A 72,089-nucleotide genomic window follows, 5' to 3' on the forward strand; every position below is an offset into this window, starting at 1 on the left:
TTGCGACGGATTGCTAAAAACGCAAGCGTGAAAGTAGCCTTAGAAACATCTGCCTTTTTTATTATATATCTATGGATATATCTATCTGTAGATATATTTATAGATATATATATCTATAGATACATAGATGTATCTATCCATATATCTGGCTGCTTTCACACATCAGGTTTTTGCTGTCAGGCAGAATCTGGCGACTTTTTAAAAAAACTGATCTGTTTTTTTTCGCCGGATCCGTTTTTTTCTCATAGAGTTGTATTAGCGTCGGATTGCGCCTGATGGCCACACGTTTCATCCGTTTTTTGCCAGATCTGTCAAAAAAGCTGTTTCTGCCGGACGGAAAACACATACAGAGGAACGGTTTTTCTGTCCCGTGAAAAAGCGCACAGCGATGGATCCGGCGAAAAACATATGAAACTGAGATGGGAAATGATGAATCCGGCCTCTGAATCTGTTTTTTCATGCATGTTTCAATTTAAATCATGCACATTTTCCATTTATTTATTCATTTATTTCCAAAAATTGCATCAAAACCGCGCAAAAACCGCACCAAAAACTGCATCAAAACTGCACCAAAACTGCATCACAAACGCATCAAAACGGCACCAAATACTGCATCAATACCTGCATAAAAAACTTGTGCAGTTTTAATGCAGTTTTGGTGCGGTTTAAATAAATAAAACGGAAAATGTGCATGATTTGAATGGAAACATGCATGAAAAAATGGATTCAGAGGCTGGATTCATCATTTAACATCTCAGTTTCATACGTTTTTCGCCGGATCCATCGCTGTGCGTTTTTTCACTGGACAGAAAAACCGTTCCTCTGTATGTGTTTTGCGTCCGGCGGAAACAGCTTTTTTGACAGATCCGGCAAAAAACGGATGAAACTTGTGGCCATCAGGCTCAATCCGGCGCTAATACAACTCTATGAGAAAAAAAACGGATCAGGCAGAAATAATCGGATCCGTTTTTTTTCAAAACTCACCGGATTGTGCCTGATGGCAAAAACCTGATGTGTGAAAGCAGCCAAATATATGGATAGAAACATCTATGTATCTATAGATATATCTATCTATAAATATATCTACAGATAGATATATCCATAGATATATAATAAAAGAAGGCAGATGTTTCTAAGGCTACTTTCACGCTTGCGTTTTTAGCAATCCGTCGCAATCCATCCTTTTGAGAAAAAAACGGATCCTGCAAATGTGCTCGCAGGATACATTTTTTACCCATAGACTTGTATTAGCGACGGATCGCGATGGATGGCCACACATCGCGTACGTCGTGCAATGGATCCGTCGTGTTTTGGGAGGACCTTTGGCACGAAAAAACGTTCAGGTGAACGTTTTTTTGGCCATCGCGTCCGTCATTTTCTACCGCGCATGTTCGGCTGAAACTCCGCCCCCTCCTCCCCGGACTTCAGAATGGGCAGCGGATGCATTGAAAAACTGCATCCGCTGCCCACGTCGTGCACACATTTCACAACGTGCGTCGGTACAGCAGCCCGACGCATAACGACGGACCCGTACCGACGCAAGCGTGAAAGAGGCCTTAATGAGCGTTTAATTGAAAAAAATGAAAAAAAAAACGGCGTGGGCTCCTGCGCAGTTTTCTGCACCAGAGAGGGAAATCCGACGGCTGGGGGATAATATTTGTAGCCTGGTAAGGGGGTAATACCCATGGCCCCTCCCAGGCTATGAATATCAGCCTGCAGCTGTATGCATAGCCTTTACAGGCTATTAAAATATGGGGACCCCCAAAAAATAACATGGGGTCCCCTATATTTTATACCCAGAGAGGCTATGCAGACAGCTGCGGGCTGATATTCATAGTCTAGAGAGGGGCCATGGATATTGGCCCCCACCCGGCTACAAATACCAGTCGGCAGCCACCCCAGAAATGGCGCATCTGTAAGATGCGCCAATTCCGGCACTTAGCCCCTCCCTTCCCTCTCCTGTGTAGCAGTGGGATATGGGGTAATAAGTAGTGTTGAGCGATACCTTCCGATATTCAAAAGTATCGGTATCGGATTGGATTGGCCGATATCCAAAAAATATCGGATATCGCCGATACCGATACCGGATACCAATACAAGTCAATGGCGCACAAATATTGGAAGGTATCCTGGACGGTTACCAGGGTCTGAAGGAGAGGAAACTCTCCTTCAGGCCCTGGGATCCATATTCATGTAAAAAATAAAGAATAAAAATAAAAAATATGGATATACTCACCCTCGGACGGGACCTGGCTGTCACCGCTGCAAGCGTCTGCCTCCGTTCCTAAGAATGCAGAGTGAAGGACCGACCTTCGATGATGTCGCGGCTTGTGATTGGTCGCATGACCGCTCATGTGACCGCTCACGTGACCAATCAAGCCGCGACGTCATCGCAGGTCCTACACTCACTGCATTCTTAGGAACGGAGGCTGACGGTTACACCGCTAAGGTCCAGGGTCCACCGGAGGGGTGAGTATATCCATATTTTTTATATTTATTCTTTATTTTTTACATGAATATGGATCCCAGGGCCTGAAGGAGACTTTCCTCTCCTCCAGACCCTGGGAACCACACACTGGGAACTTCCGATTCCGATTTCCGATATCACAAAAATATCGGAACTCGGTTTCAGAATTCCGATACAGCGAATATCGGCCGATACCCAATATTTGCAGTATCGGAATGCTCAACACTAGTAATAAGGGGTTAATGTCACCTTGCTATTGTAAGGTGACATTAAGCCGGGTTAATAATGAAGAGGCATCAATAAGACGCCTATCCATTATTAATCCTAGTGTAGTGAAAGAGTAAAAAAAAAATAAAGACACAGCCAGAAAAAAGTATTTTAATATTCTTCATTTAACCATACTTACCATACTTCAGCGCCTGCAAAAAACGTAAAATATTAAACCGCATACTACCTGTACGCCATAGTCCAATTAATAACGAGTAGGGTTGAGCGAAACGAGTCGGCCATTTTCAGAAGTCGCCGACTTTTGGCAAAGTCGGGTTTCATGAAACCCGACCCGAGCCCTGTGTGGGGTCGGCCATGAGGTCGGCGATCTTCTGAATCTGGTATCGGAATTCCGATACCGAGTTCCGATATGTTTGCGATATCGGGAATCGGTATCGGAATCCACATTTAAGTGTAAAATAAAGAATTAAAATTAAAAAATATTGATATACTCACCTCTCCGGAGGCCCCTGGACATCGCCGCTGGTAACCGGCAGCCTTCTTTGCTTAAAATGAGCGCGTTCAGGGCCTTCCATGACGTCACGGCTTCTGATTGGTCGCGGCTGCCCATGTGATCGCCACGCGACCAATCACAAGCCGTGACGTAATTCTCAGGTCCTAAATTCCTAATTCTAGGAATTTAGGACCTGAGAATTACGTCACGGCTTGTGATTGGTCGCGTGGCGGTCACATGGGCAGCCGCGACCAATCAGAAGCCGTGACGTCATGGAAGGCCCTGAACGCGCTCATTTTAAGCAAAGAAGGCTGCCTGTTACCAGCGGTAAGGTCCAGGCTGCGTCGGAGAGGTGAGTATATCAATATTTTTTATTTTAATTCTTTATTTTACACATTAATATGGATCCCAGGGCCTGAAGGAGAGTTTCCTCTCCTTCAGACCCTGGGAACCATAGTATCCCATTACACTGCATTGGGTTTCGGGTTTCGGCCGACCCCGACCCCGACTTTTTTATAGGATCGGCCGATTTCACTCGACCCGACTTTTGAGAAAGTCCGGTTTCGTGAAACCCGACCCGATCCTATAAAAATAAAAGTCGCTCAAACCTAATAACGAGTGTCCCACGACGATCTCCCCTATAGGACAGTGACATCGGGTGATGTCACTGCTCTATATAACCTTCAGTGACACACTGACAGGAGACAATGGCTCCTGTAGTGCATCACTGAGAGGTTACTATAGTTCAGAGTCTCACTTTATGGCATTTGCTGCATGGGAAATTTCTCATGCAGCAATGCCAAAAGTGATACTAGGGACTATTTTTTTACAGCAGCGGAGGAATACAGTGCAGAAGGATACCTTCCTCCCATCATTGTATTCCTGGAGCCCCTAGAGAGCAGTCGCATCAGCTGATGCTGCCGTTCTCCACGGGAGATCGTCGTGGGACACTCCTGGATTTCTGCAGATCAGGGATTATATTGTTTGTTTGTTATTTTCATATTTTTTACAGATGACACTGACTTCGGGGAACAAAGTGACAAGTGATGGTGAGTATGTAATCTATGTTATATGTACTGTATGTCTATATTTATTTATTGTATGTAATGTATGAATGTATTGTATGTAGTATGTATGTATGTAACATGTTGTATGTATGTAGTATGTATGTAGTATGTTGTTTGTATGTAGTATGTATGTAGTATGTATGTTGTATGTATGTATGCAGTATGTATGTAGTATGTATGTATGTAGTACTGTATGTATGTATGTAGTATGTATGTAGTATGTATGTGGTATGTTGTATGTATGTAGTATGTATGTAGTATGTATGTATGTAGTACAGTATGTATGTAGTATGTATGTATGTATGTACTGTAGTATGCATGTAGTATGTATGTTGTATGTATGTAGTATGTATGTATGTATGTATGTTGTATGTATGTATGTAGTATGTATGTTGTATGTATGTAGTATGTATGTATGTATGTAGTATGTATGTAGTATGTATGTATGTAGTTTGTATGTAGTATGTATGTAGTATGTAGCATGTATGTATGTAGTATGTATGTTGTATGTATGTAGTATGTATGTTTGTGGGTTTTTTTTTACATTCAACACATTAGCCGGATGATGGGACTACTACTGTCCCATCGTTGACTAAAGCGTCAATCAATGTCATTGTAGCAGGCATAGTTCCATGGGACTTGTAGTCCCATCGGACGATGCCTGGACACCCACACACAACCCCTGAGAGGCCCACACAGACCCCCAGCAGCCCGCACAGACCCCCGGCAGCCCACACAGACCCCGGGCAGGCCCACACAGACCCCCGGCAGCCAACACAGACCCCCGGCAGGCCCGTACAGACCCCCGGCAGGCCTGCACAGACCCCCGGCAGGCCTGCACAGACCCCCCATGGTCATGCACAGATCCCGCCCGCACGCAGATGCGCAGTCTCAGCCCACGCACCACCCACAAACCATTATAGTGCATCATTGCACTATGGAACTTCCAATTCCAGTATTCGATATTGTAAAAGTATCGGAACTCAGTATCGGAACTCCGATACAGCGATTATCGGCCGATACCCAATATTTGCAGTATCGGAATGCTCAACACTACTCACCACCTCTCGTGGCAGCCTGTTTCACTTATTGATTACCCTTACTGTCAAAAAGTTTTTTCTAATATCTAATCTGTGTCTCGTCCCATTCAGTTTCATCCTATTGCTTCTAGTTTTTCCTTGTGCAAAAGAGAATAAAGATGATCCTTCACAATGTGACATCCCTTGAGATATTTGTAGACAGCTATTAAGTCTCCTCTCAGTCTTCTTTTTTGCAAGCTAAACATTCCCAAATCCTGTAAACTTTCCTCACAGGACATGGTTTGCAGACCTGTCACCATTCTGGTCGCTCTTCTCTGAACTTGCTTCAGTTTGTTGATGTTTTTTTTAAATGTGATGCCCAAAACTGGACACAGTATTCCAGATGAGGTCTGACCAAAGAGGAGTAGAATCCTTAAGGTCCATTCACATATCAAAAGGAGGACATAGTATGTATATATGTGTGTATGTAGTATGTATGTAGCTTGTATGTATGTAGTATGTATGTAGTATGTATGTAGTATGCATGTAGTATGCATGTAGTACAGTTATATGAAAAAGTTTGGGCACCCCTATTAATCTTAAGCTTAATGTTTTATAATTTTTTTTTTTTTTGCAACAGCTATTTCAGTTTCATATATCTAATAACTGTTGGACACAGTAATGTTTCTGCCTTAAAATGAGGTTTATTGTACTAACAGAAAATGTGCAATCTGCATTCAAACAAAATTTGACAGGTGCATAAGTATGGGCACCCTTATCATTTTCTTGTTTTAAATACTCCTACCTACTTTTTACTGACTTACTAAAGTACTTTTTTGGTTTTGTAACCTCATTGAGCTTTGAACTTCATAGCCAGGTGTATGCAATCATGAAAAAAGCTACTTAAAGTGGCCACTTGCAAGTTGTTCTCCTGTTTGAATCTCCTCTGAAGAGTGGCATCATGGGCTCCTCAAAACAACTGCCAAATGATCTGAAAACAAAGTTTATTCAACATAGTTGTTCAAGGGAAGGATAAATAAAGCTGTATCAGAGATTTAACCTGTCAATTTCCACTGTGAGGAACATAGTAAGGAAATGGAAGAACACAGGTACAGTTCTTGTTAAGGCCAGAAGTGGCAGGCCAAGAAAAACATCAGAACGGCAGAGAAGAAGAATGGTGAGATCAGTCAAGGACAATCCTCAGACCACCTCCAGAGAGCTGCAGCGTCAACTTGCTGCAGATGGTGTCACTGTGAATCGGTCAACTATACAACGCACTTTGCACAAGGAGAAGCTGTATGAGAGAGTGATGCGAAAGAAGCCGTTTCTGCAAGCATGCCACAAACAGAGTCAGCTGAGGTATGCAAAAGCACATTTGGAGAAGCCAATTTCGTTTTGGAAGAAGGTCCTGTGGACTGATGAAACCAAGATTGAGTTGTTTGGTCATACAAAAAGGCATTATGCATGGCGGCGAAAAAACACAGCATTCCAAGAAAAACACTTGCTACCCACAGTAAAATTTGGTGGAGGTTCCATCATGCTTTGGGGCTGTGTGGCCAATGCCGGCACCAGGAATCTTGTTAAAGTTGAGGGATGCATGGATTCCTCTCAGTATCAGCAGATTCTTGACAATAATGTTCATGAATCAGTGACAAAGTTGAAGTTACGCAGGGGATGGATCTTTCAGCAAGACAATGATCCAAAACACCGCTCCAAATCTACTCAGGCTTTCATGTAGAGGAACAATTACACTGTTCTGGAATGGCCATCCCAGTCCCCAGGCCTGAATATCATTGAACATCTGTGGGATCATTTGAAGAGGGCTGTCCATGCTCGGCGACCATCAAACTTAACTGAACTGGAATTGTTTTGTAAAGAGGAATGGTCAAAAATACCTTCATCCAGGATCCAGGAACTCATTAAAAGCTACAGGAAGCGACTAGAGGCTGTTTTTTTTTTTGCAAAAGGAGGATCTACTAAATATTAATGTCACTTTTCTGGTGAGGTGCCCATACTTATGCACCTGTCAAATTTTGTTTGAATGCAGATTGCACATTTTCTGTTAGCACAATAAACCTAATTTCAAGGCAGAAACATTGCTGTGTCCAACAGTTATTAGATATATGAACCTGAAATAGCTGTTGCAAAAATTTTTTTTTTATAAAACATTAAGCTTAAGATTAATAGGGGTGCTCAAACTTTTTCATATAACTTTATGTATGTTGTATGTATGTATGTAGTATGTATGTAGTATGTAGTATGTATGTATGTAGTATGTATGTACTATGTATGTAGTATGTATGTTGTATGTATGTAGTATGTAGTATGTATGTAGTTTGTATGTATGTAGCTTGTATGTAGTATGTATGTAGTATGTATCATGTATGTATGTATGTAGTTTGTATGTAGTATGTATGTTGTAAGTATGTAGTATGTAGTATGTATGTTTGTGTTTTTTTTACATTCAACACATTAGCCGGATGATGGGACTACTACTGTCCCATCATTGGCTAAAGCGTCAATCAATGTCATTGTAGTAAGCATAGCCCGATGGGACCATTCTGGTCGCTCTTCACTGAACTTGCTTCAGGTTATTGATGCTTTTTTTAAATGTGATGCCCAAAACTGGACACAGTATTCCAGATGAGGTCTGGCCAAAGAAGAGTAGAATCCTTAAGGTCCATTCACATGCACTAAGTATATCAAAAGGAGGACACAGAAGAAAATGACCATAAAATTACAAAATTTTATTAGAACATTCAAAAAATAATAATAGTACATACAGTAATAAATGTGAAAAAGTGGGGAAAGACTATGCAGAAAATGCCAACCACTGCATAGGCAATACAAGAAGTTTTTGCTGTCAAAAGCTGAACAATAAATAGTAGATTCCTATAGTAGGTGTAAATCATGCGTCAAATATTTTACACTGTAGATGAAATACAATTAGCAGAGCTCAAAAAAGGAGCTTCTCACTGCATGATTAGTTTAAAAAAGTGACAAGAAATATAAATACAAGTATAAATAACAAAGTAGTAATGCACGCATGTAATTTTAGATGCTCACCAAAAAATGCATGTGTCCTTGAAAAAAGGTAATGTATTAATACCCATAAAAAGTGAAAAAATATAAGTTAAAAGGCTTTTGGGTTAATAAACAAGGATGAGGGAAAGTGACCATATATGTTGAATAGCATAGAACCCTGTGGTTCAAATTAATGGATAATACCCTGGGTATTTGACAGCCTATATATGGGATGATGCACGTATGAAAGTTGTTCAGGACAGCATTAAGAGGAAAGCATACTATGTTATTACCTGCGGGCGGTGGCGGTAACCGGACGCGTGTTTCGCGCGTAGCTTCATCTGCAGGGAAGTGTGTTGACACATGCACTAAGTAGTTGCAGCAGACAATCTGCAGCTAATTTATAGCAGAAAATTCCACACTAAAATTAACATCTAGTTATGCGGGTTTGATGCGACAACCTTGTCCTCTGGCTGTGATTGACAATGGCTGGATACCTGCAAATCATGGATGGTGGACAAGGTTACCACTCTGCTTATGAACATGGCAGACCACTGTATCTTAACCCCTTTCTGACATTAGACGTACTATCCCGTCGAGGTGGGGTGGGCCCGTATGACCACCGACGGGATAGTACGTCATATGCGATCGGCCGCGCTCATGGGGGAGCGCGGCCGATCGCGGCCGGGTGTCAGCTGACTATCGCAGCTGACATCCGGCACTATGTGCCAGGAGCGGTCACAGACCGCCCCCGGCACAATAACCCCGACACATTGCGATCAAACATGATCGCAGTGTTCCGGCGGTATAGGGTAGCATAGCGCAGGGAGAGGGCTCCCTGCGGGCTTCCCTGAGACCCCCGGAGCAACGCAATGTGATCTTGTTGCTCCGAGGGTCTCTAACCTCCTCCTCGCTGCAGCAGGCCCAGATCCAAAATGGCCGCTGCATCTGGGTCCTGCAGGGAGGTGGCTTCACAGCGCCTGCTCAGAGCAGGCGCCGGGAAGCCTGGAGCTGTGCACGTCAGATCGCTGATCTGACAAAGTGCACAGCAAAGTGTCAGATCAGCGATATTACACTATAACATGATGCCCCCTGGGGCAATGTTATAGTGTAAAAAAAAATATTCAGATGTGTAAAAAAAAAAAAAAAAAAAACCTAAATAAAGAAATATATATATATATATATATATATATATATATATATATATATATATATATATATATATATATATATATATATGTATTGTTCCCATAAATACATTTCTTTATCTAAATAAAAAAAAAACAATAAAAGTAAACATATTTAGTATCGCTGCGTCCGTAACGACCCGACCTATAAAACTGTCCCGCTAGTTAACCCCTTCAGTGAACACCGTAAAAAAAAAAAAAAAAACGGGGCAAAAAACAACGCTTTATTATCATACCGCCAAACAAAAAGTGGAAAAACACGCAATCAAAAATACGGATATAAATAACCATGGTACCACTGAAAACGCAATCTTTTCCCACAAAAAAAGAGCTGCCACAGAGCGTCATCAAAGAAAAAATTAAAAAGTTATAGTCCTCAGAATAAAGCGATGCAAAAATAATAATTTTCTATATAAAATAGTTTTTATCGTATAAAAGCGCCAAAACATAAAAATATAAATGAGGTATCGCTTTAATCGTACTAAACCGAAGAATAAAACTGCTTCATCAATTTTACGAAATGCGGAATGGTATAAATGCCCCCCCCAAAAAATAAATTCTTGAAAAGCTGGTATTTGGTCATTCTGCCTCACAAAAATTGGAATAAAAAGCGATAAAAAAAGTCACATGCACAATCGTGGTACCAATAAAAACGTCAACTCGTCCCGCAAAAAACAAGATCTCACCTGACTCTGTGGACCAAAGTATGGAAAAATTATAGCTCTCAACATGTGGAGACGCAAAAACTATTTTTTGCAATAAAAAGCGTCTTTTAGTGTGTGACAGCTGCCAATCATAAAAATCCACTAAAAAACCTGCTATAAATGTAAATCAAACCCCCCTTAGTGTGTGACAGCTGCCAATCATAAAAATCCGCTAAAAAACCTGTTATAAATGTAAATCAAACCCCCCTTCATCAACCCCTTAGTTAGGGAAAAATAATAAATTTTTTAAAAATGTATATATTTCCATTTTCCCATTAGGGTTAGTGTTAGGGATAGGGTTAGAGTTAGGGCTAGGGTTAGGGTTGGGGCTAGGGTTGGGGCTAGGGTTAGTGTTGGGGCTAGGGTTAGGGTTGGGGCTAGGGTTAGGATTAGGGTTGGGGCTAAGGTTAGGGCTAGGGTTAGGGCTAGGGTTAGGGCTACAGTTAGGGTTGGGGCTAAAGTTAGGGTTTGGATTACATTTACGGTTGGGATTAGGGTTACGGGTGTGTCAGGGTTAGGGGTGTGGTTAGGGTTATGGTTGGGATTAGTGTCAGGGGTGTGTTGGATTTACGGGTGTGGTTAGGGTTGGGATTAGGGTTAGGGGTGTGGTTAGGGTTAGGGGTGTGGTTGGGATTAGGGTTAGGGGCATGTTCGGGTTAGGGGTGTGGTTAGGGTTATGGGTAGAGTTGGGATTAGGGTTAGGGGTGTGTTTGGGTTAGGGTTTCATTGGGGGTTTCCACTGTTTAGGCACATCAAGCGCTCTCCAAACGCGACATAGCGTCTGATCTCAATTCCAGCCATTTCTGCGTTGAAAAAGAAAAAACAGTGCTCCTTTCCTTACGAGCTCTCCCGTGTGCCCAACAAGGGGTTTACCCCATCATATGGGGTATCTGTGAACTCTAGACAAATTGGACAAAAACTTTTGGGGTCCAATTTCTCTTGTTTCCCTTGGGAAAATAAAAATTGGGGGGCTAAAAAACCCTTTTTGTGGTAAAAAAAATGATTTTTATTTTCACGGCTCTGGGTTATAAACTGTAGTGAAACACCTGGGGATTAAAAGTTCTCACAACACATCTAGATAAGTTCCTTGGGGGGTCTAGTTTCCAAAATGGTGTCACTTGTGGGGGGTTTCAATGTTTAGGCACATCAAGGGCTCTCTAAACGCGACATGGTGTCCCATCTCAATTCCAGTCATTTTTGCATTGAAAAGTGAAATGGCACTCCTTCCCTTCCAAGCTCTGCCATGCGCCCAAACAGTAGTTTACCCCCACATATCAGGTATCAGCGTACTCAAGACAAATTGCACAACAACTTTTGGGGTCCAATTTCTTCTGTTACCCTTGGAAAAATAAAAAATTGGGGGTAAAAATATTTTTTTGTGAAAAAATATGATTTTTAATTTTTACGGCTCTAAATTATAAACTTCTGTGAAGCACTTGGTGGGTCAAAGTGCTTGCCACACATCTAGATAAGTTCCTTAGGGGATCTACTTTCCAAAATGGTGTCACTTGTGGGGGGTTCAATGTTTAGGCACATCAGAGGCTCTCCAAACGCAACATGGCGTCCCATCTCAATTTCAGTCAATTTTGTATTGAAAAGTCAAATGGCGCTCCATCCCTTCCGAGCTCTCCCATGCGCCCAAACAGTGGTTTACCCCCACATATGGGGTATCAGCATACTCAGGACAAATTGTACAACATCTTTTGGGGTCCATTTTCTCCTGTTACCCTTGGTAGAATAAAACAAATTGGAGCTGAAATACATTTTTTGTGAAAAAAAGTTAAATGGTCATTTTTTTAAAACATTCCAAACATTACTGTGAAACACCTGAAGGGTTAATAAACTTCTTGAATATGGTTTTGAGCACCTTAAGGGGTGCAGTTTTTAGAATTTTGTCACACTTGATTATTTTCTATCATATAGATCCCTTAAAATTACTTCAAATGCGATGTGGTCCCTAAAAAAAAGATGGTGTTCTAAAAACGAGAAATTGCTGGTCAAATTTTAACCCTTATAACTCTCTAACAAAAAAAATTGGCTCCAAAATTGTGCTGATGTAAAGTAGACATGTGGGAAATGTTACTTATTAAGTATTTTGTGTGACATATCTCTGTGAAGTTGAAAATTGCAAAATTTTCAAAATTTTTGCCAAATTTCCATTTTTTTCACAAATAAACGCAGGTACAATATGTCACAAGAAAACATTGTTAGAATCATCACGATTCGTTGAAGTGTTCCAGAGTTATAACCTCATAAAGTGACAGTGGTCAGAATTGTAAAAATTGGCCCGGTCATTAATGTGCAAACCACCCATGGGGGTAAGGGGTTAACGCCATCACCATCGAGAATAAGTACCCCCTACCCCTGATATCTGAGCTCTTCGATATGCTTCGGGGAGCAAGGGTATTTACTAAACTAGATTTGTGGGGTGCTTACAACCTGATTCGCATCCGTGAGGGGGACGAATGGAAGACGACTTTTAACACCAGGGATGGGCACTATGAATACCTGGTGATGCCCTTCAGGCTCTGCAATGCCCCAGCCATTTTCCAAGATTTTGTGAATGATATCTTTCGGGATATGCTCTCCACCCCGATTGTAGTCTATCTGGATGATATTCTTATCTACTCTCCAGATATAGACTCCCACCGGAGAGATGTTTGCAAAGTCTTCGACCTCCTACAGGCAAACTCCCGCTATGCCAAGTTGGAGAAGTGTGTTTGAGCAGGAGTCTTTGCCTGTCCTCGGCTATATTATCTCTGCCCAAGGATTGGCTATGGATCCTGCTAAGCTACAGGCTGTGATGGACTGGCAGGAACCACATTCTCTCAAAGCGGTGCAGCGCTTTATGGGGTTCATCAACTATTATCGCCAGTTCATTCACCACTTCTCAACTTTGGTAGCTACTCTGGTTGCCCTTACCAAGAAGGGAGCTAATCCCAAATTGTGGTCAGAGGAGGTCTCCAAGGCCTTCCTCTCTATCAAGTCACACTTTGCTGGTGCTCCCATTTTACATCGCCCCGATGTTGATAAACCATTTATCATGGAGGTGGATTCCTCTTCCGTCGGTGCTGGAGCAGTCCTCTTCCAGAAGGATGTTCAAGGTTGGAAGCATCCTTTCTTCTTCAAGACCTTCACACCGGCAGAGAGGAATTATTCCATCGGGGATAGGGAGTTGCTAGCCATGAAGTTGGCCCTTTCAGAGTGGAGACACCTCCTGGAGGGGGCTCGCTTTCCCTTCCAAGTTTTCACCGACCACAAAAATTTGGTGTATTTGCAAACCGCCCAGCGGCTAAACTCTCGCCAGGCCAGAGGGTCCCTGTTATTCTCCCGGTTCCACTTTACCCTCCATTTTCTCTCCAAGGTGAAGAACACTCGTGTCGACGCTCTCTCCCGCTCCTTAGTGTCATCAGAGGAGAAGGAGGAGCCTCGGCTTATTGTCCCTTCAGAGAGCCTGAAAACTGTGGCTCTGTTTTGGCTAGAGTCTGTGCCCCAGGCAAGACTTTTGTTCCATCTAATTTGCGACTGGAGGTTCTCTCCTGGGCTCACTCATCCAGGGTGGGTGGACATTTTGGGACCAAGAGGACATCTGAGCTTCTGGCGAGGACGCACCTGTGGCTGCATATGGCCCGTGACATCGGGGACTATATTCGAGCGTGTGTCTCCTGCGCCAAGAATCGGTCTCCTTGGCAATGGCCTGCTGTTCTACCTTACCCCCTGCCAGTGGCAGCCAGGCCCTGGGAGATGGCTGGGAAGGACTTCGTGGTGAGCTTACCCAAGTCTTGTAGCTGCACCGTTATCAGTGTAGTCATCAACTATTTTTCTAAAATGATGCACTTGGTGCCGCTTCCACAGTTACCTTCTGCACGGGCCTTGGCGTCGTTGTTCATTAAACATGTTTTCTGTCTACATGGCATGCCTGGCAAAATTGTTAGTGACCTGGGTCCCCAGTTTGCGTCTCAGTTCTGGAGAGAGATCTGACGTTTACTCAGCATTGAGCTGAATCTCTCTTCTGCGTACCATCCCGAGATGAATAGATTGGTCGAGAGGGCCACCCAGACTCTGGTGACATAACTGCAACATTTTGTCTCTGCCAGGCAGGATGACTGGGCATCTTTGCTATCATGAGCAGAATTTGCTTTGGACAATGCCGTAGCTGACTCCACCAGGCTGACCCCATTCCTCCTTAAGTACAGCCAGCATCTGCGTGTCCCTGTGCCCATGCCCATGTCATCCACCAATTCTAGGGTGGCAGATTGGGCGGTGGAGGCACGTGACATTTGGGACTGCAAACAGGATGCCATCTGGGCCTCCAAGGAGAGAATAAGGGTTTTTTGCCTATGCACACGGCACCCCGCTCCGACCTTTGCTCCTGGCGACTTAGTGTGGCTCTCTGCCTTGTAACATCAGGCTATGAGTTGAGTCCACTAAGTTTGCACCTTGCTACATAGCCCCTTTCATGGTTCTGGAACAGGTTAACCCTCTGGTCTACCATTTGGCTCTTCCTCCATTCCTGGGTATCACCGACACTTTTCATGTATCCCTCTTAAAGCCCGTCTATAAGTCCCGGTTTTCCGTGTCATCTGCCAGGACATCAGGTTCGTTTACGGACGAGTACGGGGTGAACTCTATCTTGGAGTGCAAGGTGGTACATGGCAAAAAATACTATCTGGTGGACTGGAAGGGTCCCGGCCCAGAGGACAGAACCTGGGAACCTGTGGAGCACATTCGGGCTCCGCTGCTCATTGCAGCCTTTGAACTTAGTAAGGCCCAAGGAGGAGGGGGCCCTAGGAGGGGGGGGGCAATGTTAGGTGTCGAGTTCCTGCCGCTGCACAGGGGAAATCTCGAACCATGTCCTCTGCGGTCTGCCATTCTACTCCACCCGCAGTGGAGCCAGCTTAGCGGAGACGTCGGTCCCAGCGTCTGGCTCAAGCTGATACTATGCGCTTGGTTACTGCTGCCTTTCCAGGTCTTGCCTTTGTCGCCAGCACTGATCAGCAGCAAGCAGGCATTTCAGGGACCAGTCCTGCTTTTCCCATACTGAGCATGCCCACGGGTCGACTTCCCATTGGAGGTCGGGGGTCACATGCTCAGATCCTGTTGTGACTCCTATTGGACCATCAGGAAAGTCCTGGAGCGCTACTACTATAAAAGGTTCACATGGCTGCTCAGCCATGCGCTAGTATAAACTTACAAACGTGTGTGTGTGGATGTATGCCTGTCGATGGATGAAAGCTCCGAATCATTCCCAACCCTAGAGTTGTTGACTGCTCGCGAATGGTGGAAGCTACCTAGCGCCTGACAGTGCTTTCCCGCACATCTAGTACACGATACTGCGTCTGTTAGTAGTGACCGCAAGTGCGGCGCCATGCACAATCATTGCGCTTTCCTAGCCCTAGTTAGGGTGGTTAGTGGCGTCCGCCAGAGTGGGGCTGTACCCACTCTGTGCGGTAATCTTTAATCTGTCCTGACTACCAGTCAAAGTAGAGTAGGAACTTCCGCTTGATCTCAGCATCTGACTCAGGGCTTCCTCAGGTGCGTGCTCAAAAGCCACTGAGCGTCAGAGTGAGATCAATCACCAGCATAGTGGGGGTGAGTTTCAGGGATCCCACTGGCGTCCATCTGCTGCACCCTGTGACTGCTAACAGGGCACATCATTCCCTTTGTTTCCCAGCAACTTTGTATAGCAACATAGTTCGCATCAGATCATACCGGCTGACAGAACCCATGTCTATTCTGTTGTAGTACCGCAATTTAGTGCCACCATTACCTACCAGCAGGTTCCATCTCTGCACGGTGGACCCTGGGCTGCGAACGCACCTTATTACTATCTTTATATTTATTCGGTGCATGCCGCCAGCCCTAACAGTCTCTGTTACCTTCTTGTCACAGACATCGGCATATCACCAGTAAGAGGGTGGCAAACACGGCAAGCTTGACGAGGGTCACTGGAGGTCGAGCAGGAAGTATAGGGACAGGGCACCTCTTATGGCAGGACTGTCCCCAACAAAGAACCCAGATTTCCATTCTAAAATGGGTTTGTGGATGTGAAGCCAAGGCAGGCTCAGCAAGAGAGAATGTGACAGGTTGGGATGTTCATAAAACGCAATCTTCTCAGAATGCAGAATTGACACGTGAAGTTACATCTACGCTATAAAATGAAAAATTCCTCCATTTTTTAGATTAGGGGATTTTTTTTAGTAAGAGGTAAATTGCAAAGTTGTTTGTTTTGAACTATTTTAACAATTTCAACACTTTAAGACACAGTGTACTGCAACATGTACAGACAAGGGCAACATCTATTTATTAATTAAAAAGCTCCCCAGTAGTGTTGAGTGATACCGTCCGATACTTGAAAGTATCGGTATCGGAAAGTATCGGCCGATACCGGCAAAGTATCGGATCCAATCCGATACCGATACCCGATACCAATACAAGTCAATGGGACTCAAGTATCGGACGGTATTCCTGATGGTTCCCAGGGTCTGAAGGAGAGGAAACTCTCCTTCAGGCCCTGGGATCCATATAAATGTGTAAAAGAAAGAATTAAAATAAAAAATATCGCTATACTCACCCTCCGACGCAGCCTGGACCTCAGCGAGGGAACCGGCAGCGTTGTTTGTTTAAAATTCACGCTTTTACTTGGTTACGTGAAGTCCCGGCTTGTGATTGGTCAGGGCGGCCATGTTGCCGGGACGCGGACCAATCACAGCAAGCCGTGACGAAATTACGTCACGGCTTGCTGTGATTGGTCCGCGTCCCGGCAACATGGCCGCCATTAACCAATCACAAGCCGTGACGTCACGGGAGGCTGGACACGCGCGCTTTTTAAAATGGGCGCGTGTCCAGCCTCCCGTGACGTCCCGGCTTGTGATTGGTTGCGCCGCGGTCAACCAATCACAAGCCGGGAGGCTGGACACGCGCGCATTTTAAAATTTTAAAATGGGCGCGTGTCCAGCCTCCCGGCTTGTGATTGGTTGATCGCGGCGCAACCAATCACAAGCCGGGACGTCACGGGAGGCTGGACACGCGCCCATTTTAAAATGCGCGCGTGTCCAGCCTCCCGTGACGTCACGGCTTGTGATTGGTTGCGTCTCCCATGTGACTGCGACGCAACCAATCACAAAGCCGGGACGTAATTTTAAAATCCTTAAGGACCTGAAATTACGTCACGGCTTGCTGTGATTGGTTGCGTCTCCCATGTGACTGCGACGCAACCAATCACAACGCCGGAACGTAATTTTAAAATCCTGAAGGACCTGAAATTACGTCACGGCTTGCTGTGATTGGTTGCGTCCCGGTCACATGGGCGGCACGCAACCAATCACAAGCCGGGACTCACGTAAAGGAAAGAAAAGCGCGAATTTTAAACAAAGAACGCTGCCGCTTCCCTCGGTAAGGTGCAGGCTGCGTCGGAGAGGTGAGTATAGCAATATTTTTTATTTTAATTCTCTCTTTTACACATTTTTACATTAATGTTGTTTCGATACCGATACCCGATATCACAAAAATATCGGATCTCGGTATCGGAATTCCGATACAGCAAGTATCGGCCGATACCCGATACTTGCAGTATCGGAATGCTCAACACTACTCCCCAGCTTATTATTAAACAGAAGCATAGGCAAAACTATGAACAATGGTCAGGTAATATTGCTGAAAAGTGGGCCCTTTGAATCAATGTCACTATTGGGCCCTTTTCACCCCAGTACAACACTGTGTAAATGTACTGTATGTATATGTGATAGAAATATATATATATATATATATATATATATATATATATATATATATATATCATATACTGTAGATCTCACTTACATGTATACTCCTTTAAATCATATATACTTACATAAAGACAAATATATATATCTATATACTCAGCTAGTTTATAATCAATTGCTCAACTTAACCACATGAACTAGGCCAGATGGTTCTTGGTACTTTCCAGTATATTTCAAACACCTAAAAACAGGAACTTAGGCCAGATGTCCTGAAGTAATGTCTAGAATATCGCTAAGTCTTGCTGAAATAGCAGGATAAGGGTGACAGCTACGTCCAAGAGTGCTAAATCAGCTTGTTGCCAGGTAGACCTCAGTCAGAACATGCCATGTACTCAGTTAAATACATTATGTATTCAGTCAGCCAATGAAATAATAGCTAGACAATATGGTAATTAATTAACCACCCCTAACAACCCCTAACCACTCCTTTTTATATGCAATTATAAAACTATGTATGTACAATAAAGTATCAGTATTGATGGAATGCTTTTCTGTCACAATGGTGTACAGTCCATTCTTGATGAGCGCTCAAAATACTCAGTCTTATTGGGAACGGCCTCAGCACACACAAGCATAAATTTATCCAAACCAAATTTCCATGACAAATGGCGCCTACCGCGAGGCGTGGACGAAACACACGGGACCCTGCTGACCGGAGAGACAGAGGTATTGGCGACGGCCTTGGTTCATGGGATGGAGACTGCGCAGCTCCATAAGTAAGGTAAGAAAATGTTATCATCTTACCTGAAAGTCCCCTGTGCCCAGTCTGGGTCTATACCTCTTGTCGGTCAGGTATGGTCACCACCGCATTCCCAGGTAGTGTAAAAAGTCCAAGCCCGTATCCAAACCCTGGGATATAAGTCAAGGTGTCTGCTGTGTGTCGTGTATGTGTTCCATGTTTGTGTGAGATCTGGGAGAAAAGCAGGAATGGTGATTGTTTTGCTTGTGGTTGCTGGGTAATAGACCGCAGGAGGTCAAATCGCTCGATAAGTTATTGCAGGTTTCCCGTGCATAGGAGGGACAGGTAGTCTTGGGGCAGGTAGTCCCATGTTCCAGGCTCGGGTAGTGATAACTTAGAGGGCTACTGCAGATTCCCGTAGTGCCGGCGATCCAGTCAGGACGACCGGACCGGGGTGGTAGATTTCCTGCTTGTTGTGTTTCTCACTCAGGTGGCCCGAGCACAGGTGTGCCCAGTGTGATTGGCAGTAGTCTGCTCCCAGCGCAGCCTGCACGTGTCACAGAATAATAAAAGGGCATCTCCCGGATGTCTATCTGTTTCTATTTGAGTCATGTATCGCTGCTTTAAGTGCATACAATTGTAAAAGAAAGTTTTTTTTTTTTTTTCTCTTTTCTGAACTTCCCCTTTTCCACTCTGCTAGCAGAGATATATCCATTGTAAATCACACTGTCACATCTGATTTTTTGTCCTGGCTGTTTCTGCAATGCAGACTATGGTGTAGCTATTTGTGAAGAAATGAAACTAAGTGCTATCTATCATTTTTGCTGTGACATACTTGTTCTCAGATATGTGATTTTAGACATTGGATACAGCGGCATAAGAAAAGGGGAAGTGTGTCTCTGACTGCGTTTAGCGCAGAGAGAAGGGGAAAAAAATAGCTGTTTTTTTTTTACTCTTTACTCTTTTGAAGGTCTTTATTCTGTTTTTATATATATTTTTAAAGTTTTTAAAGTTTTTATTATTATTAAGTTTTCCAAAGTTTTCCTTCAATCTCTTTACCTTTTACTTTTTTTAAAAAAAGTTTTGTTTTTTTTCCTTTTGTATCAAAATTTTGAGTTTTGGATCGTGTACCAGGTTTTTGATGGTTTTCTATTCTTTTGGTTTTTTTGGAGTTTTTATATACTCATTTTTTAGAAGTTTTTGCTGTTTTTTCCTTTTTTTTTTGTTTGTTTTTCATTTCTGTTTTTGCCATGGGGTATAAAGAGGCCAAGCAACAGGAGAGTCTTTACTTCCTGGAGAGCACACAGCCCCCCAGATAGTGGCAGACATGAAGGTGTTAAGTGTGTGAAGAATTTTGGAAGGTATAAAGTATGTGAAATTCATAAGAATGGCAGACTTCAAGCTGCAGAATGGCATGACGTGGAAAGGAAAATAAGGGAAGTTAGCTGATGTTAAATTGCTGAATACTAATACATGGTATACAGTAGCAGCAGAGCTTACATCGTTTAGGTGGTACAGAAAGATATGCGAGCAAACCAGGAAGTGATTTTTTGTGTGTATAAGATGGGAGATATTGGATCTGCGCAGTCTGCTCTCAGCAGAATCCATGGTATAGGAAGTTTTTTGCACAGTATGTGGGGCGCCTCGTCCCTCCCTACAGGGAGAAGGCATCATTTCTCCTCTCTATTGTTCTTGCCGTTCTTCCCTATCCTCCTTTTTCTCTGCCACTCTTCTCTCCTCCTTCTTCTCTCTCACTCTCCTTTCCTCTCCTCTTTCTCCACACTTTTCTTCTCTCTCTCCCTCTCTCTATCTCTCTCCTCTAAACCTCTCTACTCCTCCTTCTCTCTCTCATCCACACCTCTTTCTTCCTTTTTCACTCACCCTCTCTCTCTCCTCCTTCTCCACTCCCCCACCACACCTATCTTCTCCCCCTGTTTCTTCTCCACTCCCTTCAATCTACTCCTCCTGCTTCTTTTACTTCTTTCTCTCCACCTCCTTCTGCACACCCTGATTCTCCTCATTTCTCTTCACCACACCTTTCTATCTCTCTCTATCTCCTCATTCTCCTTCTCCAAACCTCCTCCTTTCCCCCCTCCTCCTTCTGTTCCTTTTTCTCACTCCTCAACCCCTCCTCCTTCTTCTTCCTCTTCTTCTTCTTCTGCTGGGCCAACGCCCAATTCAAACAATGTGATGCTTACAGCACAAGGTTGCCCTTCTATGTCCCTGGCACAGTCCAGCCATTGCCAGTTGTGATATCGGGGAAAGAAGGTGAAAATCCCCCTACACACAATGCAGTAGGCAACCCCCAGAAACATCAGGCAGCAGACAGCTCAGCCCGGGGTGCAGAGGGGGGAGGACTGACATCACCATTTGTTGATAATGTACAACTTCAGCACCGGTCAGAGCTGCCTACATTCACACCAACATAGAACTATAAGCCTAATCCACCACAGCTTCAGCAAGGGGGGAGACATCCTCACATAAAAAGGCAACTTCTAAGTCCAATATCAGCCAGTGTATGACCCCAGTACACGCTATCACAACTATTCCTCTGATGAGGATGAAGAGGGGACATCATTAGTGTTGAGCATTCCGATACTGCAAATATCGGGTATCGGCCGATATTCGCTGTATCGGAATTCTGATACCGAGTTCCGATATTTTTGTGATATCGGAAATCGGAATCGGAAGTTCCTATAAGTTCCCAGTCATCTTCGGTGTGTGCAGTGCGTATGGCTCCCAGGGTCTGGAGGATATATATCTATATACTCAGCTAGTTTATAATCAATTGCTCAACTTAACCACATGAGCTAGGCCAGATGGTTCTTGGTACTTTCCAGTATGTTTCAGACACCTAAAAACAGGAATTTAGGCCAGATGTCCTGAATGTTTAGAATATCGCTAAGTCTTGCTGAAATAGCAGGATAAGGGTGACAGCTACATCCAAGAGTGCTAAATCAGCTTGTTGCCAGGTAGACCTCAGTCAGAATATGCCATGTACTCAGTTAAATACATTATGTACTCAGTCAGCCAATGAAATAATAGCTAGACAATATGGTAATTAAATAACCAACCCTAACAACCCCTAACCACTCCTTTCTATATGCAATTATGCAATTATAAAACTATGTATGTACAATAAAGTATCAGTATTGATGGAATGCTTTTCTGTCACAATGGTGTACAGTCCATTCTTGATGAGTGCTCAAAATACTCAGTCTTATTGGGAACGGCCGCAGCACACACAGGGATAAATTTATCCAAAACAAATTTCCATGACATATATGCATCTTTTATCTTACAAACAGTATTTTTTCCAATTTTGCTTGCATATTGTAAAATTGAATATTTGCATGCTCAAACCTGGATGAGTACAATAGATGCAAATCTTTTTTTTTTGTTTCGCCTTGTCTTCTTAATGCTTGTCCAATTACAGGATATGAGTAAACTCTGAACAACTTTTAATATCCTGTAGAATCAGCCATGTGAACAATTCTGCCAGAGCATAGCATAACTTGTGACATTTCAGGAAACACTGCAGTAGCTGTGAATTCTTATTTGTATACATTTATAGCAGTGGTTTTTGGTAAATTTAATAATCGTTTATAATATTTGTAATACTTATATATGATGATAATGTAGTTTAAAAATGATATGACTTAATCAATCATGTGTTGCTCTTTTATTTTTTTTTTCTATCTGGCAGTTGCCTTTTACAGAATGATCTATGGTACTTTCTTTGTTTGTTTTTTTAATTCACATTTTATTAAAGTAATTAAAGTACCCTGCAGTAAATAAGAAAAAAAAATAAAAAAAAAATAATATATATATATATATATACATATATACTGTATATATATATATATATATATATATATATATATATATATATATATATATATATATATATATATATATATATATATATACACACATTATGTGAGGCATTGACCCCTGTTACAGCTAGGGGTCACTGTTTGTGCTTTCCAGAATGCGCTCGGATGTGTATCGAGGCCATGAGGGAGTATTGTAGTAGCAGGGGTAACAATGATTAGAATGGTGAAGCAGTGACTGATTAAAAAGCCCTGTAGTGTCAGTGTTGTTCATGGAAACAGACAGAGCAGTTGTGTGCAGAGCACTTCCTGTGTGAAGCAACACAGGGGCAAAAGGAACCAAATAGATTGACATCCTGAGTTTCGGGCTGTCTTTTGTTTACCCAGTTGCAATCCGGAGGATACAGCGTGCTGTGCACGACGTGAATAAAGAGACTTGGTACCGGCGTGCGGTTGCCCAGGGAAACTGGACAAATGGAAGTCTGGCCTGTTTAGGGACTGCAAACTAAAGCCATGTATTGTGTATTTCTAATGGACTGTGTGAAGCAACACATTAAAGGAATGATTTGTTTTGAACTTGCTTGGGTCACTGCTGTTTCACTGTGTACGGTGCTACAGCTGCATCACATATGCAGGCCGTGTGAACTATTCATACCCCAGAGAGTGCTATAGATTGTTGTGCAAGTCTGCTGGAGAAATGGAGGAAATGTTGGAACAGGTTGTGCTCAATCAGCAAAGGATTCAGCAAGAGTGTCTGTAGCAGCAGGAGATGCAGTTGCAGCAGTGGCAGCAGGAGGCGCTGCAGTGGAAGCTAGCAGAGCTTCAGCATGTCAAAAAGGAGACCCCTAATATGAGGAGCGAACAGTAGAGCGCTGAAGAGACCCCAAAGGTAAGGGGCAATCATTGGGTGTACCAGTGGTCCAATGTAGAGACTCGGCCCACCAGGTCTCAAGCAAATGACTTATTGCAATTGGTGCAGGAGTGGCTCCAGCCTGAGTTGTGTTCCCCGTACAAGATGATGAAGACAGTCGTGGTTGATCGGCTGATGCGGGCTCTGCTGGCCACCATACAGCGTTGGGTTGGGCTGAGGGACCTAGGCACACTGGAACTGCTGATAGATTTGATTGAGCAGTATATACCCATTCAGAATGTTGCACCAGAGCCCAAGCATGGTGATAGTAACTGTTCAGTGAAATCTAAGCCCATGGACTGCGGGAACACCGGTCAGGAGTCTATGTGTGCCCAGCCAGTCTGTAACACTACTATGGGCACAGCCGGCAGTGAACCACAATTGTGCCAGGTACTTGTGAATGGGTGCTGAACAGAGGCTCTCCTGGACATGGGTAGTAAAGTGACTCTGGTTCATAGGTCCCTTGATGCCGGGGACAACCCCAAAGGACCGAAAGTGGAGGTGTTGGGTACCCACAGGGAAATCTGAGAGTACCCGACCGCAGAGGTTAATTTTTCCACACCATATGGGGACATTAAGCATGTGGCAGGAGTGGAAAAGACCCTTCCATATGAGACTGTGTTGGGGAGAGATTTGCCCCTGTTTTGGTCCCTGTGGGACATCAGGGTCAACTCTCTCATGGAAAAGGTTGTACCGGGTGCAGTACACAAAGATATTGAGATACCTGCCATAGGCGTCGCCAACCTAGGGACAGAGTTTAATCCCCATAGGCTCCCCCTAGAGGTAATGGCAGGAGAAAATGAAGATGTTGTTTTTGGTGTAGAACCCGAATGTCATGATCCGTTCCAGGGTTTAATCCTGTCTACCATTTTTCCGGGCGGATCAAGTCAAGGGTTAACTTTGTTCTTTTGTTCTACCTCATTCTGGGTTCAGGTGTGCTATTTAGCTCCGATGCATCCTGCTGGCAGTGTCAGCTATAGTTCTGCCTTCGGCATGTGAACCTGACTCTGGTAGCTCTTGGTCTGTCCTGCTGTGATCTCTGACTTGCCCCGTGTCTGTTGACTCCCTCTGTCTGCCCTTTACCCAATGTTTCCCTGTTTCTTGGCTTGATTCTCTGGTTTTTGACTTGCTCGTATTCGGACTCGCTTCTGCCTTCTGTCTTATCTGCTTCTGACCATTGTTGAACCCCCTGGCTTGTCCCTGACCACGTATACTGCTGCCCACTATTGGTACTTCTGCTTCTAACCATTTTTTGACTCGGCATGTCTGACCACTCTCTCACCACTTGATGATGTCTGTACTGCTGCTCTGTGTGTGCAGTCTCACTTCCCTCTCAAACTCCCCCTGATCGAGGTTGCGCTATACTGCACTGCAGCAGCATGACACCGGTGATGCTAAGATATCTAAAACGGGGTTCGCCAATTTAGGGTTAGAGTGTAACCCCGATAGGCTCCCTCTAGAGGTTGTGGCAGTTGAGGTCATGGGGACCCCTTTGAACCCAGAGCTGGAGATGTTCACTGGTAATGTCAGGACAGCGCAGATCCAGGGTCCAACACAGAGACACTGGTATAGAAAATGCAGGTATGATAAGAGCCAGGAGTGTATGGTCGTGGAGGAGACTTGGGATATGCGCACGTGGAACCCTCTGTCACCGGCAAGGATGGGGCCGGGGGTCAGGATAAATTAAAAAGAGCACTTGCTAGACAGCAGTGTCGGGTGCCTCAGGTTTGGGTGCAATATAATAAGACATATGCTTAGAGTTGCAGGTGCAGTCCACAGTGTTTCAGCATAATATAGTCACCGGGGCATGGGTAAGGGTATGGAGTAAACGGTACCAAGGACCCGAAGGCAAGCACTTAGGTGACGGGAAAACCTGGGGGGGGGAGAGAACTTAAAATAGACAAGGTCAAGTCCACCCAAAACAGACCCAAGTCTACGGTTAATCAGAAAAGAGCGACTGGCTTCTGCAATAGAGAAAGGGGTGGGTGGTCCCGTAATGAAGTATGGAGGAGAAATGCAATGGGGAGGGATGAATGCACCAATCGATGGTTCCAGTCACTACTTTGGTTTCTTAGTGTAGTGTTGGGCGGGGATGTCCCAGGGGTATGTAGATGCCCTGTCTCACGCCCATACAAGGTAACAAATGTTCAACCCCACAGGTATGAAAAGGGGGAGGATATGTGAGGAAGTGACACCTGTTACAGCTAGGGGGCGCTGATTGTGCTCTTCAGAATGTGCTTGGAGGTGTAGTGAGGCCATGAGGGCATATTGCAGTCACAGGTGTAACTTTGATTAGAATGGTGAAGCAGTGACTGATTAAAATGCCCTGTAGCAGAGGGGGAGGTGTGTCAGTGTTGTTCTTGGGAGCAGACAGAGCAGTTGTTTGCAGAGCACTCCCTGTGTGAAGCAACACAGATGTAAGAGGAACCAAAGAGACTGACACTCTGCATCTCGGTGTCACAGCTCCCGGGTATTAACCTGGTCTGCCACAGAACCTTTGACATGTGACAGAGTGACCAGGTATCCAACAGGACCTTAGACATGTGACAGAGTGGGAGGAGGTCAAGGGGCAGAGCCAGATGCCGGGGAAGAGAGAAGAGATAAGCAAAGCCAGAGGTCAGGAATCCAAAATAGCAAACAGAGAAACGTACGGAAAGCAAGGAAAACACAGTGCAGACAGAACATACACTCCAGGAGTCAGGCACACAAATCAAAACAGAACTTATAGCTGACAAGGAACCCCAGCTGGGAGCGAGTATAAATACCCCTCCCATCTTGAAAGAGAGGCCAACCATATTAACCCTATGAGAACAGGACATTATCCATTTCCTAACCATGAAACTCGGGCTGTCTTATGTTTACCTGGCTGCAATCCGGAGGATACAGCGTGCTGTGCACGACGTGAGAAAAAAGTCTTGGTACCGGCGTGTGGTCACCCAGGGAAACTGGACAAAGAGAAGTACAGCCTGTTTAAGGATTTCAAATTAAAGCCGTGTACTGTGGATTTCTAATGGACTGTGTTAAGAAGCTGTGTACTGTGTATTTTCAATGGTCTTTGTAAAGAAGCCATGTATTGAGCATTTCTAATGGACTGTGTGAAGTAACACATTAAAGGAACATTTTGGAACACTACAATACTACATCCTAGATATCTCTGAATGAAATATTTCAGTTGCAATTTTTATTCATTGCATAGTGGAATGTGTTCAGAACAATAAAACATAACAATTATCAATGTAAATCAAAATGAATATCCCATGGAGGTCTGGATTTGGAGTGATACTCAAAATCAAAGTGGAAAACCAAATTACAGGCTGATCCAACTTTAGTGGAAATGCCTCATGATGAGGAAAAGATGCTCAGTATTGTGTGTGGACTCCATGTGCCTGCATGACCTCCCTACTGTACGATGCCTGGGCATGCTCCTGATGAGGTGGTGGATGACCTCTTGAGGGATCTCCTCCCAGACCTGGACTAAAGCATCCACCAACTCCTGGACAGTCTGTGGTGCAACGTGATGTTGGTGGATGGAGCGAGACATGATGTCCCAGATGTGCTCAATCGGATTCAGGTCTGAGGAACGGGTGGACCAGTCCATAGCTTCAATGCCTTAATCTTGCAGGAACTGCTGACACACTCAAGCCACATGAGGTCTGGCATTGTCTTGCATTAGGAGGAACCCAGGGCCAAGCGCACCAGAAAATGGCCTCACCAGTAGTGTTGAGCCACCCCCCTAGTGTTCGAGTTCGGTTCAGTTCGTCGAACTGGGGCGTGTTCGATGAATGTTCGACAAACACCATCGAACCCCATTGAAACCAATGGCAGGCAAACACAAACACATACAAACACATAGAAAACACATAAAAACACCTTAGAAAGGAGTCCAAAAGCTGACAAACTGCTCAGAAGAGACAACAAACAGATGGAAAAGTCACAACTGCATATAGTCATGCGAAAAGAAAAGAGGTGGAGGAGTAAATGGAGGAGGAGACACAGATATAGTCATGTCATGCCCTTCTAAAATCAAGAAAGGCTGGAGTAAAAATCTAAAATCACCCTACCAACACCCAGACGTCGTGACAAAAAAAATAAAAAGAAATATTTTTAGGTAGAATGACGGCGGGTCCATTCAGAACACTTTCCTTAGAAGACGTAATGATACCCCCGTTGGGAGTTGTGCCAAAAAAGGAACCCAATACATTCAGACTAATCCATCATTTGTCATATCCAAGGGGCAGGTCAGTAAACAACAACATTGACTCGGAACCAAGTACAGTACTATGTACTGTACCTCCTTTGACGAGGCAATCAGGCGGGTCAAGAAGTTGGGAAAAGGCACCCTAGTGGCCAAAACAGACATTGAGGGGGCGTTCTGGTTACTACCTGTGCCTCCGAATAGTGTCCTCCCATTGGGCTGCTTCTGTGAAGAAGCATACTACATAGATCGCTGTTTGCCCATGGGGTGCTCCATATCCTGCTCACTATTTGAGGCGTTTAGTTTCTTCCTCGAATGGGTCTTCATGGACGCTTTTAAGGCGGCACATATTATCCATTACCTCGATGAATTCTTATGCCTGGGCCCAAAAGATTTGCCACTGTGTGAATACACGCGGTAGTCCACCTGTGAGAAGGAGAGAGCTGGAGGGAGAGTGGACACCCCAGAGCCGAGGGGTTAGATTGAGAAAGAAAGAAGGCGGTGTAGCTTGCTTCATGGTGGAGTACTCTGCTGAATAGCAGAAATTGCTACTAGGCCCAAAAGGATTTCCTGGGCCAGATGCCATTAAAAAATGGTACTTAGGTAAACAGGCAGTGTAGCTTGCTTCATGGGTGGGGTACTCTGCTGAGTAGCACAAAATGCTACTAGTTAAAAAACGATTTCCTGGGTTAGATGCAGTTTAAAATTAGTAATTAGATCAACAGGTGGGGTAGCTTGCTTCATGGGTGGGGTACTCTGCAGAGTAGCACAAAATGCTACTAGACCCAAAAGGATTACCTGGGCCAGATGCCGTTACAAAATAGTACTTAGGTAAACAGGCGGTGGGTGGCTGGGCTACTCTGCTGACTAGCAGACACTGAAGCTTTAGAGCAGACCTCTGAATCCCAGGCCATAGTATGAGTAAACAACTCTGCAGACGACCCCACCCACCTGGAATTGATGATGGCAACGTCATGTAAAACTCAGCAAGGGGACTAAATAAAAGAGTCTCCATTTTTTTCCAAAAATTCGGCCACAGACACCACTTGAGTGGCATCAATTTCACCAGAGTTTTTTTAAAAAGGTTGGTGAGGTGATTTTCAAAAATCATCAAGCTTTTAGTCTCCCCAGGATGTCACAGGGGTAGAAAAGTCCTTGCGGATCCAGGATTCGTTCATCTTGATGAACGCTAGTCTGTCTACTTTGTCACTGGACAGCCGTGTGCGCTTATCTGTCAGCACATCACCAGCAGCGCTGAACACACGTTCAGAGAGAACGCAGGCTGTGGGGCACGACAGGATCTCCAAGGCGTAAGTGGCGAGCTCAGACCATTTTTCAAGATTGGAAGCCCAAAATGAGCAAGGGTCAAGTTCCACAGTCATGGCATCGATGTTAAAGGAAAGGTGCCGCACTTTATTTTTTGTATTAAAAATGATTGTTTATATAAACAATTATTTTTAATACAAATTTACATTTTTTAACTTTAATATTTTTTTATTATTAATTTATTTTTCAGCCACTGGGCACCGCCATTTTTCTTTGCAGGAGTGTAAGTGTAGTTGCACAACACTTACACGCTGCAAATACGGCAGCCCTGGGCATAGGAGTCTGCGGTTGGCGCCCGACCCCATAGCTATCATTGTGCTCAGCTGCTCCCTGCTGTGATGTGGCCATGCCCCCTGAGCCGTCCACACCACAGCAGAGGCAGGAGATCGGCGCCATCTTCCTGGAGCTCACAGTGCATCTGTGAGCTCCAGCTTCCCAGGATAATCGCAGGAGCCCTGCAGTTATAGAAGGAGGAGAAGGAGGAGGAGGAGGAGACCAAGGACGGAAGGGAGAAAGGACTCAGCAGGGAGCCATGAAGTAAGTTTCAGTGGGGAGGGGGAGAGGTAATCTAATCCTCTCCTTTGTGGTGCTGACTCTGAGCAGTTATCTCCTCCCCATGTGTGTTACTGTGCTGACTGTGTATCTAATCCTCTCCTGTGTGATACTGTCTGCTTAGCCATGCATCTAATCCTATCCTGTGTGATACTAACTGAGCTGTGCATCTAATCCTCTCCTGTGTGTTACTGTGCTGAGCCGTGTATCTAATCCTCTCCTGTGTGATACTGACTGCTGAGCCATGCATCTAATCATATCCTGTGTGTTACTGTGCTGACTGTGTATCTAATCCTCTCCTGTGTGATACTAACTGAGCTGTGTATCTAATCCTCTCCTCTGTGATACTTTACTGAGCTGTGTATCTACTCCTCTCCTGTGTGATAGTCTGCTGAGCCATGCATCTAATCCTATCCTGTGTGATACTGACTGAGCTGTGTATCTAATCCTCTCCTCTGTGATGCTTTGCTGAGACATGTATCTAATCCTCTCCTGCGTGATACTGTCTGCTGAGCCATGCATCTAATCCTATCCTGTGTGATACTGACTGAGCTGTGTATCTAATATTATCCTGTGTGATACTGTCTGCTGAGCCATGTATCTAATCCTATCCTGTGTGATACTGACTGAGCTGGGTATCTAATCCTTTCCTGTGTGATACTGTCTGCTGAGCCATGTATCTAATTCTATCCTGTGTGATACTGACTGCTGAGCCATGTATCTAATCCTACCCTGTGTGATACTGTGCTGAGCCTTGCATCTAATCCTACCCTGTGTGATACTTTGCTGAGATGTGTATCTAATCCTCTCCTGTGTGATGCTGTCTGCTGAGCCATGTATCTAATCCTATCCTGTGTGATACTGTGCTGAGCCTTGCATCTAATCCTACCCTGTGTGATACTGTGCTGAGATGTGTATCTAATCCTCTCCTGTGGGATACTGTGTGCTGAGCCATGTATCTAATCCTATTCTGTGTGTTACTGTGCTGAGATGTATATCTAATCCTCCCCTGTGTGATATTGACTGCTGAGCTGTGTATCCAATGCTGTCCTTTGTGATACTGATGCCTGAGCCGTGTATCTAATCCTATCCTGTATAATACTGAATGAGCTGTGTATCTAATACTGTCCTGTGTGATACTGACTGCTGAGCTGTGTATCTAATCCTCTCCTATGCACCCCTCTCCCCCGTTATGTGTGATCTATATGGCGGTATTATATGAGATCTATATGGCTTTGTTATGTGAGAAGTATATGGCGGTATTATGTGAGAACACTGGTGGTATTATGTGAGATCTATATGGTGGTATTATGTGTGCTCTATATGGCGGTATTATGTGTGCTCTGTATGGCGGTATTATGTGTGCTCTGGCGGTATGTGAGAACACTGGCAGTATTATGTGAGATCTATATGGTGGTATTATGTGTGCTCTATATGGCGGTATTATGTGTGCTCTATATGGTGGTATTATGTGAGATCTATATGTTGGTTTTATGTGAGAACACTATGGCGTTGTTATTTGCGATCTATATGATGGTATTATGTTAGAACTATAGGACAGTATTATGTGTGCTCTATATGGCGGTATTGTGTGCTCTATATGGCGCTATTATGAGTGATCTATATGGCGATATTATGTGTGATCTACGTATATGGCGGTATTATGTGAGATCTATATGTCGGTATTATGTGAGAACACTATGGCGTCCTTATTTGCAATCTATATGATGGTATTATGTGAGAACTATAGGACAGTATTATGTTTGATATACATGGCGGTATTATGTGAGAACACTATGGCAGTATTATCTTCATAAAGGGGACCCATTCTAGGGTTGTTCTGGCTGAGCACCTGCACACGGGTCTGGGGTAATAGAAGGGGCAGCATGACCTCCAGTTAGGTGCAGTCTGGGGAAGGCTGGTGAGGCAGCTGAAGAGAGGGGTCTCATGTTTATCATTACTATGTGGCTACATTTCTTTCCCAGCTTCACCCCGTACTTCGCCTGTCGCCTCACTTTCACACATTGCCAGGACAGGATGGAGAAGACAGGACCTGAGGAGGGGGAATGCAAAGTCTGGATCAGAACAGGCCATTAATCCGCAGAAATGTTTCCTGGATTTCTGTGGAGCAGACGGTCCATCCATGTGTATAAAAGACAGCGCTCTATGTAAATCCCTGGCTGCTCCACGCACTGAACATGGTGCCCCCCCCATAGACCAGCACACTGCTCTCCTGAAATAGTCTGTGCTGCTGTCACCCTGCTCCCTCCACCACATATCTCCCTCTGTGCCCCCCCATAAACCAGCACACTGCTCTCCTGAAATACTCTGTGCTGCTGTCACCCTGCTCCCTCCACCACATATCTCCCAGAATCCTTGCTGCCTGCCATCCTCGGTGACTGTCTACTTTTCAGTATAACTCTGCAGTCACCAATAACATGGCTGCTCACTGGGTTCCTGAATATCATCCTCTCTTATCCCTTAGCAAACACCCAGAAGGGGAGGAGAGGAGTGACATCACACACATGTCAGCAGACTCCGCCCATAATTACTGCAGTGCTGTAATGTGAGCTAGTTGTACACTAGGTTTTTGTCAAATTTCATTTGCTGCTCCCCCTAGTGTTTAAAAGTGGAAATGCCAAAGCTTTTAAAATTATTTTTCATATTTTACTAAATTATAAACAAATGATAATATTTTTTAAGAAAATTTAAACATTAATTATTTACATTTTTTCAATCGCTGGAAAAAAAAATTTTGATGGCACCTTCCCTTTAACTTGGAGATACTCTTGTACCATCCACTCTAGGCGTTGGCTGTGCATCAGACTTCTTGTCTCCTGTGGCCTTGCAAAGGATGGTCTAAAAAAATCTTGAAACGATTGGAAAAAATTGCTGTTACCACCAGATACGATGTTACTGTTACGGTTTGAGTGATGACTCGATAGTCCCACGGTTGGCAAGTTAGAACTCAGAGATTCACTACGTGCACCACTGGTGTTTTGTGGAAAAGCAGATGTTAGATGCTGTAACAGTCTCTGCTGATACTCCTGCATGTGTGAATCCCTTTCTATGGCAGGAATAAGAGTGTGGCAACCCAGTAGTCGGCATTACTTCGGATTCTGACAATCCGAGGGTCATGTTGCAGGTAGTGCAGCAAGAAGGCACTTGTTGTCTTGGTGGTGGCGAGGTGAGAATCATACTTCCTTCATCTGCCCTCTCCCTCCAAATTTGCACAACAGGAATTTGATCAAAGTCTCCCTCTTCTGATGAGTCTTCCATGCCCAGCGCCAGTTCGTCCTCCACTTCTTCCTTGCCTCCTGCACCTTCCTCAACAGTTTGGCTGCTACCATGCGCCCTCGGTAATCCCTCTCCCCCAGCCTCCAATGCCAGCCGCCTGGTTGCTGCCGACCGTCTGGACCTTGGAGATATTATCCCTTCTGCATATGACTCCTCCTGTTCCTCCTCCTCTTGTTCCACCACCTGACTCTGAATACTGTTTAAGGTGTGCTCCAGCCCAGCATGTAAATCACCGGAATAGTCATGCCAATAATGGCATCATCAACACTAAACATCTTTGTCGCTATTTCAAAACTGTGCAGAAGGGTGCATAGGTCCCTGATCTGAGACCACTCCTGCAGCGTGATTTGCCCCACCTCTGGATCTCGTTGGCCCAGGCTATACATCATAACATATTGCACCAGGGCTCGTTGGTGATGCCACAGTCGCTGCAACATGTGCAGAGTTGAATTCCACCATGTGGGCACATCGCATTTCAGCTGGTGAACTCTATCTTCTTTAGAGATGTAAGTCGTTGAGCTGTGGGATACGAACGGCGGAAGTGAGCACACAGCAACCGTGCCATCTGCAGAAGCCCATCTAGTCCGGGATAGTGGGATAAAAATTGCTGGACAACCAGGTTCAAAACAAGAGCCATACAAGGCACGTGTGTGACATTGCCCCGGCGAAGGGCCGCACCCAGGTTTGCAGCATTGTCGCACATGGCCTTCCCTGGCTGCAGGTTGAGTGTAGACAACCATTGATGGAACTCTGTCCCCAGAGCTGACCACAACTCCTCATCTGGGGGACTCACATTTCCTAGACATTTCAATGTAAACACTGCCTGATGCCGTTGAGCCCTGGTGACAGCATAGTAAGGAGGTGTGCAGGATTCCTTCTTCGTAATTAGAATGCGGATGGCATTACCAGACAGGCTTTGGGTGCAGGTGGAGGACCGAGAGGAGGTTGAGGAGGCAGAAGCAGTGGAGGAACTTCTAGATACCGAGGATCGACGAGCAACTCGTGGGGATGGCAAGACTTGGACAGCAGCCCCTTCTCCTGATGTCACCAGTGCCCAGTCACCGACATGTAACACCCCTGTCCATGTCTACTCGTGCAAGTGTCTGTGGTGAAATGCACCCTGTCACACACAGACTTTCTCTAGGAAGCGGTGATGTTGTGTGCAACATGCTGGTGAAGCGCAGTCACAGCTTTCTTTGAGAAGTAGTGGCGACTGGGCATCTGGTACTGGGGCACTGCGACGGACATAAGGTCTCGAAAATCCTCTGTGTTCACCAGGCAGAAAGGCAGCATTTCTGTTGCCAACAGCTTGCAGATGGTGAAATTCACCCTCTTAGCTTTATCATGGCTAGGAGGAAATGGTGTTTTACTTGTCCACATCTGAGGGACTGAGGGCTGGCTGCCGTACTTAGATGGAGTTGAGTAGGGTGTCCTGCTGGTCTGTGAGGAAGGTGCAGGCGGAGATGTTATGTTGCCTTGATCAAAATGTGGTCTCGATGTCAGAGAGCGCTCAACACCAGCAGATGTTTCCACTTGTAAATGTCCTGACGACCTGCCAATCACACTGGCTGTTGCGGGTAAAGAGGTGGAAGGTCTCTGTCCAAAACCATGTGCAACTGCTGTCCCCACAGTCACAGAGGATGAAGAGGATGCGGATGCACTTGATGGGGCAGACAGTGGTTGATCCTGCCCATTAGGCCACATTGTAGCACAGTGAGCTTCCCACTGCAACTTATGCCTCATATCCATGTGACGGTTCATGCATGAAGTACTCAAGCTAGTGATTTTTTGGCCTCTACTGAGATTTTGGTGACAAATCTTACAGACAACATGAGTTGGGTCATCCTTTGCAATGTCAAAAAATGCCCAGGCTATGCAAGGCTTAGAGCGCGTGCGACCTGAAGAGCTACCACAACTTCTGCTCAGAGGCACAGTTGGGATTGTGTAATGTCGGATGCTGTTCAGACCAGGTCGTTCGACAGACAGCAGTAATTCCGCTTTTGTCCACTATGCTCTCATTGGCGTCAGCTAGATTTTATCTAGCTGGTCCGGGGTTAAATTACCTGGTGCTCGGATTGGAAGCTGGGCCATTCCCACTGCCTTTAAATAGTTCTCCTGAACATTGGGCGTCGCCGATTATAGCTTCTGCCTTGTGTGTGGTTATCTCGGTCTGGAGTGGTGAGCTAGTAGTTGGAGTATCGTTGCTGGTGGTGTATTTCCCTTTGTCTTATTTTCTCCTTCCCATATTTGTATTTGTGTTGCCCTTTTCACTTATAGTGTATTCCTGAGTGACTGCGGCGTGGTGCTTATTTTTCTGTTATCCTTGTCTGTGCTAACTGTAGGTATTGGAGTGTGGTCTTCACTGGGTGGTGGTTGGTGGTTTCAGCCTAGGGTTGAAACAGGAGATAGGGCGAGGGTGGAGGCCCAGACATGCACACCATCAGTGTAAACTCTGGGAGAGGGTCAGTCAGGGTTTTCGCTAACATAGAAAAAACCCAGAAAAAATACATACAATGAGATACGGCCTTCCCAAAACCCTGTCTGATGACAAATGCACACTTAGCAGGATGCAGCAGGCCTCCACTGATAAAGGCTAGGAGCGGCACAAGTGCAAACTACTTGATAAAAACAACCACCCCCACCCTCCAAACATTGCAGGGGGTGGCTGCCTAGTAGAAAAAATGCACATTGATATAACTCACATAGGACGCCAGTCACACTGATAAGTGTGGTGCACAGTGTCTGGTATGCAACCTATTAATGACGCCCCTTGTATTAACAGGCGGGCTGCCCAGCACTATAATATGCAGCACACAGTGACAGACGCCCCAGAAAAACCTAACCAACATAAAAAGGCCTGGCCATATCCTGCAAAAAAGGATATGATATAGTGCAAAAAAATTTATGCATATGATAAACACATACACTATATGAGGTATTGGTTTAATATTTTGGCCAGAATGGCTCTAGCAGAATCTAAGATACGCACTATTCGCCAGGGGTAGCGTGTTGCAGAGGATTACTGTTCTGAATTTCGCCGCTGGGCGGTCGACACACAGTGGAATGATGCCGTGCTGCGGAGTCACTTTATTCATGGAGATTCTGATAGGGTTAAAAAAGCCCTCCTGGTGTACGAGACTCCTGCTTCACTAGATTCCGCTATGAGTCTTGTTGTCCGCATTGATCGCCGTTTGCGTCAGGGGGATCATGAGACGCCGCCTGTGGGAGAAGGTTTAGGTTCACGTGAGGTTGCTGCAGGTGAGCCCACGGAACCTATGCAAATTGCAGGGGTGTCACATGTTAAGCATCGAGCCCCTGTGCTCAGGAAGCAGGGAGCCTGTTTTTACTGCGGTAAAACTGGTCATTTTGTTGATATTTGTCCTCTGCTGTCAAAGAAAAATGCAACGGCGGAAAACTTCCAAGCTCAAAGGGTGTGGAGGAGTCCAATCTGAGCTTATGTATATCCTCCATGATGGTTTCTCAGTGCATGCTCCCTGCCAAAGTTGTTGTCACTGGCAGAGAGCTGCCAATCACTGTTTTTGTGGATAGTGGTTCTGCCACAAATCTCATTGATGAGGAGTTTGCGCGCACTGCTGGTTTTAGGATCGAAAAACTGCCTCATCCTATCCGCGTGGTCACCATCAATTCTGCTCCTCTCCCACAGGGGGAGATTACTGAGTTTGTGGCTGAGGTTAAACTCCATATTGGGGTTCTTCATTTCGAGCAGGTTACATGTAAGGTGCTCAAGAGTCTTCCGGCACAATTGGTTCTGGGTTTTCCATGGTTGTCTACACACAACCCGGTTATTCACTGGAAAACTCAGGACATAATTCAGTGGAGTGATTTCTGTCAGGAGAATTGCTTGGCCACATGTGTTTCTGCTGTGACTTCAAGCGTTCCTGAGTCACTTCTGGATTTTGTGGATGTGTTCTCTGAGAAGGGTTGTTCAGAGTTGCCACCACATTGCTCCTATAACTGTACTATCAGGTTTAAACCAGGGGCCAAATTGCCTAAAGCAAAGATGTTTAACATCTCCGTTCCGGAGAGACAAGCGCTAAAGGATTACATTGCTGAAAGTTTGAGCAAAGGGCACATCAGGCCTTCATCCTCACCAGTGGCAGCAGGGTTCTTCTTCGTTAAGAAGAAAGATGGTGGACTACGGCCGTGTCTGGATTTCAGGGAGTTAAACCAGATTACGGTTCGTGATCCATACCCTATGGCATTGATACCGGATTTGTTCAACCAGGTGGCAGGTGCTAAGTGGTTTACCAAGCTTGACCTCAGGGGGGCGTACAACCTAATAAGAGTCCGTCAAGGTGATTAATGGAAGACGGCTTCTAATACCCCTGAGGGTCATTTTGAAAATTTGGTGATGCCATTTGGGTTGACAAACGCACCTGCAGTATTTCAACATTTCATAAATTATGTGTTCTCGCATGTTTTGGGGAAATTAGTTATTGTGTACCTAGATGACATTCTCATATATTCTTGCGACCGTGATACTCATTTAGATCATGTCAGGCAGGTGTTACAGCTTCTCAGAGAGAATAAGCTATATGCAAAACTGGAGAAATGTGTATTTTCGGTACAGGAGTTGCCTTTCTTGGGCTATATTGTGTCTGCTTCTGGTTTTAAAATGGACGCCGCTAAGGTGCAAGCGGTGTAGCATTGGGAACGGCCTGATAACCTAAAAGCACTTCAGCGGTTCCTTGGGTTTTCTAACTACTATAGGAAGTTTATCAAGGATTTTTCTATCATTGCTAAACCGCTAACTGACATGACTAAAAAGGGTACCAATTTCTCAGTTTGGCCAGAGGCTGCTGTGTGCGCATTTGAATCTCTTAAGAACAGGTTTGTTTCGGCTCCCATTCTTGTGCAGCCAGATGTATCGAAACCTTTTGTTGTAGAAGTCGATGCGTCTGAGGTTGGTGTGGGGGCGGTGCTGTCACAAGGCTCATCCTTGAGCGGTTTGCGTCCATGCGCCTATTTTTCCAAGAAACTGTCGCCCGCCGAACGTAACTACGATATCGGCAACAGAGAGTTGTTGGCAATCAAATTGGCCTTTGAGGAATGGCGACACTTCTTGGAGGGGTCGGTTCATCAGGTTACTGTTATTACCGACCATAAGAATTTAAGAATTTGCTTTATTTAGAGTCTGCCAAACGTCTGTCTCCCAGGCAGGCTCGCTGGGCATTGTTTTTCACGCAGTTCAACTTTGTTGTCACTTACAGACCTGGGTCTAAAAACACTAAGGCGGATGCTTTGTCCAGGTGTTTTCCTGGGGGAGACCCTCGGGAAGATCCAGTACCCATCCTCCAAAAGGGTGTTGTGGATTCGGCTCTCACTACCGAGGTTGAGGTTGAGATTGCCGAGGCCCAGGAGGAGGTACCATCTGAGCTTCCTATCAACAAAAGGTTTGTACCGCTTCATCTCCGCTTAAAGGTTTTGGCAGAGTATCATGATGCTGTCCTGGCTGGCCACCCAGGGGTTAGGGGTACCTTGGAGTTGGTGTCACATCAGTTTTGGTGGCCCAAGATCTGACAGGACGTAGTCTCATACGTGTCAGCTTGCACCACGTGCGCTAGGACTAAGTCGCCCCGCTCCCGTCCTGTTGGCACACTACTTCCTCTCGAGGTACCTAGTAAGCCATGGGTGGAAATCTCCATAAATTTTATCACTGACTTGCCCTCCTCAGCTGGGAACACGGTCATCTTGGTGATTGTTGATCGGTTCTCAAAAATGTCGCACTTTGTGTCTTTGCCTTTGTTGCCTAACGCAAAGACTGGCTCAGGTATTTGTGCAGGAGGTGGTCAGACTTCATGGGGTTCCATCTGACATTGTTTCGGATAGTGGGTCTCAGTTTGTGGCAAAATTTTGGAAAGCATTTTGTTCACGGCTGGGGATCAAGTTGTCTCATTCTTCGGCATTTCATCCTCAGTCAAATGGTCAGACCGAGCGTATGAACCAAAATTTGGAACAGTACTTACGCTGCTTTGTTTCAGATAACCAGGAGGAGTGATCGAAGTTTCTTCCTTTGGCTGAGTTTGCCATCAATAATCACCGCCAGGAGTCGTCTGGGGAGTCTCCGTTTTTTTGTGTTTACGGGCTTCATCCTCAATTTTGTGCTTTGAGTCAGGGGGGCTCTTCCGGCGTCCTGAAGGAAGACCAGTTAGGAGCACAATTATCATCAGTCTGGAGGAGAGTTAAACAGCGCCTGTTGAGTGTGGGTGCTAGGTACAAACGTGTGGCTGACAGTAGGCGTGTGCCAGGTCCGGACCTGAGTGTGGATGACTGGGTGTGGTTATCCACAAAAAACATAAGACTCAAAATACCATCCCTTAAATTGGGTCCACGGTTTATTGGTCCATTTAGGGTCACCGCCGTCATTAACCCAGTAGCGTACCGATTGGAGCTTCCTACGGTGTATAAGATACACAACGTGTTCCACAGGTCTCTTTTAAAGAAGGTGGTGGGTTCCGTGGACGCGGCGCCAATGCCAACTCCAGTCTTGGTGGATGGTAATCTGGAATTTGAAGTCTCCAAGGTGGTTGACTCTCGTGTAGTGTGCCGCACTTTACAGTACTTGGTACACTGGCGTGGTTATGGGCCTGAGCAGAGGTCCTGGGTACCAGCCTCGGACATTCATGCAGATCGGCTGGTCAAGTTTTTTCACCGCCGCCATCCGGACAAGTCGGGTCCTATAAGCCGTGAGGGCCCTGGGGTCCCTCGTAGAAGGCGGGGTACTGTCATGTCAGATGCTGTTCAGACCAGGTCGTTCGACAGACAGCTGCAATTCCGCTTTTGTCCACTATGCTCATATTGGCGTCGGCTAGATTTTATCTAGCTGGTCCGGGGTTAAATTACCTGGTGCTCAGATTGGAAGCTGGGCCATGCTCACTGCCTTTAAATAGTTATCCTGAACATTGGGCGTCACCGATTATAGCTTCTGTCTTGTGCGTGGTTATCTCGGTCTGGAGTGGTGAGCTAGTAGTTGGGGTATCATTGCTGGTGGTGTATTTCTGTCTTATTTTCTCCTTCCCATATTTGTATTTGTGTTGCCCTTTGCACTTATAGTGTATTCCTGAGTGACTGCGGCGTGGTGCTTATTTTTCCGTTATCCTTGTCTGTGCTGACTGTGGGTATTGGAGTGTAGTCTTCACTGGGTGGTGGGTGGTGGTTTCAGCCTAGGGTTGAAACAGGAGATAGGGCGAGGGTGGAGGCCCAGATATGCACACCATCAGTGTAAACTCTGGGAGAGGGTCAGTCAGGGTTACCCTAGTCTGATGGAAATCGCAGGGGCCCGGGTTATTAGCTCTTTCCTACCTAGGTCTCCCGTGACAGATTGAGGATGCAGTTGCTGACGTGCTTCCAGTACTCTGTCTCTGTCCAGGAAGGCACAACCTAACCCCGTCATCAGACTTGTCACTAGCATCCTCCTCCACCTCCTCTGCTGACCTCATTGACTGGCGGACTGTGGGTTGACAGTAAGTGGGGTCTCCATCCTCGTCATCATCATCCTGTGTGTTCTCACACCCGTTGTCCTCAGAGCCAACCTCTTCCTGCCCTGACCGAAAAGTCAAGTTTTCGTTCCAATCAGGTATCTCAGTCTCATCATCATCTTCCTCATTGTCTCCACCAACAGAAGTTACAGTTTGGGAACGAGGGTCTACATTATGCTCAGAACCTTCTTCATCTGGGCCTGGATCCGACTCACAAAGATTCTGGGCATCAGTGCAGATCATTTGTCTGGATTCACAGAAGCTCTGGAGCAGACCTCTGATAACCAGGCTAGTATGAGTAAACAGCTCTGCAGACTCAACCATCTGTGTTACCCCATACTCAGACGGGTGGCTGGAGACTTGGGAGCTATGAGGAAGCAAGTGCGATTGGGGTGACAACTCTGAGGACTAGAGTAGTTGTGATGTTGAAGTTGACATGGAGGAGAGCCCACTTGAATGAGCACTTGATATCCGATCAAGCACCTGCTGTTTTTGTGTCTCATCTGGAATTTTTGGCGATGCTCTTAGCGATGGTCGTAAGAAAGGGATCATATCAGATTGTCCACAAAAAGAAGTAGACATCTTACTTTGGCTGGAAGATGTTTTTTCTTCTGCAGATGTTACTGTTGTTTTACCACCTACCCAACAGACACAACCTTTTTTTCCCTTTCCAACATGCCTATTCCCCTTTCCACCAGCAGTAGGCCTTTTGCCACTCATTTTGGTGCTTAACTAATTGGCAATTCTGTATCTGTAGTTGTTGGCACAACAACTGATGGATGAAAACCGAGCAGAACTGAGTGGCCAAACTGTGGTACTAGGCCCAAAAGGATTTACTGGGTTAGATGCAGTAAAAATTTAGATACACAGGTGGTGTAGATAGCTTCACAGGCGGGCTACTCCACTGACGTGCAGACACTGGTACTAAGCCCAAAAAGATTTACTGGGTTAGATGCAGTAAAAATTTAGATACACAGGCGTGCAGACACTGCTCCTAGGCCCAAAACAATTTACTAGGTTAGATGCAGTAAAAATTTAGATACACAGGCGGTGTAGTTAGCTTCACAGGCGGGCTACTCCGCTGACGTGCAACACTGCTTCTAGGCCCAAAACTATTTACTGGGTTAGATGCAGTAAAAATTTAGATACACAGGCGGTGTAGCTAGCTTCACAGGTGGTCTACTCCACTGACGTGCAGACACTGCTACTAAGCCCAAAAAGAATTACTGGTTTAGATGCAGTAAAAATTTAGATACACAGGCGTGCAGATACTGCTCCTAGGCCCAAAACTATTTACTGGGTTAGATGCAGTAAAAATTTAGATACATAGGCGGTGTAGCTAGCTTCACAGGCGGGCTACTCCGCTGACGTGCAGACACTGCTACTAAGCCCAAAACGATTTCCTGGGTTAGATACAGTAAAAATTTAGATACATAGGCGGTGTAGCTAGCTTTACAGGTGGGATGGCACAGACCTGCCTGGCAAAAAGTGCTAGGAACTGCTGTAACCTACCCTGAAAAGGGCTGATATTACAACTCGACCCGACTCCTCCCGATTCCCTAAACCTATCTCTCTGAAAATTCGCTCCCAAAAAAGACTTTAATCTGTATACAGTAGTGCCCACAGCAGCAGCGGTGCCTTCTAACACTAAGCTGCAGCAGTGAGGAAATGGTGGCGACGGGGCAAATGGCTTGTTCTTTTAGGGCAAGGACATGTGACATACACAACCAATGACATATGCCCTTGCTTGTGTGCATCACATGCATATTTCTGTGTGTATGCACTGCTGATAGGCTGAGAGACTGCACCGCCCCACTGTAAATGCAGGAAAGAAAAAAAAAATGGAGATCAGCATTATTTCAGCACAGATCTATCTCCCGCCCACTATACACTGAAACAGTCTATTAACAATGATAAACAGTTTTAATGTGCAAATCAAGTTAGGCTTTTGGTGAACGAACAGTTATCGAACAGAAACTCGAACAGCCAAATTTTAAGCAAATTGTTTGAGTTCGACGAACGATTCGAACACTGCCCAAAACAGCTCGAATTTGAAATTGGCAAACAGTTCGACTCGAACACCGCTCATCTCTACTCACAAGGGGTCTGAGGATCTCATCTCTGTATCTAATGGCAGTCAGGATACCTCTGACAAGCACATGGAGGGCTGTGCGGCCCTCCAAAGAAATGCTACCTCACACCATTACTGATCCACTGTCAAACCATCATGCTGAAGAATGTTGCAGGCAGCAGATCGCTCTCCAAAGCATCTCCAGACTCTGTTGCGTCTGTCACATGTGCTCAGTGTGAACCTGCTTTCATCTGTGAAGAGCACAGGGTGCCAGTGGTGAATTTGCCAATCCATGTGTTCTGTGGCAAATGCCAAGCTTCCTGCACCTTGCTGGTCTGTGAGTACAACCCCCATCTGTGGACGTCGGGCACTCAGACCATCATCATAGAGTCAGTTTCTATTCGTTTGTGCAGACACATGCACATTTGTGGCCTGCTGGAGGTCATTTTGCAGGGCTCTGGCAGTGCTCCTCCTGTTCCTCCTTGCACAAAGGTGGAGGTAGCGGTCCTGCTGCTGGGTTGTCGCCCTCCTATGACCCCCTCCACATCTCCTGGTGTACTGGCCTGTCTCCTGGTAGAGCCTCCAGCCTCTGGACACTACGCACAAAATACTACTGTACAAAAGATGCCACAGAACAGACTGGAGCATCTGAAGGGGTTAAGGAGGATGTTTCATGATATTTTGTATTTGAAACTTTAAGTGACGTTGTCCGATTATAAGAAATCAACTCTATATGAGGAAAAAAGTAAACGCCACCCAAGAAGGTTAGAGCTAGTTTTCAGTGTTATCTGGTGAGACTTGTCTCACTTTATCACACTGACAACTTCTCCCTTCCATCATCTTCTGTCATTACTGGGAAAAGAGAGCTGCAGTGTTCGAGCAGTGGACATCATCATGGGAGCAGCGTTTGTCACACACATCACTCAAGAACTACTATACTATAGGTTTCTGTAGTAGAGCAAGAAAGCTGTATGTGACAAACATTGCAGTTTCATGATGCCTTAGTGACATTACAGCACATCTGTCCACCTCTCCCGACACTGTAATCACAGGAAGCGACAGGAGAGAGAAGCTGTCAGTGTGACCAAGTGGTACAAGCCTCACCTGATCATACATAAAACATGTTCTAAACTTCTCTGGGGGGTGTTTGCCTTTTTTTGCCCCTGGTATGAATCTCTGTTAACACCCACTTGCTGAACTCAAAATTTGCATATGAATTTCAAAAGCCCATATCTCTAAAATGATGAAAGAGGGGGACATTTTAATAAGCCCATCTACCTCTTTTTAAAATAAAAATTATTGTGAAAGGTTCTCTTTAAGTGGCAAGCATTGGTGTTAATAGTGACACTGATCATTACTGTAAAGTGTCACTTGCATGTTAGAACTGAAACCTGCTATGGATAGTGGAAGCACAATAGTTTGGCATTGAGATCTGCCTGCTTCACACACCATTCTATCACAGTACAATATAGAAGGAGGTTAAATAAATTAATTTGCATGGTGTACTGTGTCACATATTTCCTTAAATTTTTAGATATTTTTCATGTAAGTAACACAACCCCTGAATATTATGCGCAATAGTTAATGTACTCAGTAGCGACCTGCACCGGACCAGCAAATGCGCCTTCACAGACGCACTTAGTGCAAGCCACCACTGCTAGGCAAGCACCAATGGGTCGGGGTATATAGAGCCCTTCCAAGACTGCTGTCGCAGGGTAGCTGGCATTTGGTGATGCGGAATATGTCAAAATCAGGATACCAGAGTACATTCTAAGCTTGCAGCATTAAACCAAAATGAAAAACAAAAAGGATCACAAAGACAATATGTAAGGAAGGAGAACTGGAATAGACAACAGCTAAGGAAGAAGAACCGGAAAAGACTATAAGCAACAACCTGGAGTTTCACCAGAAATCACTCACGTCACCACTCATCAGGGGAACTGAATAAGTAGCAATGGACTGGCTAGGAACAGGTTTTAAATAAATAAAGATAAAAATCAAATGATGCATCCCCAAGACCGGCTCCAGGTTTTCATGGGCCCTGGGCAAAAGAGTCTCAGTGGGCCCCTTTAACACTTACCACAATTCATGATGCACGGATACAGCAGAGAAATATACATATGCCAAAGATTTCACTTATTTTATTAAATGAGTGATATCTATTGTAAATTCTACAATAGGTCAGAAACTAGACAGTATGATCCTGCTTACAGTTTTACAGGCACCACATAGTGCTCTACACAGAATAATGTGCCCAATATATTGCTCCATACAGTATTACGGGCACCATATATTGCTCCAAACATTATTATGGGCACCACATAGTGCTCCATACAGTATAATGAGCCCATATAATGCTCCATACAGTATAATGAGCCACATATATTGCTCCATACAGTATTATGGGCACCATATATTGCTACATACATAATTATGTGCTCCAGATAATGCTCCATATAGAATAATGAGCCCCATATATTGCTCCATACAGAATAATAGACCACATATAATGTTTCATACAGTATAATGAGCCACATTTATTGCTCCATACAGAATAATGAGCCCCATATATTGCTTCATACAATATATAATAGGCCCCATATATTGCCCCATATTTTGCTCCATACTATATAATGGGCCCCATATAATGCTCCATAATGTATAATGAGCTCCATATATTGCTCCACACATAATGGGTCCCATATAATGTTCCATTCAGTGTATGATGGTCTCCTTATAATTCTCCAGTATATGATGGATCCTATATATTGCTCCATATATAATAGGCCACATACAGCTCTGGCAAAAATTAAGAGACCACCACATAAAAACCTTGTCATGGGCAGCCCAATCTCTAGACCCGAACCCAATTGAAAACGTCTGGAATGTAATCACGAAGATGATGAATAGTCACAAGCCATCAAACAAAGAAGAACTGCTTAAATTTTTGAGCCAGAAGCAGTGTGAGAGACTGGTGGAAAGCATGCCAAGACGCATGAAAGCTGTGATTAAAAATCATGGTTATTCCACAAAATATTGATTTCTGAACTCTTCCAGAGTTAAAACATTAGTATTGTTGTTTCAAAATGATTATGAACTTGTTTTCTTTGCATTATTTGAGGTCTGAAAGCACTGTTTGTTTTTATTTTGACCAATTTTCTTTTTCAGAAAAAAAGCTAAATTTATTGCTTGAAAATTTGGAGACATTGTCAGAAGTTTATAGAATAAACTAGAAATTGGCCCAATCCTATCGCATCGGGAGTGTGGTGAAATTAACATATGTGTATGCTTAGTGGTGCTGACAGGAGCAGCGGACATGTCTCAAACCATTTGCGCATTCTAGCATATCTGTTCTACGTCATCCCTCTGCATTTTTGTGTTGTATGTGTTGGGCCATTTGTCCTCTTTCACCCCTTGTGCACTATTTCTTCCTTGTACAAAATTGATACACAGTATGGGACTGTGGAGAAGTTTGTGCTGCGTGAGGTAATCAAAAATCGTAAGTAAGCATGAGCGGGTACACTGTGCAGTTATGGCTGTTACTGGGAATAGCGGTGACGTATATCTGTCACTTGCACCGGCACAGTTCATGGTCGTAAGGCTGTTACTGCAGAAGTAAAACATAGACATCACCGCTATTTCCCACGCAGGTGCAGTAACAGCCGCGTCGTTACCGCACATGCGCAGGTAGAGGGGGTAGAGTGCGCAGTTGTGGCTGTTACTGCGCATGTGTGGAAATAGCATTGAATGTGGCCTTGTGGCCACAAACTGCGCCTGCGCAAGTGACCTACATGTTACCGCTCTTCCCGCTCATGTGTAGTAACGATGCAGCTGTTACTGCGCCTGTGTGGGAATAGCGGAGACTTGTATGTCTCCTGCATAGGCACAGTTCTTGGTCACAACTGCGCCTGTGCAAGTGACACTGCCGCGGTGCCTTATGGGATTCATGAACAGCGGCTGGAAGTCCAAACTGGCGATTATATATGTATAGCAAGAACAATTTACATTTTACTCAAAAATATACCTATTAAGAGAAAAATCAGACAAACTGAACATTTTGCAGTGGTCTCTTAATTTTTGCCAGAGCTGTATAATGCTCCATACAGGATAGTCCCCACATAATGCTCCATATATAATGGGCCCAATATAATGCTCCATTCAGAATAGTCCTCATTAGTGTTGAGCGATACCTTCCGATATTCAAAAGTATCAGTATCGGATTGGATCGGCCGATATCCAAAAAATATTGGATATCGCCGATACCGATACCCGATACCAATACAAGTCAATGGGACACAAATATCGGAAGCTATCCTGGATGGTTCCCAGGGTCTGAAGGAGAGGAAACTCTCCTTCAGGCCTTGGGATCCATATTCATGTAAAAAATAAAGAATAAAAATAAAAAATATGGATATACTCACCCCTCCGACGGCCCCCGGCTCTCAGCGGTTCAAGAATGCAGTGAGTGAAGGACCTTCGATGACGTCGCAGTCACATGAGCGGTCACGCGACCAATCACAAGACCGCGACATCATCGCAGGTCCTACACTCACTGCATTCTTAGGAACGGAGGCTGCTGGTTGCACCGCTGAGGTCCAGGGTCCGTCGGAGGGGTGAGTATATCCATATTTTTTATTTTTATTCTTTATTTTTTACATGAATATGGATCCCAGGGCCTGAAGGAGAGTCTCCTCTCCTCCAGACCCTGGGAACCATACGCACCCCACACGCCTGGGAACTTATAGGAACTTCCGATTCCGATATCACAAAAATATCGGAACTCGGTATCGGAATTCCGATACAGCGAATATTGGCCGATACCCTATATTTGCAGTATCAGAATGCTCAAAACTAGTCCTCATATAATGCTCTTATATAATGGGCCAAATATAATGCTCATATATAATAGCCCCCATAAAATGTTTCGTATATAATGGCCCCATGATGCTTCATATACATTGTAATGGGTTTCATATGATGTTCCACATATAATAGGCCACCTGAGATGCAAGTCAAATCGTGCAGGTCATCCAGGATGGCACATCAATGCGAGCTGTGGCAAGAAGGCTTGCTGTGTCTGTCAGTATAGTGCCCAGAGGCAGGAGGCGCTACCAGGAGACAGGCCAGTACACCAGGAGACATGGAGGGGGCCATAGGAGGGCAAAAACCCAGCAGCAGGACCACTACCTCCGCTTTTGTGCAAGGAGGAACAGTAGGAGCACTGCCAGAGCCCTGCAGAATGGCCTCCAGCAGGCCACAAATGTGCATGTGTCTGCACAAATGGTTAGAAATCGACTCCATGAGGATGGTCTGAGTGCCCGACATCCACAAATGGGGGTTGTGCTCATAGCTCAACACTGTGCAGGACGCTTAGCATTTGCCACAGAACACCAGGATTGGCAAATTCACCACTGATGCCCTGTGCTCTTCACAGACGAAAGCAGGGTCACACTGAGCACATGTGACAGACATGATAGAGTCTGGAGACACTGTGGAGAGTGATCTACTGCCTGCAACATCTTGAAGCATAACCAGTTTGGCAGGGGGTCAGTATTGATGTTGGGTGGCAGTTCTTTGGAGGGCCGCACAGCCCTCCATGTGCTCGTTAGAGGTAGCCTAACTGCCATTAGATACTGAGATGAGATCCTCAGACTCTTTGTGAGACTCTGGTGATGCGGTTGGCCCTGGGTGCCTCCTAATGCAGGACAATGCCAGTGGCTGGAGTGTGTCAGCAGTTCCTGCATGATGAAGGCATTGAAGCTATGGACTGGCCCGCCTGCTTCCCATACCTGAATCCGATTGATCACATCTGGGACATCATGTCTTTCTCCATCCACCAACACGTACCACAGACTGTCCAGGAGTTGGCAGATGCTTTAGTCTAGGTCTGGGAGGAGATCCCTCAGGAGACCATCCGCCACCTCATCTGGAGCATGCCCAGGCGTTGTACGGTAGGGAGTTCATACAGGCACGTGGAGACCACACACAATACTGAGCATCTTTTCCTTGTCATGAGGCATTTCCATTGAAGTTGGATCAGCCTGTAATTTGATTTTCCACTTTGATTTTGAGTATCATTCCAAATCCAGACCTCCATGGGATATTATTTTTTCTTTACATTGATGATTGTTATGTTTTATTGTTCAGAACACATTCCACTATGCAATGAATACAAATTTGCAACTGGAATATTTAATTCAGAGATATCTAAGATGTGGTATTTTAGTGTTCTCTTAATTTTTTTGAGCAGTGTATAATTGGCCTCATATATGATGCTCCAGTATATGATGGGCCCCATATATGATACTCCAGTGTATAATGGGCCCCATATATGATGCTCAGGGGAATAATGGGCCCCATATATGATGCTGCAGGGTATAATTGGCCTTATATATGATGTTCTAGGGTATAAAGGGCCCCATGTATGATGCTCTAGGGTATAATGGGCCCCATATATAATGTTCCAATATATAATGGGCCCCATATCTAATGCTCCAAACATTTAAAAAAAATAGATTTGCCGCTGCTATGTTCCGGACCCTCCCTGCTCCACTGCATCGGCATTTTCCAGCTCTCAGCACTGTAACTGTTCAGGCAGAGGGCACACAGACTTAACGTCATTGCACCCTCTGACCAGAATGTCACAGTCAGAAGACAGAAGACGCTGCAGCGGTGGTGCTGAGAGAGGTAAGTATTGCAAGTGCCGGGTCTGGAGAGCTCGTGGGGGAGACCCATTTGCGGGCGCCGGCACTGGCACAGGCACCGGGCCCCCATAGCACCCTGGTGTCACCGACGGTGAGTGGGCCCCCCACCTGCTCAGGGCCCAGCACTTGCCCGGCTGCACCGGGTGCTGACACCGCCGGCCCTGTGTATTCTTCACAGTCAAGTCCAGGGAGCCACTTCCTGCTCACCTGAATAGCAGGAAGCACATATTACCATCATTGACTAACACCAGACAAGGCAGCATCCTACATTGCCTGGCAACCAGGAGATGCAGCATTCTATGTCTCCCTGGACGTGAAACAGGTGGGAAGTGCGGCATCCCACATTTCCACATCACTCACCACCTCCACACATGAAAACCACCATGTGTAGTTGCACCATTCAAATGCGTGATAGCTCCACTCCCAGAGCAGACAGACCAGCAGGGAAGTCTGGAAACTGGAAGAGAATGATTGTGTCCATGGAGGCAGGTATTCCTTACACTGCCAAGGCATCAGTGAAATGCATGTGGGGTCATTGGTGGGTGAGCCTGTATGTTTATATTCTTTTCATTTGTCCTGTTATTTATATGTACTCTTGCATTACATATATTATTATTATTATTATTATTATTATTATTAATGAGAATATTAGAGTTGGCATCATAATATTTCTTTACCATCTATTTACTTTCTGTATGAGCCCTAATATCTACCCGATATCTTTACTTCGGACTCACTTTTATACATTTGCTTTGGTTGGATATCCAGAAACATACATTTCCAGCTTAAACAATATTTTACATCATTTTACATTTTGGGGTAATTATTACAATTTGTTTTCCCTTTTTGGCTCACCACCCTTCATTATCTGCTTTTGCCATGTAGATTGTTTATTTCCTTTTTCCTTGCTTTTAACAACATTTCTTAATACAGATTTATACTGTTTGTGTTTACATTTATTGGCTGTTGTATTATTTTATGGTTACAATCCTATTTACACAATGAAAACCTTATTGTAGACAAAAAATGACATACAGAAGTTGTTTTTCTTAACAAATACCTCCTTATACATATCTATTCTATATAAATAAACAGAATGCATTCCTAAAACAGCATTGTTTGAATAGATATAGAAATAGCATTATATTTATCTCTGCCTTTTGACCTTTTTGCATATTTATATCATAATCTCATAGATTTCTCATGTGAAATTGCAAAATTCTGCTCCTACGTTATATTTTTATGCAGTAAGTCATTTCTAATTCCACTCCCCTGCCTATTAAAATGCTTAAACAATAGGAAAATTCAGTATAATTATCTAAAATGACAAAATATAAAATATCTTCATAAAATACACTGAGAATTAAATTCACAACACAATAAAGATGTTAACAAACATTAAAAAACAAGCATATTGATAATTAGAGAAACAACATACTGTAGATAAAAAGTGAACAGCCAGGAGCTGAGCACAGACAACATGTAGTTAGCCACTGAAGCACCATCCCTCACCATGCCAACGTCTGATGAATATCCCTGCCTTGCAATGACTATAATTACTTGAAAGCCCTTACACCAAACCAACCCAATCAATGGCTCGCTAACGGTAAAATTATAACCCTCGAGATGGCCACTTATGTTTGTGAAATAGTCTCCTCTTTCAGATTTGCATTCTGTTTCAGTCTTAGTAGCGGATGGCTCTTGGAATCCATAATCAGCCTGGTTTCTGGCCATAAACGAGAAATCATTAACTAGGAGAAAATCCCAATGGGTAAAAATACTAAAAACGATGGGACATGAATGAATCATTACCTAGCCTGAAGGGGCTTCCTCTTTTTGCAGAATTGAAATGGACAGAGCTCACAATGATGGCTCTTAACGGAGATGCAGTGTTTTCACCATGGATTTACAATCGAGGAGATACTGCATTCATGAGTTTGTCTTTGATTTGTGCCAGTGTCAGCAATGAACAGAAAACGGTGATGAATGCTCTACGGCCCGACATTAATCTCTGCTTTAGCAGACAGTCCTGTTAAAGATGTGCTCACTCAAGCTGCACAAACATATGCTTAAAAAATCAATTCTTCCCTGTTTGTAACAATGTTGTGTAATTTCTGTCCTAAAATCCTAATATTTCATGCACCTAGACCGTGGGGCTTTAAGGGGGTTAAAGATATAGAAGATTGATGCCTGTCATTCTTCTCCACTAAGCACTAGGCTTATTTATTTAAAATAACTGACAACCATTTTGGAACTGCAGTGTTCACAACATACTATGGTCCACTGGGTTTCTTTTTTACCGCTGAGACTTATGGTGGGAAATACAATCATTCATTTTGTGATGGTAAATAGAGAGTATATATACAGATAGTCTTTGCGGAATTTGTGCTGCTCGTTTCAATAAGCAGTAACGCATTGAAAGATTTACAGCTAATAAACTATTGCTCTGGGCATTAAGTATACAGTACATAAGGCCTAGTTTAATACATATTCTAAAACCTTGCTAGTAATTGTAAAACCAATACTGTAGTACTGTAATATTTAAAACATAATTTCATTTTTCCTAGGTCAAATAACAGCCTAGCTTGTTCATAAATAAGAATGCAGGTTAAGATTTAGATAGAAGCAGAAGATAGATAAAAAACAAGACAAATTGTTAACCCGTTTAACCATTCGTTAGCTGGTACTTACCAACCTTGGATGTATGAATACATCATAACTTTAATGTTGCAGTGATGTCGCATTGATCGCATTAAAGTGTTGGCACCATCTTGCAGCAGGGCACATGGAGTCGTCATTCCGGGGGGTGGCAACTACGATCACTCTGATTGGCAGTTCAATTCTCAACAGCGAATCACAGCATTCCTCAGTGTTTCAAACAATCAGATTTCTGCAGCCTCTGATCGATGCAATAAAACCACCGATCACAGACCGAGGCCTAGCAACCACAAAGTCGCCAAGGCTATCTCCGATTGTTGCGATTGATGATGACATTGATCGCACCAATCAGAGCACACAGACGACTTCTGACCTCGCAGTGACTGCCTTGTACTTCCTCCTTCTAGCTGCGGATTTGTACAAGGTAGTCACTGTGTCGTTTTGTGTGCCGTGCCGTGCTGGGCTATGTGGTGTTACATACTTTTTGAAGCCTGTGTATCACTGCTGGTGTTCATGCTTCTGCTCCTGCAGCTGCTAAAGAAGAAAGAAGAGTTCCTGATGCCTCCCTGATCCTTGCCTGATGTTTCCAACCCAAACCCTCTTTCCACCCTTTTCCCACCTCTTTCCCCCCTCCCCCTCTTACCTTCTGCTGTCAAGCATTGATTAGCACTTGATTGCTGATCATTACTTGTTTGCTCAATTTTTGTCAGTTTTTTTCTTCTTCTGCATCCTGCAGCTGACAAGTATCGATCAGTGATGAAAATAACTGGTCAATGGCTGTGCTCGCTGTTTTCCCGGCCTGTTTTCTGTCCCTGTCCATTTTTCTCCAGCACCTCTGCACCACATCTATGCCTGCATCCTGCAGCCGCCAAATGCTGATCAGTGACACAAATAACTGATCTGCACTCATGCTCGCTGTTTTTTCACAACTTTTTCTCCCCTCTTTACACCACTGCGTGTGTGTGTTCTACAGTAGCTGATCCACTGATTAGGTGCACACCACTGATTAGCACTCACGCTCGCATTTGGCAAGGACTTTTTTTCCTGTCTATTTTTTTATTCCCTTTTTCATCACATCCATGTGTGCAACCTACAGCTGTGGAGCGCTGGTCAATGATGAACACCACTGACCTGCCTCTTTTTGCTTTTATCTGTCAAAAGAATAAAATAATAATTTAGATTAGAGAATGTAAAAGTATACAGTAGTAATCATCATCTAATACAGTATTTTTTTCTGAATTGATTTAGGTCTAGTGTCAGAGCGAGCGGAAAAAAAGAATAACATCTATGCATCCGTCCTACAGCAGTCGAGCGCTGATCACTGGTGTACTGAGGATTAGTGGTCAACCTCCGGTTGTTGATTTTCTATTTTTCTATTTTACTTTCTAGATTATTTTCTTCTTTTCTTCTAAATAATAAAGCTTACACCAAGCACTCACAAACATACACCTGAATAAAATTTGGTACTCATACAAACACCACATATGTAAAAAAAATTGTTTTGCTCATCCCAATTACTGTATTCAGCGGAGGAGGCATAAACTTTCCTGGCCTCTGACACTGATAGTGAGGAAGAGGATCCCACATTCCTTTATTTTTCTCCTCCTCCAACTATTCCTCAAGTGATGGCGAACTGCCACGCAGACGCCCCAGGACAGAAACTGAACCAGCGCCCACCGGCTCATGACCCAAAGATTATGAGCCACTGATTTTGGATTTTGTGGCTCAATCATTAATCAAATATGACACCACCAGCCCAATAGAAATGGACTTTAAAAAAATATTTTTCTGTGAGGATTTTGTAAATCTCATAGTGGCCCAAACAAATTTTTATGCCCAGCAATTTTTGGCACAAAACCGCCCTTCGTCATTTTCTAACTGGACTCTTGTAGATACAGAAGAAAGGATGTTGTTTTGGGGCCTGGTTCTTCACATGGCAATAATGAAGAGGCCATAACTTCAGCAATATTGGAGTGTTGACATTTTGTATAACACTCCACAGTTCGGCATGGCCATGACCCATAAATGTTTTGAAAAGGAAAAACACCGTATGCACAACCTCAGAAGGTGCCCAAGTAGGGCCCCACACCATACATGTATAATAAAGAAAACTTGACACTCAATTTCTAGAATTTTTTTGGGATTTTTTAAAGCAGCCAGAAAATAATATAGAAGTTTCGGCCTCACTGGTCATCAACAGACTGCAGTATAGTAGTTAATCGCATTCAGTGCGATAAAAGGAGTGACACCATAGTCACTTTAAATGTGACTGGTCATGCACTAGGTACTGGGCATGGAGCCTGTATCAGATAGTACCTGGGTGGGCGGGTGCCAATATGCAGTCATCAGCGATGTGGTCAGCTGTCCAGCGGTGGATATCGCGTTGCTGATGACTGCACGTTGGCACTCCCACCCACCCAGGTACTATCTGATACAGGCTCCATGCCCAGCACCTAGTGCATGACCAGTCACATTTAAAGTGACTCCGGTCACAGATACATGCCTAAAGAGACAGGAGAAGGGCAGCACAATAAAAAAAATCTAATAGAATATATTGAGATTGGGACTAGAAATGTGACCATTGCACAATGTACAAAGATTTCCAAAAATTACCCCAAGGGGTCTGTATCATACAAGCTGAAAGAGTCAGTGATGGGGACCTCATAATACATTTAGCAGTTATTACAAGCGGTAGAGATATTGAGTACAAGTTTCAATATTGCACACTGTTCAAAGGTTTAAAAAAAATTAGCCAAGAGGTCTCTCTCAGACCAGCTGAAAGACACCGTGATGGGGACATCACAATACACTTACCAGTTATTACAAGAGGTAGTGATAGAGCGTTTAAGTTTCACCATTGCACAATGTGCAAAGGTTTCAAAAAGTACAAAACCATACCCACTGTAATTATTAAACTGGAGGACTCAGGAGTCTTTTTGCATGGAGCAAGACACTACAGACACAGTTTGTAGGTAAAAAAGTCTATATTATAAACACATGATGCTTCAAACAAGTTAAGAGAAAACTCAAGTCCATAACACTTAGAATAATTACTTAACAAGTCTGTGGGAAACCTCAGAGAGAAATGAAATCAGCAAAACAGTCTGTGAAGCACAGTTTGCACTTGAAAATGCTGGGAACAAGTAGGTCTGTGTCTAGTCCATGCATGGATAAGCAAGTCTACACTTGTTAGATTATCAAGGGAGGCCTGGGTAGGAAGTCTCAGACTAAGCAGAGCAGTGCTGAGCTTTGCAGCTAATTAAACGAAGGCAGAACCCGAGCAGCAGCATGAAAGAAGCAGCATGAGTAGTCAGGAGCAGGAGGAATGATGGCACAGATGAATACAGCAGAACTCAGAGAGTGTGGAGCAGGATATTCACACTGGTTTGCAGGAGCAGCTGGAAATCCAGGAAACCACCAGGAGCAGAACATAGGCAGAATACTCTAGCACAGACTTGAAAATGGGGTGGAGTTATAAAGCAGGAAGACAAGGGGCACATGAAACAAAAGACGCCATCTTGAAAAAGGGCAGTTCTTACACTCACTTGGGGTACACATAAATGAACACTAAGTACTTGTTGCAGAAGCAGGAGGAAGAGGAGTAATTGATTTCCTGTACAAAATGGTTTTGGATGATAAGGGATGGAAGTTAAGACAACTTAAAAAAAAAAATCATTTGGCCTGCATTTACATAACCTTGCTGTCATCCATAGGGCTTGCAAAGTTGTAAGAAATCCAGCACTTGTTCAAATTTAGAAGATTCAGCCTTTCTGCATTTTCTGTTGACAGCCGTTTGCACCTATCTCTTATGATTGCACATGCCAAACTAAAATCCCGCTCAGACGACACACTCGCGGCAAGCCATGGCAGCACCTCCAAGGCACACAAGGAGAGGTTGGGCCAAGTGTGCAGCTTGGACAACCAATAGTTAAAGGGCACTGAAAAATCAGGAAGGACGCTAGTATGGTCACTTAAGTAGTCCTTCACTATCTTCAACTTCTCCCTTCTCGTCATAGTTACACCCAGAGATAGCCCTTGCTGATTGGACAGTCTCATCAAAATAGCCCAGTTGATGGACGTTCCCCCTCTTGAGTTGCAGCTGGTGTTTGTGTCCCTCCCCTGTAATCCTTGTCAGCGAAAAGAGCTGTTACCTCTGCCATCAGCATTGTCTGAGGGTAATCTTTTGAGCAAGTCTTCCACTACGGCCGACTGGTATGCATGCACTGAAAATTGCACGTCTGCCTCAGACAATAGAGAAGCAAACATCTCTTTGCACCGTGGGTCAAGAAATGTGCACAGCCAGTATTTCATGGTGGACAAAATGTATTTTATGTGAAGGTCTTGGGAAAGGCATCTGGAGATGAACTCTGAAGTGTGTGGCAGACTATAAAGAGTCAAGCGCTCAGTGTCCATACCAGTAAGAACATTAACTAACCATCCTCTCCTCACGACGCATAGCCTCCTCCTCCTCCTCCTCTTCAAGCCATCCATACTGGACAGACATAAAGCTGGGAATGGGTGTCCCCTCTGTAGAGAACAGCAAAAAATCCTTTTCCTCCTCCTCCTCCTCCTGTTCCTCATCATCACCCAATGTGACCTGAGAATATTGTGTGAGGTAGGGCTGTGTGGTATCAGCCACTGTACAATCTTGCTACATAGCCACCTGCTCGGCAATCAAAGCTTCCTCTTTCAGATTCTGCAGCGAACATTTTAATAGACAGAGCAGTGGGATGGTTACACGCATAATAGTGTGGTCACAGCACTCACCACCTGAGTGCAGTACTCATAGTTTTGAAGAACCTCACATAGGTCAGGGATCCACATCAATCGGCAGTTGTTATGTGTGGAGGTTGAGTGTTACTCTGAAGGGCATTGAGAAGCTTGAAATCAGTTGGTGACAAGGCAAATTAAAGCACTGTTGCAGTGAAGGTAGATCAGTGAAAGCCTGAGATAACGATGATGGAAATGTGCGCTGACATGCCAAACCTTGGCAAATAGGTAAGGCAAGTCAGGGTATGTTTTTAAAAAACATTGTACAACCAAGTTCAGTACGTGGGTCATGCATGGAACGTGTACCAGCTTGCCGAGCTTTAAAGCCGCCACTAATTTCTGCCCACTATTGCACACAATCAGACCTGGTTGGAGGTTCACTGGTCAGAGCGACTGATATGTTCTTTTATCCCTTTCAACAGCTTGGCTGCGTTGTGAGCTTTATCATCTAAACAGATGAGCTTCATCAGAGCCTGCTGCCGCTTTGCCAAGGCAGTGCTGCAGATTTCCCAATTGAAGAGTCATGGGGAGGCTAGTTCCACTGAGGATTAGGAGGAGGAGGAGGTAAGACAGGAAGTGGAATATGAGGAGACTGAAACCCTGAAGCAGGTTGGGCCCTCTACTCTTGGTGTGGGTAAGATGTGTGATGTCCCAGCCTCTGACTCCAGGCTAACCCAGTGTACCATCAGGAAAATGCATCTTCACTGTCCACAAGAACTTGTCCAAGTGTCTGAGGTTAGGTGGACCTTCCCTTTGACTGTGTTGGCCATAGCATGGCTGATATTGTGTATTACGTACTTATGTAAAGTGTTGACGGCACACCAGGAAAAAATAGTGACAGCTGGGAATCGAGTACCATGGGGCTGCAACCACAAAGAGATCACGGAAAGACTCTGTTCCCACAAGTTGAAATGGCAACATTTCTATGGCTAGCAGTCTGGTAATGTGGATGCTTAGCTTTTGGGCCTGTGGGTGGGTGGATATTTCTGCTTCCAGTGAAACTTCTGGGACAGGGAAAACTGAATGTTGTTCTGGGACAATGATGTGGTTGCTAACCGCAAGTTGTGGGCAGAAGGCATCAGCACCTTCTTCCTGGACAGAAGACTGAGAAGGCAGTAACACAGGGGAACGGGCAGTGGTTTCACCCTCAGATACATATTTTGTATCCAGGTGTTCAGCCCACCTACTGGGGTGCTTGGCTGTCATGTGCTTTTGCAGGCTGGTGGTGCTTAGGTTGGCAGTGTTTTTGCCTCTTTTAGCTTGGTTTGGCAGATGCTGCAAATTACAGTTATTTTTTCTGAAGGACTTTCATTAAAAACTGCCATACAGTTTCCCCTGGCTTTGGGTGCTCAAATGTTTGAGCATCATTGCACTCCACCTACTCATGACCCTCTTTAATGGTGCACTTTGAGAGGCCTGCCAAATTACAAGGAAACATAAACAGTTAATCAGAGTGTAGTATACAAATTAGGTCACCTGCCCTAACAAAATGAAAAAGGGTTCAATGAGCAAAAAAAAAAAAACAATAGTGCACTGGCTGGTTTCACAATGCCAGATAATAATAAAACATTACCTCACAGTAACCAGTGATATCAGTCGGATGTTATAATGCCTGGCTGGTTTCACAATACTCGGATAGTTAATCAGAGTGACCAGCTTTGGGGTCTAATGTCTCCCAGGACTCTTGATAGTGGGAGAAAGAAGGACCAGTTTGAGGATTCAGAGGCCCAGCCTCTTGGCTACTGAGACTGAACTGTGTGCAAGACTTCATCTTGCTGCTTGTCAACACATTGGAGCCTTTGTCTGCCATCCAACCCACAACATCCTCGCACTTGTCTGGGTGTAGTGGACAGACAAAATTTTAACAGGAAAATAGAACGAGATACAGTCACCTTCGGATCTGTTACATGTCCTTGGCAGGCACAACCACATCTACATCCCTTAACATCACCCTTTCTCATCTTGAATGCGTGATGCTTCTGAAACCCAAAAATACTTGCTTTGTTTTTCAAAAGTACCCTTACAAAGGTCTTATGTACAAATTCACTGTATCTAGCAATGTGTGGTTATTTTTTTGGAGATCGCAGCTTGATTATACATGGCAACAGCAGACTGATGTAAATTACAGGTAAATATTCATGCTTGCGTATCTCTGCAATCTTTGCGCCAGTCGCCTAACTGATAGATAAAGACACGCTATTTTTTCAACCAATAGAAAATTATGATTTTTTAACCGCTTAGTGACAGAGCCAATTTGGTCCTTAATGACCAACCCAATTTTTACAATTCTGACCACTGTCAATTTATGAGGTTACAGCTCTGGAACATTTTAACATAGCCCACTGATTCTGAGACTTGTTTCATGACATCTTATACTTAATTTTATTGGTAAAATTTATTCGATATAACTTGCGTTTATTTATGAAAAAAAAATGAAATTTGGCAAAAAGTTTGAGAATTTTGCATTTTTCAAATTTTTATTTTTGTACCCTTAACATTTCCCACGTGTTTACTTTACATCAGCACAATTTTGAAACTTTTTTTTTGTTAGGACATTTTAATGGTTAAAAGCGATTTCTCATTTTTCCAACAAAATTTACAAAACCATTTTTTTAGGGACCACCTCACATTTGAAATGAGTTTTGGGAGTCAATATAAGAGAAAATACCCAAAATGACACCATTCCAAAAACTGCACCCCTCAGGTACGCAAAATCACATTCAAGAAGTTTGTTAACCCTTCAGGTGCTTCACGAGAACTAATGCAATGTGGAAGGAAAAAATGAACATTTTACTTTAGTCACCAAAAATTTATTTTAGAATCAATTTTTTTATTTTAGCAAGTGTATCAGGAAAAAATGGACCATGAAATTTGTTGTGCAATTTCTCCTGGGTATGTCAATATCCATATGTGGGGGAAAGACACTGTTTGGGCTCATGGCAGGTCTCAAAAGGGAGGGTGTATTTTGACTTTTTGAATGCAAAATTGGCTGAAATCAATGATGGCGCCATGTCGCATTTGGAGACCACCTGATGTACCTAAACAGTATAACCCCCCAATTCTAACTACACCCCTAACCCTAATCCCAACACTAACCATAACCATAAGCACAAACATAACCATAAGCACAAACATACCCCTAACACAACCCTAACCCTAATCCCAACCCTAACCATAATCTCAACCATAACCACAACCCTAATCCAACCTTAGCTTTAGCCCAACCCTAACCCTAGCTTTAGCCCAACCCTAACCCTAAGTTTAGCCTAACCCTAAACTTAGCCCCAACACTAACTCTAGAACAACGCTAACCATAGCTTTAGCCCAACCCTAACCCTAACTTTAGCCCAATCTAACCCTAGCTTTAGCTCATCCTTAACCCTATCTTTACCACAAATCAGTTTAGCCCAAGTCACTTTAGCCAAATTCTAAATCTAATGGATAATTGGAAATAAATATTAGTGATGAGCAAGCACTAAAATGCTCGGGTGCTCGTTGCTCAGGTCGAGCAGATTTGAATAGTCGGGTACTAGGCCAGAACAATGAGCCCAATGTTAGTCTATGGGAGACCACAGTATTTTTACCGCGATCTGCACCGAGGGTCTTTTTAAGGTCTAAAAAGGTGTGAAAATGATGGAAACACTGATCAAATGACACAGGAACATCATGGGGATCACCCCTGGAAGCATTCATGACTCCTAGCTCACAGCTGTAATCAATTTTTTCCAAGATGCATGCCATTTTTCCCAGTGCCACAAAAAACACATTAAAATGAAAGCAAAATGGGTTTTGTTGGAAAATATATCAAGGTCAACCTTTGCAGGTTAATGACTTGCCTGTAAGGCCAAATATTTAACCCCAGACCGAAAATTTCCTCCCCCACTTAAACTTAATTCAGACGCAGCGTTTTTTAAGCGTTTTTCAACTTTAACATTGCTTTCAACCACTACAAATGCATTCACTGGGAAATGTCATTGTAACATTTAGCAAACCTAGCTGGCCATGTGGTGTGTGACACATACGCAGACACATCTTGATTCATTTATGAAGGAGGGACTCTTAAAGTCACAGAGCCTTTGTTTAAAGGTGCATCAGGTGGTATTAATCTTTTTAAAGGGCCATTATTAAACTGTGGGTCTCCTAAGCTATTGTAGCCTAGGCTATGAGTGGATGGGCTGCCAAGAATTATGACGCACCAGAATACCCCTTTCATAAGATGTCCTGAGGGGACTCTTGAAAATCTGTTCAATTGAATTCAAGGCCTGCCCTGCTAGCAATTCATATGCACCCCATTACGCCTTTGAACCCACATACTGGATGGGCCCAGGAAAATCCACTTCGCAATATGCATTTTGTACTCTCATACTCCTTTGTTTTACAGATTGGCAGCAAAGCCAGCCTTGCTGCATAGTCATATGCACCCCATTATGCCTTGGAACCCACATACTGGATGGGTCCAGGAAAATCCACTTCACAACGTGCATTTTGTACTCCCGTACTCCTTTGTTTTACACATAGGCAGCAAGGCCAGCCCTGCTGTATAGTCAGTCATATGCAACCCATTACGCCTTGGAACCCACATACTGGATGGGTCCAGGAAAATCCACTTCACAATATGCACTTTGTACTGCCGTACTCCGTTGTTTTACACATTTGCAGCAAGACCAGCCCTGCTGTATAGTCATATGCTCCCCATTACGCCTTGGAACACACATACTGGATGGGCCCAGGAAAATCCACTTCACAATATGCATTTTGTACACCATACTCCTTTGTTTTGCCCATTGGCAGCAAAGCCAGCCCTGCTGTATAGTCAAATGTACCCCATTACGCCTTGGAACCCACACACTGGATGGGCCCATGAAAATCCACTTCACAATTTGCATTTTGTACTCCTGTACTCCTTTGTTTTACACATTGGCACTAAGGCAAGCCCTGATGCAAAGTCATATGCACCCCATTACGCATTGGAACCAACATACTGGATGAACCCAGGAAAATCCACTTCACTATATGCATTTCGTACTCCTGTACTCCTTCGTTTTACACATTGGCAGCAAGGCCAGCCCTGCGGCATAGTCATATGCACCCCATTACGCCTTGGAACCCACATACTGGATGAGCACATGAAAATCCACTTCAAAATATGCATTTTGTTCTCCGCATTCCTTTATTTTACACATTGGCACTAACGCCAGCCCTGCTGTATAGTCATATGTACCCCATTACACCTTGGAACCCACATACTGGATGGGTCCAGGAAAATCCACTTCACAATATGCATTTTGTACTCCCGTACTCCTTTGTTTTACACATTTGCAGCAAGACCAGCCCTGCTGTATAGTCATATGCTCCCCATTACGCCTTGGAACACACACACTGGATGGGCCCATGAAAATCCACTTCACAATATGCATTTTGTACTCTGTACTCCTTTGTTTTGCACATTGGCAGCAAAGCCTTCCCTGCTGCATAGTCATATGTACCCCATTACGCCTTGGAACCCAAATACTGGATGGGCCCAGGAAAATCCACTTCACAATATGCATTTTGTACTCCCGTACTCCTTTGTTTTACACATTGGCAGCAAGGTCAGCACTGCTGCATAGTCATATGCACCTCATTACGCCTTGGAACCCACATACTGGATGAGCCCATGAAAATCCATTTCACAATATGCATTTTGTACACCGCGCTCCTTTGTTTTACACATTGGCAGGAAGGTGAGCCCTGCTGCATAGTCATATGCACCCCATTAGGCCTTGGAAACCACATACTGGGTGGGCCCAGGAAAATCCGCTTCACAATATGCATTTTGTACTCCCGTACTTCTTTGTTTTACATATTGGCAGCAAGGCAAGCCCTGCTGCATAGTCAGTCACATGCACCCCCATTACGCCTTGGAACCCACATACTGGATGGGCCCAGGAAAATCCACTTCACAATATGCATTTTGTACACTCGTACTCCTTTGTTTTACACATTGGCAGGAAGGCCAGCCCTGCTGCATAGTCATAGGCACCCCATTACACCTTGGAACCCACATACTAGATGGGCCCAAGAAAATCCACTTCACAATATGCATTTTGTACTCCCATCCTACTTTATTTTACACATTTTCAGCAAGACCAGCCCTGCTGCATAGTCATATGCTCCCCATTACGCCTTGGAACCCACATACTGGATGGTCCCAGGAAAATCCACTTCACAACTTGCATTTTGTACTCCCGTACTCCTTTGTTTACACATTGGCAGCAATGCCATCCCTGCTGCATAGTCAGTCATATGCAACCCATTACGCCTTGGAACCCACATACTGGGTGGGCCCATGAAAATCCACTCATATCTTTTAATGGTATGATGGTTCCCTCTTTGCAGAATTATTTACAGGAGAATTTGGCAATTTTATTTGCCATGTTTTTAACACTAAGGTTCAGATACGGCTTTAAAAAAGGCTAATACCTGCAATAGAACACAATTTATTGCAAACTACAAAATTCAAGGAATAGTATGATTGAATAGTGTGAGTGCGTACACTTTTGTATATGTTAACATACAAAGGTTAATAAGTACGTATAAGGATTAAATACATATAGTGATTACGTATATATGAAGATCAACTACATACAGTATACTTAGATCATCACCAAGAGGCTTTTAAACATCATCCGTCTGGAATATCAGAGAAGAAACACAGAGAACACCTGGGAGATTACCTACACTGCATGGGCGTCCCCAATTATGCAGATATCAACAAACTGTACATGTACAGGTACCCCAGTTATGGCATCTGTCTTACTCATGTTTCTCTGGTCTTCACTAAAGTGATTTACACTATGTAGTAACTCTAGTTTCACCCAGACCTTCAAGTGGCTACTTATCAAGGTTGGATGAAACTGAGATATCATGGAGTCATCAGACAAGGGGCCATAAACCCGTAGAAAATAACAGCCACAAGGATTTAGATCAAACCACCACAGGCATAGTTTCAGTAAACCTTACTGTTTAACAATAACAAATGGCAAACATATAGAGGCTTAGAACTGTTTGTGAAGTGAATAAACAAACATTTATCAATATTGTCACTATGAGCATTGTCTGTCACATCTGTAAATGTTTTACAAGAAATGCAGCCATGTGATTGTCTGAATGCATTCGGTATACAGTATTTTAATCTTGTTTACAAATCACCATTTGTATATTTGCTATTTGCACATTTGAGGCAGCCAAAGTTATGACTCTCAAGGTGAGAAATTAATATACTGGACAAAGCTACATTTGTAATAAACTACTGAGCCAAACTAACAGCATTGCTTTATCAAATTTATGTAAAGTGTATTGTGTCCAATATGAGCAATCAGGCAACACAAAAATGAGCTTTTTAAGGGAGCTCTTTAAGGTGCACAAACGTTATGAAGTCTTTGCCAACAAGGATGTGGTTTCACCAACGTGGGGTACCTTTTTCAAAAATATACTATTGCCATCACAGCCCCCCTTGCCCAAATTTCAGCAGCCTATAACAGTGCAAATTACGTTCACCATGGTGATCCAGTGGCAGTTAAACAAGAGACATTGCAGGAGACAGAGTTAAGAATTAGGCCCAATGTAGTGGTGTGTGTCCCTGAGACTTGTAATGCAGTGCATAAGCTGCCAAACAATTCCCCAATGGGGGTACCTTTTTTAAAAATAGACTAGTGCCATCTCAGGCCTCTTGCCCAAAATTCACAGGCCTATAACAGTACTGAGCACGTTCACCCTAGTCATCTAGCGGCATTTAAATGATGACCACCTGCCTTGACTGTAGGTCCAATGATGACCCCCTGCCCTGACTGTAGGTCCAATGATGACCCCCTGCTCTGACTGTAGGTCCAATGACCTCCTCCTAGACCTGTCCTCTGCCTTCGACACAGTTGACCACTGCCTCCTACTACAGATCCTCTCTTCCTTTGGGGTCAAAGACATTGCCCTATCTTGGATCTCCTCATACCTTGCCAACCACACATTTAGCGTTTCCTACTCCCATATTACCTCTTCATCTCGCCCCCTCTCTGTTGGTGTCCCTCAAGGCTCTGTCCTAGGACCCTTACTTTTCTCAATCTATACACTCGGCCTGGGACAACTCATAAGGTCCTATGGCTTCCAGTACCATCTATATGCCGATGACACTCAGATCTACCTCTCTGGCCCAGATGTCACCTATCTGATCTCCAGAATCCCAGGGTGTCTATCAGCCATATCCTCCTTCTTCTCCTCTTGCTTCCTCAAGCTCAATGTGGACAAATCTGAACTAATTATCTTTCCTCCATCTCGCATATCTTCCCTGCCTGATCTATCTATCAAAATAAATGAAATCACACTTTCCCCTGTGGCCAAAATCCGCTGCCTCGGAGTAACCCTTGACTCTGCCCTGTCCTTCAAACCACACATCCAAGCTCTCGCCACCTCCTGTCGCCTCCAGCTCAAAAATATTTCCAGAATCCGTCCTTTCCTCAACCCTCACTCTACCAAAATGCTCGTGCATGCCCTAATCATCTCCCGCCTCGACTACTGCAACATACTCCTCTGTGGCCTACCTTCTAACACTCTTGCACCCCTCCAGTCCATCCTTAACTCTGCTGCCCAACTAATTAATCTCTCTCCTCGCTACACTCCTGCTTCCCCTCTTTGCAAATCCCTTCACTGGCTCCCAATTTCTCAGCGTATCCAGTTTAAACTACTAACACTGACCTACAAAGCCATCCATAACCTTTCTCCTCTGTATATTTCCACACTAATCTCTCAATATCTTCCCTCACGTAATCTCCGGTCCTCCCAAGACCTCCTTCTCTCCTCCACACTTATTTGCTCCTCATCCAATCGCCTCCAAGACTTCTCCCGAATATCCCCCATCCTCTGGAATTCAGTGCCCCAACACATCCGGTTATCCACTACTTTTGGATCCTTCAAAAGAAACCTGAAAACCCATCTCTTCAAAGAAGCTTACAGCCTGTAAAGACCACATGGCCACCTCAACACCATTGGAGCTACTGCAACGCTCGACCTACTGTCTCCTTCCCCATAATCCTGTAGCATGTAAGCCTGCAAGGGCAGGGTCCTCGCCCCTCTGTACCAGTCTGTCATTGTTAGTTTTGTTTACTGTAAGTGATATTTGTATTTTGATGTAACCCCTTCTCATGTACAGCACCATGGAATTAATGGTGCTATATAAATAAATAATAATAATAATAATAATAATAATTTAAAGGACACATTGCAGGAGACAGACTTAAGAAGTAGGCCCAATGTAATGTAATGCCCAATTCCCCAATGTGGCGTCCTGTTTTAACTAAATAAAATAGTGCCTTCACTGCCCCCGTGCCCAAAATTAACCAGCCTATAACAGTACAGAGCACGTTCACACTGGTCATCTAGTGGTTCTGGATGATGAGGATGAGGATAAGGAGTAGGATAACAACAAACAGACCAAATCTGGAAGCGTATACCGATATGTGGTTGTGAAGAGGTGCATGAGAATACACCTCCCCAAAAGAGAGAATGTATTTGAGGTTATGTTTAGCTGTTTTCACTTGGTGGTGTACAGAAGTCTTTCCCGATCCAGCCCTTGTTCATTTATATAAGAGTCAGCCTGTCAGCATTTTCAGTTGACTGGCAGATGCGCTTTTCTGTTATAATTCTACCAGCGGCACTAAAAACCCTCTCTGACAGAACGCTAGCAGCAGGGTAGGCCAGGACCTCCAATACGTACATACCCAAAAATTAAAAGGCACAGAGGAATCACGGAGGACGTTTTTACGATCTGCAAGGTATTCCCTCACCATCTTCCAAACATTGCACTTCTTGTGACAGCACTCCTTGCCTCTGTGCCATCACGATGGGAGGGTCTGAGAAAACTGTCCCAGAACTTTGCTATTGTTCCCCTGCCTGAGCTGGATTGCACTTCTGTCTCTCTCTCTCTTGGACTCCTTGGTTGTACAACAAACTCTGATGTCTGCTGTCAGCGTTCTCACATGGGAATTTTCTAAGTAATTCCGCTACAAGGGCCCTCTGGTACTGCAACATTTTAGTACACCTTTCTGCCTCTGGTAGAATAGATTGAAAGTTCTCCTTGTAGCATGGGTCTAGAACTGTCAGCAACCAGTAATGAGTGTCACCCAAAATTTTCATAATGCTAGGGTCACGTGAAACGCAGCGCAACATAAAGTCAGCCATGCATGCCAGACTGCTAACAGGCAAGACTTCCGTATACTCACCAACAGGACGACTGACCATGCTGTCCTCCTCCTAATCCTCCTCCCTGTCCTCAGGCCATCCCTGCTGAACAGATGGTATGACAGCTGTGTTTGTTGTACTGTCTACAGTGCATAAAAGTAGTTCCTGTTCTTCAACCTCCTCCTCCTCATTGACTACCAATCCACGATGAGAAGACATGAGGTTGGGCTGAGTACATTCCCCCTGTATGGCTCCTTGCTCCATATCCTCGTTCTCTGCCTGAAATGCATCCTCTTTAATTGTGAGCAGAGAGGTTTTCAAAATGCTGAGAAGTTGGATGGTGATGCCAATTATGGCGTCATCACCGCTCACCATCTTGGTGCATTCCTCAAAGATGGTACATATGTCGGACATCAATGTCCACTCCTGAGGTCTTATATGTGGAGTCTGAACTGAATATCGACGGCCTTGTTGATGTAGGTAGTCAACAACTGTCCTCTTCAGCTCACAAAGCCTTTGCCACATAAGCAGCGTAGAGTTCCAGCTCATGGGGACATCACAGCTGCAAATGCTGGAAGCTGCAAATGCTGCTGTAGCACGACAAGGGCAGCTGAAGCTGTAGCTGACTTTCTAAAATGGGCAGACAGACGGCATACTTTAACTAGCAGATCCAGCAGCTCCGGGTAGCTTTTCAAGCAAGGTGCGTGTGTGAGCTCACCTTGCCTCTGAGCCGCCACCAGGTTACGGCCATTGTCACACACGACCATGCCTGGCTGTAGGTTCAGCGGTGTCATCCAAACATCTGACTGTTCTTTCAGTGCTGTCCACAACCCTTCTGCATTGTGCGGTTTATCACCTATGCAGATTAGCTTCAGCACAGCCTGTTGCTGCTTGGCTGAGGCAGTGCTGCAGTGCTTCCAGCTTCTGACTGATGTGTTGATTTCAGATATGGAGGATGAACAGGAGGTGAAGGAGGTGGTGCAGGAGCTGTAGACTGTGGGGGGTTTTCAATTGGTTTCAAATAAAAGACATAAGATTGCTCCGTATCTGGGAGTGAAGACCTGTCACTCCCAGACGCAGAGGTAACCGTATTAAGTTACTGAAACAAAGGGAGGCATATTGGATACATACTTTGAATACCCTGTTCCCTCGTGGTTTAAACAGAGACTATGATCTTATGTCTTTTATTTAAAACAAATTGCTCTCTATCCTGATTGTGACAACATCAACTTCTTGTACAAACTAACAATATAGAGTTTACCGCCTATATATTCCCTGTAGGTACTAAGATACCAATACCATATGATCCTCCCCTAAGGGTTAAATCCAGGATGTCTATGGATTAGCTTTACAGGTACAATGACAGCAACACTAAGCATTCTTCTGCCATATACTGACTCTGTATTATTGCATTTCGATGGATGTCATTTTGCTGTACTGTGCTGCTTTAATTGATACTAATATATGTATCCTTTCTTGCAGAGTCGTTTATATTGAATCTTCACAACTCACTTAGAGATTTGTTCTGGGTTCCTCTCACTGCACATCTCTCTACTGCTTCCACCCTTTCTGCAATAATATGATTCACCACCTAAAGCCAGAGCCAATAAAACTGATTTACACCTACAATATGGCCGCCGGAACGCAAGCACTTGGATCTTGGACCGCACTATCCATCTCCCTCAGCAGCGTCACAACACCTGCACCATAGCGTATATATACCGGCACTTATACGGCTTTTTTCTTCCACCAACATAGCTATTGTGCCGCTGATACTCCATTGCGTTCATGAAAACGCTCCTTTGTCCCTGAAGTTATTTTTTTATTTATTTTTTTACAAGCCCCGCCCCCTATCCGGTCACATACACGACGTGTAATTCCCGCCCTTAAGGCTTTTATACTCACCACTTCACTTCCTGGCCAGCTGACGAGCGGTCGATGCCACGTCACTGCCAGACATGCCGACACATCTCCAAGGGTAAATTTAATAATACCACCCACTGCATCACTGAGGACCGGAGTTAAGTACTTTTACTCCAGCTGCTATGTTACTTTGCAGGCTTCCCACTTATATTGGACACACCAACGTGGACATATCTTGCTACAAGCATTTACTGGTAATACCACCACTTGTTTTGGGATTATACCTCCAGCATAGCGTATATATACCGGCACTTATACGGCTTTTCTCTTCCACCAACATAGTTATTGTACCGCTGATACTCTATTACGTTCATGAAAACGCTCCTTTGTCCCTAAAGTTATTGGTAGGGTTTTCTTTCCCACAGAATCGTTTATCCGCACACAGTCTTACTTGCAGCTATAGTTCTAAACAAAATAGTTCTTTTTAGGCTCTTATATGTGGCTTATATCATGTACTGAATTTTCTGAAATTTTCTGAGCAATACACGCACTCTCCCTGCTAAAAGGATTTGAGATTTATTCAAAGGCCATTGTCTACTATTTTGTACATACCTTGTTTTCTTATATTTTTTTTATGATTTTTATGTTTAGTTTTTTTTCTGTACACCGCTTATTGTTGGATAACCAACTGTTTGTTTATTTGTATATACACATTCTTTCTCATGTAGTTACTGAAGAAGGCCGTGTATTTGGGCCGAAATATTTAGTTGATGACTAGGATTGAGCGACTTTTACTTTTTTGGGGTCGTCGGGTTTTGCAAAACCCGACTTTGTAAAAAGTTGAGTCGAGTGAAATCGGCCGATCTTCTTGAAAAGTCGGGGTCGTTGTTTGGCCGAAACACGAAACCCAATGCAAGTCAATGGGAAGCATAGTCGGCAGTGAGTGGAGGCCAGGAAAACACCTACAGTGCCCATTTTAATGCCAAAAACATCAATTCTTGTTACTTAAGCTTGTCAATCTTAATTTACCTTACAATAATAGGTAGCCATTGAAAATTGGGGGGTCATTTGGCTAAAGTTGTGGGGGGTAGGGCTGGTTCAAGTTTTTAGTGGGCCCAGGAAACGTGGACTACGTCACGGCGGTGGAGCAGTTAGAGGTAAGTATTGCAACGTTGCAAGTGCTGGGATCCTGAGCAAGCAGGGGTTCCCACTCGTTCGCATTGGCACTGGCACAGGGCCCCTCACAGTATGGGGGTGTGTTTGCATGGCGGGGGCACCTCCCACCGGCAGCGACACTTTTGCGTACTATGAGGGACCCTGTGCCAGTGACGTTGCCAACCAGTGGGCCCCCCCACCTGATGAAGGAACCTGCACTTTCACCTGCACCTTCCACTTTGTCCCCATGTAAAGTAGTATAGTATGTGGGAAGAGGAACCAGACTTTCAGCAGGGTCAGATTCAGGCTGTGTAGAGTGCAAGGGGAATGTAGTGGTCTGGGTCAATGTACCAGCGGGCTAATCTAGCAGTGGCTGGGCAATGGGCAGGATGAGGAGGAAACACAGATCTAGGCCCAAGTAATAAAGTGGCCTAAATGCAGTTCAAAATTGGTAACAGGACTAACCAGGCGGCATTGCTTTGTTCAGTGGAGGACAACTGTAATGAGAGGCTGACACAGTGAGTAGGGCCAAATAAGTAACTAGGCTAAATGCAGTTCTAAATTGCTAACAGTAGGAAACAGGCGGCACTGCTTTGTTCAGTGGCGGAGAACACCAAGCAGCGGCAGACACCGTTACTAGGCCCCAACCCAAGTAGTAGGGCAACTGCAGTGTTACATTTAAAAATACTTAATAAGAGCCTAAAGGTTGAAGCTCAGACAAGGAAACCTGGAGGAGAACACCAAGGAGGAGGAGAACACCAAGGAAGGGCAGACACCGTTACTAGGCCTCAACCCAAGTAGTAGGGCAACAAAAGTGTTACAGTTAAAAATACTTAAAGAGAGCCAAAAGGTTGAAGCTCAGACAAGGAAACCTGGAAGAGAACACCAAGGAGGAGGAGAACACCAAAGAGCGGCAGACACCGTTACTAGGCCCCAACCCAAGTAGTAGGGCAACAAAAGTGTTACAGTTAAAAATACTTAATGAGAGCCAGAAGGGTGAAGCTCAGACAAGGAAACCTGGAGGAGAACACCAAGGAGGAGGAGAACACCAAGGAGCGGCAGACACCGTTACTAGGCCCCAACCCAAGTAGTAGGGCAACAAAAGTGTTACTGTTAAAAATACTTAATGAGAGCCTGAAGGTTGAAGCTCAGACAAGGAAACCTGGAGGAGAACACCAAGGAGGAGGAGAACACCAAGCAGCGGCAGACACCGTTACTAGGCCCCAACCCAAGTAGTAGAGCAACTGCAGTGTTACATTTAAAAATACTTAATGAGAGCCTGAAGGTTGAAGCTCAGACAAGGAAACCTGGAGGAGAACACCAAGGAGGAGGAGAACACCAAGAAGCGGCAGACACCGTTACTAGGCCCCAACCCAAGTAGTAGGGCAACAAAAGTGTTACAGTTAAAAATACTTAAGGAGAGCCAAAAGGTTGAAGCTCAGACAAGGAAACCTGGAGGAGAACACCAAGGAGGAGGAGAACACCAAGGAGCGGCAGACACCGTTACTAGTCCACAACCCAAGTAGTAGGGCAAAAAATGTGTTACAGTTAAAAATACTTAATGAGAGCCAGAAGGATGAAGCTCAGACAAGGAAATCTGGAGGAGAACACCAAGGAGGAGGAGAACACCAAGGAGCGGCAGACACCATTACTAGGCCCCAAACCAAGTAGTAGGGCAACTGCAGAGTTACAGTTAAAAATACTTAATGAGAGCCAGAAGGTTGAAGCTCAGACAAGGAAATCTGGAGGAGAGCACCAAGGAGGAGGAGAACACCAAGGAGCGGCAGACACCGTTACTAGGCCCCAACCCATGTAGTAGGGCAACTGCAGTGTTACATTTAAAAATACTTAATGAGAGCCTGAAGTTTGAAGCTCAGACAAGGAAACCTAGAGGAGAACACCAAGGAGGAGGAGAACACCAAGTCGTGGCAGACACCGTTACTAGGCGCCAACCCAAGTAGTAGGGCAACAAAAGTGTTACAGTTAAAAATACTTAATGAGAGCCAAAAGGTTGAAGCTCAGACAAGGAAACCTGGAGGAGAACACCAAGGAGGAGGAGAACACCAAGGAGCGGCAGACACCGTTACTAGTCCACAACCCAAGTAGTAGGGTAACAAAAGTGTTACAGTTAAAAATACTTAATGAGAGCCAGAAGGTTGAAGCTCAGACAAGGAAACCTGGAGGAGAACACCAAGGAGGAGGAGAACACCAAGGAGCGTCAGACACCGTTACTAGGCCCCAACCCAAGTAGTAGGGCAACAAAAGTGTTACAGTTAAAAATACTTAATGAGAGCCAAAAGGTTAAAGCTCAGACAAGGAAACCTGGAGGAGAACACCAAGGAGGAGGAGAACACCAAGGAGCGGCAGACACCGTTACTAGTCCACAACCCAAGTA

The sequence above is a fragment of the Ranitomeya variabilis genome, chromosome 3 (assembly GCF_051348905.1).
Source record: "Ranitomeya variabilis isolate aRanVar5 chromosome 3, aRanVar5.hap1, whole genome shotgun sequence".
In the NCBI taxonomy this organism is placed as follows: Eukaryota; Metazoa; Chordata; class Amphibia; order Anura; family Dendrobatidae; genus Ranitomeya; species Ranitomeya variabilis.